Source organism: Helianthus annuus, chromosome 15, assembly GCF_002127325.2.
Source record: "Helianthus annuus cultivar XRQ/B chromosome 15, HanXRQr2.0-SUNRISE, whole genome shotgun sequence".
Lineage (NCBI taxonomy): Eukaryota > Viridiplantae > Streptophyta > Magnoliopsida > Asterales > Asteraceae > Helianthus > Helianthus annuus.
In genome coordinates this window covers 49,678,878-49,750,966 of record NC_035447.2, presented here as the reverse complement: position 1 = coordinate 49,750,966, position 72,089 = coordinate 49,678,878, and the positions used below count along the sequence as shown (strand labels likewise).

At 39.2% G+C, this 72,089-nt stretch overlaps 2 long non-coding RNA genes and 1 other non-coding gene across 4 annotated transcripts; 1 reads left to right on the top strand and 2 right to left on the bottom strand.

Moving 5' to 3' along the window:
* Nucleotides 1–39,205: 39,205 nt before the first annotated feature.
* On the bottom strand, nt 39,206–44,657 carry LOC110909655. Its single transcript, XR_004881984.1, has 3 exons — nt 44,346–44,657; nt 40,053–40,118; nt 39,206–39,423 (listed from the first exon to the last, which is right to left on the bottom strand). It is a non-coding gene; the product is annotated as an uncharacterized LOC110909655 (long non-coding RNA).
* A 728-nt stretch (nt 44,658–45,385) lies between these two features.
* On the bottom strand, nt 45,386–47,312 carry LOC118479373. 2 transcript variants are annotated; one of them, XR_004881985.1, is made up of 3 exons: nt 47,185–47,312; nt 46,637–46,702; nt 45,386–45,475 (listed from the first exon to the last, which is right to left on the bottom strand). It is a non-coding gene; the product is annotated as an uncharacterized LOC118479373 (long non-coding RNA). The 2 variants fall into 2 exon arrangements; XR_004881986.1 differs by lacking the exon at nt 45,386–45,475 and adding an exon at nt 45,986–46,007.
* Nucleotides 47,313–55,272: 7,960 nt separating this feature from the next.
* On the top strand, nt 55,273–55,379 carry LOC118487793. The gene has a single exon (XR_004882736.1). It is a non-coding gene; the product is annotated as a small nucleolar RNA R71 (small nucleolar RNA).
* Nucleotides 55,380–72,089: the final 16,710 nt, after the last annotated feature.

Below are 72,089 nucleotides of genomic sequence, written 5' to 3'. Positions count from 1 at the left end.
TGCTAACGGGTCTTTATTTAAGTCAAGGACTTAGACCGGCTAGCTAGAAAGAAACTTTACGGTTCTGAACGCTAGATTAAGCGGAGACCGGAATAGAATGTGGTTTAGACCCGACAAGTTTGGATACTTGTATAATATGGGTAAACTAAACACATTCTGGAATTTGAGGATTTAATGATAAGGTTAAACCCATTTCGGCTATTTTACGTAAACTAGTCACATAAACCGATCCGAACGCATAAATGCGTAACGGGTAACCAAATGAATTATATACAGGTCTCAATTTTTATTATGCTTAAAATATGTTAATACATCAGTAGGACGTTAACATATATGTCCGAAAAGTATTTAAAACCAATTTAAGTCCCGTAAGGGCATTTTGGTCATTTTAATGGTTATAAAAGAGATTCTATAATAAACTGAAGTTCTGGTCTTTGGTAATCAGTAAAAATATTTATTTTATCACAGTACATCCGTAGGATATTATACATATGTGAGGTTTACCATTTATGGCCAAACTATGCCCCGAAAGGGCATTTTGGTCATTTCACATATGCTTTTAAGGACATTTTTGGAAGTCTGAGTTCATGACTTATACTTACTGTGATTATATTAAAATTTACTTGAAAGTTCAGTAGGTAACTACTCTTAGGTGTTAAATATGGTTTAAAATCATACTATGCACCTAATTAGCGTAAAATCGCTAATTGACGATATTTAAGGTGTTTTATAGAAATATGAGATTTTGATCAATTTTGAATGCTCAAAATAATTTATTTAATGTATGAAATCAGTAGGAAAAGGTTTGGCATTCAAATCATTTGTTAATCTTATTTTATGCATGAAAAGGATATTATCGTCATTTACCGAATTACATAAGAACTCCATGATATGATCAGATTATAATCTAACCAAAAATCCTAAAAATCCTTAAAAATAATATCTTAACAATAGGTAATGAGTTTTCGGTCAAAATCCAAGTTTAAACATGTCTTATGCATGATATCGCAATTTAATTAATAAAAAGCTTCTAATTACGATATCGAGCATAACTTCTGTTTGAGGCCAAGAACTGATGTCAAATTTTTGGGACAAGTTTATATATCAGTAGCAAAGGTTTTTGTCCTCTCACATTTCTAAAAATCTCAATTATATGTCAAAAGGGCATTTACGGCATTTATAAGCATATTAACAAACAAGAGCATATAATTCAAACTACAAAGGACCAAGAAATATAACACCAGAGGGTTATACTACTGTATAATATGGTACTAATGGAAGCTTAAAACATGGAAGAATTAAGCTTAAGCGGGTCAGAACTGAAAGTCAAAGCAAAAGTCAAGCTTTTGCGACTTTCGGTTATAAACTTACCTTAAACAGATAATTGTTGGGTTAGACCTGATTAAACATGTTCTAATACTAATTACTAAGTCATTAGAATGTTAAAATATAATTTATAACTTCTGTTTTATTAGTTTAAATCATTTTTAAAGTTTCTGTCCAGTTTGACTTTTTGACTAACTAGTTTGACCCGACAATTAACTAGTCAAACGAAATAATTAGGAGGTGCCCTTTTAAGGGTTAATCACCTACATTAACATGGTCCTATGACCACTTTTATTTCGGTCAGTGGCTGGACCATTTATGATTAACCGAAAGTCAAAGTCTAATTACGATATATTTGACTTTTTGGTTTTTAAGCTAATAAAATGGACTAAGAAGGGACTAAGATACTTACATAAGGTCCTTGCTATCTTTTCTACACTTCTAGATCCTCTCCTAACGCTGGCTATCTCCAGAAATGTCCAGAACCCAAGCTTGGAGTGTTGAGAGTGAAACATGAGTGAATGAGCACTTGAAAGAATGGACAAAAGGCTCATTATATAGGGAAGTTCAATTGATTCAGATGATCCCAGGTGTTTAGAAATGTTATCAGGGCTGTACAAGTGTCTTGGTGGTTTCTAAAAACCATCTACAAGTCCATAGAATCGATTGTAACTTGTTTGGCAACCAAGGAAGAGAACAAACCTGCACCTGGCAACAACATTCTGTCGAAACACTGCCGTCGCGCTGCGCGACGGCTGAGGAGTTCCATGGTCGAGCCACGCGACCACCCAGGTTACCAGCCAAACAAGTTTTAAAGTTTACATGTTCAGCCCCTGCACCTTTTCAAGCCTTATATCTTTCCTTTTAAACACCTTTGGCCCTTGTAGTTAGTTTGTAGAGGTTCATGGGAGTATAACCAAACTCCGCTAGGCCCGGTTCCGTTAAAAGATCTCTATAAACACAAGTTTCTTACTATTGACGCTTTTAACCCAAAGTCTTCAAAACTTGCTTAACGATCTCGAAACTACATAAAATTTATATCACTTATTCTTGAGAGTATATTTGAATATTTCGAAGCCTCGGGTTCATTAAAAGGTCACTCAGAGGTAAGAATTAACATGTTGACACGTTTAACCCCTGTAGTTTATAATCTTCCGATTATTTTCATAAATGACTTCTTATACCCAATTAATCACTCGTTTAAGAATATATTCTCCATGTATGGTCATTCAGAGGCACAAGTTTGGCATGTTGACACTTTTAGTCCCTTCGCATACATCTTTTCACCGTTTGTCAACTTTAGTCCTTCAAACTCAATCTTTCACATCTTTAGAGTTTAGGACATGTGTCTTTACATAATTGGACACGTTTTTTTACGTGGTGTTACATCCTCACCCCCTTAAAAGAAATCTCAACCCCGAGATTTACTGGAATAAGTGAGGGTACTTCTGTCGCATAGAGTACTCAACTTCCCACGTATATTCAGGGCCTCGGCGGGCATCCCATTTAACCTTCACTATAGGCACGTGATTTCTTAGGAGCTTTTTAACCTGATGATCCTCGGTCGATATAGGTCTTTCAACAAACCTCAGGCTTTCATCAATCTGTACATCTTTATGAGACATATCTAGTGATTCATCAGCTAGACATTTCTTGAGATTATAGATGTGGAACAGATTATGAATTCCACTCAGCTCTTCAGGCAAGTTTAGCTTATAAGCTACACTGCCGACACATTCGATAATCTCGAATGGTCCGATATATCTAGGACTTAACTTGCCCTTCTTACCAAAACGCATCACACCTTTCCAGGGTGATACTTTCAGTAAGAATTTGTTGCCAACCTTAAACTTTAGAGGTTTTCGCCTCTTATCAGCATAGCTTTTCTGCCGATCCCTGACAGCTTTCAGGCGATCACGAATTTGGACAATCTTGTCCGTCGTTTCAAGGACTATATCAGGTCCTGACAACTGAGCTTCTCCTACTTTCGCCCAGCAAATAGGCGTTCTGCATTTCCTTCCATATAATGCCTCAAAAGGCGCAGCCTGAATGCTAGTATGGTAGCTATTGTTATAGGAGAACTCAATCAAAGGTAGGTGGGCATCCCAGCTACCTCCCAAATCAACAACACGTGCTCAAAGCATGTCTTCCAAAGTTTGAATTGTACGCTCACTTTGTCCATCTGTTTGCGGATGGTAAGTCGTACTAAAATTCAAACGAGTGCCTAATGATTGTTGGAAACTTTTCCAAAAATGAGAGGTGTATCTAGTATATCTATCAGAAATAATAGACACCGGCACTCCGTGGAGGGATACAATATTATCCACGTACAACTGGGCTAACTTGTCGGAGCTATGAGTCTCCTCGATGGGTACGAAATGTGTTGACTTAGTCAGTCTATCAACTATAACCCATATGGTATCATTTCCATGCCTTGTTTTAGGTAAATTGGTTATAAAGTCCATAGTTACCATCTCCCACTTCCACGTGGGAAATTCTGGCTGTTGAAGCAGACCCGGCGACTTTTTATGTCCAGCTTTAATCTGAGCACAAGTCAGGCACTTAGCTACATGTGTGGCAATAGATTTCTTCAAACCTATCCACCAATAATTAGCTTTCAAATCTTGATACATTTTGTCACCTCTTGGGTGAACTGAGTATTTGGAATTGTGAGCTTCCTGGAGGATTATATCTCGAAGCCCTCCATGAATAGGAACCCATATCCTCCCATTCAGTCTGAGGATTCCATCCTTGCCAGGTGCCAACTGTTCAGCAGTTACACCTAACTTTTCATTTGGAAGGTTAGCTTCCAAAACAGCTTCTTTCTGAGCAACTAATAGTCTTTCATTTAAGCTGTTCTTGAGTTCAATGCTCTTGGCATTAATCCTTATAGGTTTGACTCTTTCCTTTCAGCTTAGAGCGTCAGCGACTACATTCGCTTTGCCAGGATGGTAGCGAATTTCACAATCATAGTCATTTAATGTTTCCATCCAACGGCGCTGTCTCATATTAAGATCCTTTTGATTGAATAAGTGTTGGAGACTTTTGTGATTCGAATAGATCACCATTTAGTTCCATACAGATAATGTCTCCACAGCTTTAGTGCGAATACCACAGCACCAAACTCCAAATCGTGGGTGTTGTAATTCTTTTCATGCACCTTTAGTTGTCGTGATGCATAGGTAATCACCTTGCCTTTTTGCATAAGCACACAACCCATACCGGTGTGTGACGCATCACAGTATACGACAAACTCTTCAATTCCTTCGGGCAATGTCAACACCGGAGCATTGCTCAATTTCTACTTAAGAATCTCAAAGGATTCTTGTTGCTTTGGACCCCAATCAAACTTTACATTCTTGCGGGTTAGAGAAGTCAATGGTGCAGCTATCCTCGAGAAGTTCTCAATGAATCTTCTATAATAACCAACTAATCCCAGAAAGCTGCGAATTTCTGTTGGTGTTTTTGGTGCTTCCCAGTTCATGATGGCTTCTATTTTAGCGGGATCTACTTGGATGCACACTTACTAACAACACGTCCAAGGAATTGGACTTCGTGAAGCCATAACTCGCACTTGGAGAATTTAGCATACACTTTCTCTTGTCGAAGCAATCCCAAAATACATCGTAGGTGTTTCTCATGGTCGACTTTATTACGAGAGTAAATAAGTATGTCATCTGTGAAGACAATGACAAACTTATCTAAGTATGGCTTGAAGACTCTATTCATGAGGTCCATGAATGTTGCTGGTGCATTAGTGAGCCCGAAAGGCATCACTAAGAATTCAAAATGTCCATACCTTGTTCTGAACACTGTCTTAGGCACATCTTCAGTTCGGACCTTGAGTTGATGATATCCGGATCTCAAATCAATCTTCGAGAAGAAGCTCGCCCCTTGGAGTTGGCCGAATAAGTCGTCAATCCTGGGTATGGGATAACGATTCTTGATCGTTACCTTGTTTTACTCACGGTAATCAATGCATAAGTGCATTGATCCATCCTTTTTCTTCACAAACAATATAGGAGCTCCCCAAGGCGAAGAGCTAGGTTGTATGAAACCCTTTTCCAGTAAGTCATCCAATTAAGTCCTGAGCTCTTTCATTTCAGTAGGCGCTAGACGATAAGGAGCTCATGCAATTGGTGCAGACCCTGGTAAAATATCTATCCTGAACTCAACTTGCCTCTCAGGAGGTAGTCCAGGTAATTCATCAGGAAAGACATCAGGATATTCAGAAATAATTGGGATATCTTCAATCTTAGGCTTTGGTTCATCAACAGTTACTTGTGCCATGTATATGACACATCCGCTCTTCAGACACTTTGATACCTTGAGAATAGACATATTGTCGGGCAAACCATATTGCGTATCACCCTGAATAGTGACAGATTCACCAGTAGGGGTTTTGATGTTAACAAGCTTTTTATCGCAGGCAATATGGGCTTGGTTATGTGACAACCAATCCATGCCTAGAACTACATCAAACCCGGCCAATTTCATTGGCAAGGGGGATAGCGGGATAGAAAGATTCTTAATGGATATAGAGCATCCATCAAGAAGAGTTGAAGCTGTTTCTATGGTACCATCGGCAAGCTCTACCTCATATTTTATGTCTAAAGTCTTAATAGGCAAATTCAGTGACTTACTAAACTTATGGTCTACAAATGACTTATCAGCACCTGAATCAAATAAAACTCTAGCATAAATATCATTAATGAGGAAGGTGCCTGTTATAACGTTCACGTCGTTCACCGCTTCCCTTGCATTCATCTGAAAAACTCTAGCATTGTTTTTCTTTCCCTCTTCGGGTTTCTTAGCATTCTTAGGGCAATTAGTCTTGATGTGTCCCTTTTCATTGCAACCATAGCAGGTCGCATCCTTGATGTTTCGGCACTCCACAGACTTGTGCCATTTCCTCTTACAGATCCCACATGGTTTATCTTGTGGGTCCTGGTTGCACTTCCCAAAGTGCCTCTTGTTGCAAGTCTTGCATCTGGGCTTGTCACCTGACTACCCCTTCTTGAAACCAGAGTTCCCTTTGTTCTTCTTGTTCGACTGATGGGAATGGTCTTCTTCCCGCTTTCTTTTCCCATCATCAGTGGTTTTCTTTGCCCTACTCCTCACAACATCAAGAGTAAGGGACAAAGATAGATCTACAGCAGATCTATAAGTAGCAGGCTTAGAAGCCTAGACATTTCCTTTCACTTCAGGTGCTAAACCACCGATGAAATGCGCAATGCGTTTGGGTTCTGGGGTGACCAAATATGGTACACCTCGACATCGAGTTGAAACTGGTCACATAGGACCTGTAATCCAAATCCTTCATCACCAAGGTGAGGAAGTCAGTCTCTATTCTCTCGACTTCATGTTGAGGACAGTAAGTATCCTTCACAAGATCAACAAACTTGTTCCACGAAAGGTTATACAGAGGAACCTTTCCAGTGGATTGCACCAATGCTTTCCACCAAGTGAGGGTGTCACCCTTGAAAGATTGAGACACAAACTTAACTATGTCTTCCTTAGCACATCCACTGATGTCAATCACAGTCTCCATTTCATCTAACCACTTCATACAGTCGATTGCTCCTTTTTCTCCCGTGAAATCTCTTGGTTTACACGAGACGAAATATTTATAAGTACAACTCTTGTTGTACGTAGGAGCCTGATTATTAACAACTTGTCTTTGTGGTTCACTTTTCTGATTAGATGAGTGTTGAGACTCATCCCTCTTCTGTGTATGCGAATGAGATAGGGACTTTGTATGAGTTTTGGACCGAACATTACTCGGCTCCTTAAACTTATTATCCACAGCTTGTGCAACTGCTGTGTTTATCATCGCTTGTAGATCAGCAGCAGTAACATTTATCCTGGTATCGTTGTTTCCTTCCACAGGATGACTGTTTGCTTCGTCAGATCCAGCCATGTTTGATTACTAAGATCAAACAATAATGATTTATTTAGATTAGAAAATAAATTGACAATGGTTTTTAAAGGACCATGTAAACCATAAGTCAAATAATTTTCCTAGCCTACAAATGAACCATTATAAGCAATCAATAGGATATAATCCTCTATATTTACTAGACAGGGGATATAAATCACAACTGTCAATGTCATAAAAGACACTTTCTTTTAGCACAAGGCTCGTCTCGAAGGACATTTAGAAGGCACAAAAGCCTTGTCACAAGGACGATTAAAATATAACCAGTGATCTCTTGGATCAGTGATCTTTTAAGAGTCGAACAAAGTTCATCGCCTTTTTGACAAGAAGTTTATAAAATAAAACTATCATTGTCATTATTACACCTTCGCTTATAAGCATACATCTCAAATGGATGTTATGGTGTATACATCATATTGATGTTTATTAGCCATAATTCACATTGATCATATAGGCTATGAAAGTGACTTGGAAGGATCCAAGTACATTTGGAAGCTTGTGTGGTCTCTCGAGCCACACAGCCAGGAATGTTAACGTGTTTTCAGATGTTAACAGGGAATTATTGTCTTAAAAAGGTTGTACCATCATAGCCATTATTATTTTGGCTAGGTTATACCTTTAAGAATTTCTTTGGCAGATCAATTTAAAATTGAAATGATATAGCATGATGATGTAATAAAATACATATTTAAAATCCAAAAAGAAATTCTATTAAACTACTAAACTATTACAAGAATGCCCTAAACGGGACTTGAAATAAACACATTGCACACGCAGGGGCTACAGAAATAGAAATAAGTCCTCGCAGGGACTAGGTACAGAAAATAAAATGTCCTCATAGGGACTTGATTGAAAAATACAATACAAAATAAAATAAACAACTTTCTATTTCTTTTTGCCTTTGATGAGACTCGCAAGGCCCTTGAGAAAGCTGTTATGCTTCTTATTGGTTTCATCCGCTTTTCGCTCAACCCTGTCCAACCTCTGTATAATTTCTTCAGTTTGCACCTGTTGGGGAGGAGGAGGTTGCTGATAAGGTGGGTATTGATACCCTTGCACTGGATATCCAGTTGGATAAACTGGAGGATAAGAAGAAAGATAAAGTGCATTGTACTGTGCTGCAGTAAGATATGGACCTTGGGTTCCATAACCCGCAGAAGTTAGGTATTCAAAGGGATTATACCCAGACGAACCTGGGTAAGTCGGTATCGGGTTTTCAAAACCACTGGCGGTGGCGGTGGTGCATAAGAAACTGGCAGAGGATCGTTTTTTGGCACCGCATGCGAGGGTCCACCCATATGCGGGTCCTCTGGAATAGGAGGGTATGAGCTTGAACCTTGAGGGGAACTGAACCGTGGTCCCCCTCGCACGGATATCCGTGCATTCCTCCTTCGCCTCGGCGGCTCTGGAGGTGGTTGAGGTGGTTGTTGAGGTGCTTCCTCAACGGGTAGAGGTGGTGGAGAAACTGCTTGAAGATGCGGCTCATCCAAAGGAGGTTGAGTAGGAGAGTTGTGATATGAAGGGGTAAATGCCCATTCATGTTGGTTCTACCTTTCGGCAAACGACTCGGGTCCACGATATGGCGATCCTTTTTATGGAGAACCGCTAGAGATGCTGATAGGGTGACCCGGTGTTCCGTTTTGCAGATCTGGATCAGGGTCGTCATCCATTTCCATCTCCTGGGAGAAGTAATCCTTGGGTCCTAATGGATTGAAACCCAGAAAATCATTGACATAGTCGTTAGGGTTGAACTGGGCTGGAGAATAGGTGGAATCGGAGTGATGGAAAGAATGGGAGAGCAAAGAATGGTGAGATTGGTGCGAATGGTGAGAATGGTGTGAATCTTGTGTGTGATGGGAATGCTGGGGCTCGTCTGGAATAAGTGGCCCAAATGATGGATGAAACGAGGGTGATGAACTCAATGAGACCGAGTGTCTCGCGGGTTCAAACGAATGACCCCAATGGTCACGCGAATCCGAGCTAGAAAATGTCGCAGACGGAGTGCGTCTGTGAGAGGGTCCTGCATGTCCTGATGGTCCTCCTCTCATTGGACCCTTTCCCTTGCCTCGTACACGTGGCGGCATTATCGATAAAACTGTCAAAACAAGTAAATAAAACATAAACAACAAAAGGAAAGTTAAGAATAAATCCTAGGTCATTAGCCTAGACTCAGAAGTCTAAGGAATGTGCTTATTGTGTCTTTGAGATTAAACACAAAAGGTTAGTGTTTAATTCACTCAATGTTGGCTCTGATACCAACCTGTCACATCCCAATATTTCCACATATTACCGGTGGGCCCGGCGGGGAGTATCGTGACGTAGTTGATACCATCGTTGTCAACACACACAATATAATAGCACAGCGGTAGGCTTGGTGAATAAACTATTACAAACCACAATGTCTGAGTGTTCAAATGAAAGAATATACAGACTGGGTTGTAATAAGATCCACCGGCGGATCATAAATAAAATACAAGAAATGGAAATAACAGACTCCAGTTATCTAGGGATTTTGTAAGATCCTCTTATATGACACCTAGTAGCTCCAGCCTATTTACGAGCAGTACCTATCAATCAGTCTTTAGAAAATACGTCAGTTTACACTGGTAAATACAATTAACTGACTCATTTGAAAACATTTATGAAAATTGATTTAAGTGCATAAGGCACAAATCATTTATAACTTGGGACAATTATTTAAGATCATCTTGTATACAGATTTATATGTTTGTCATACAATTGGGGCCAGTTGGAAGCCGGTCTTGATTAACTGACACACCACTTATAGAACCCACAAAGGAGTTATCCCCAACATGTGGGTTTATAATTTTCGCATTTGCATCTGTCAGGTGTATGCCTACACCCCGTGCATAGGTCGTGGCCATTTTCAAATAAAATGAGCCGAGGATATCCAGGACACGGTCGTATTAACCCCCAATGCTTATATTATCAAACACGACAGATTAAAACGGGTTATGCAATTTATTAATCACAATCCGATTAAATGATTTCATACCCGACCAAGTGGTATTATTATAATACTATATCCCAAGCACGTATAAGGAAAATAAGTGAAAAGTATTTACCTGAGCTAAATGTGAGAAGTAACTCAGCCGTATATTCCTAAAGCTTTATGATAATACCTTCTACTGAACCTACTCAATCTGTATGGAAGGTTTAGTAACCTATTAGGTTGCTAACGGGTCTTTATTTAAGTCAAGGACTTAGACCGGCTAGTTAGAAAGAAACTTTACGGTTCTAAACGCTAGATTAAGCGTAGACTGGAATAGAATGTGGTTTAGAGCCGACAAGTTTGGATACTTGTATAATATGGGTAAACTAAACACATTCTGGAATTTGAGGATTTAATGATAAGGTTAAACCCATTTCGGCTATTTTACGTAAACTAGTCACATAAACTGATCCGAACGCATAAATGCGTAACGGGTAACCAAATGAATTATATACAGGTCTCAATTGTTATTATGCTTAAAATATGTTAATACATCAGTAGGATGTTAACATATATGCCCGAAAAATATTTAAAACCAATTTAAGTCCCGTAAGGGCATTTTGGTCATTTTAATGGTTATAAAAGAGATTCTATAATAAACTGAAGTTCTGGTCTTTGGTAATCAGTAAAAATATTTATTTTATCACATTATATCAGTAGGATATTATACATATTTGAGGTTTACCATTTATGGCCAAACTATGCCCCGAAAGGGCATTTTGGTCATTTCACATATGCTTTTAAGGACATTTTTGGAAGTCTGAGTTCATGACTTATACTTACTATGATTATATTAAAATTTACTTGAATGTTCAGTAGGTAACTAGTCTTAGGTGTTAAATATGGTTTAAAACCATACTATGCACCTAATTAGCGTAAAATAGCTAATTGACCATAATTAAGGTGTTTTATCGAAATATGAGATTTTGATCAATTTTGAATGCTCAAAATAATTTATTTAATGTATGAAATCAGTAGGAAAAGGTTTGGCATTCAAATCATTTGTTAATCTTATTTTATGCATGAAAAGGATATTATCGCCATTTACCGAATTACACAAGAACTCCATGATATGATCAGATTCCGCTTGAAATGACCACATGTCATTCAAGCAGAATTACAACATTTGATTTCGCTTGAAATGAACATATGTCATTTCAAGCGGAATTACATCTAATTCATATAAAATTACATTCTAGCCCCTGTAAACCCTATACAAACATGACCTAGACTAAGACGTAGGCTATAGACATCATGCACCGACAAACTCCCCCTTGGATACACGGAGTCTTCAGTCTTGGTCTTCAACTCTTCAATCATAGCGACTTAAAAGTTTCTTCCCTCTGCTTAGGCTTTCATGTTAACATCTTCCTAAGCTTCTCATTCGCTTCCACTGCTTGCTTTTCTTCAGCTGCCATTCTCTGGTTAAAAGAATGTCTCAACATATAATCTTTGTCTTCTTGTGCCTTCCGTTCTTTCTCTCTTTTTAACTTTTCCTTTTCTTCAAGCTTCTACCACTTAGAATTCCATTTGTTGTCAGCATTAATACCCTTTTGAAAACAAACAGACACAACTCTCAGAAACTGCATAGCTTGTTCTCTATCTTCAGCTTTAAACCATATCTTGTTCACAAACAAACATTCGATGTCTTTCGCAGAACAGTTCATCAGCCACAGCGGATCATACACAAAGATTTCTCTAATTTCATTCTCTACCCTGTACGTGATCACAGCTTCAGTCGAGATACAGCTGTATACCCAACATACAAAACCTTTATGAAAGTCTTGTTCCATTTTAGGCACAGGAATATTCTTGATCACTCTCGGATTTTTCACATGCAATATTGTCTCTTCATTACCAGTTTCAGGACTAACTCTTCTCACCTTCTTAGGGTAATGTGGCTTCCAGTTTTTTCAACGATTCATACTTGATCAATCCCCACATAGGCACATCATTCTTTCTGATTTGATATCCCAATGTTCTTACCTTAGACAACTCTTCTACATCCCACCAAGGTAGGGACATAATATCATACAGACTTTTAAAATACTGCACACTTTATTCTCTTCTGATCGCGTATGCATTAACATGAGGTAGAAAACCCCAACTAATGATATCACCCAGCGAAACATCTCTATCTCTTTTGTAGAACTTCAAAGGACGCTTAAACTTCCTTTCAGTATCTTTACGGAACCACTTCTTTCTTTCTTCTTTCTGTGGGTCTTTTGTCGTTCCGTCAAATTTTTTATCTTTCAAGATCTCAGCAACTTTCCTTCTTAGCTCATCTCTGTTCTCTTGATTAAAAAATTCTACCAGAGTTGGAAATTCTGAAGTATCTGCTTCATCAACATACTTGTATTCATACTCAGGTTGTTGATTGATATCAAAAGCATTCAGCTCATCTTCAAAATCAAACTTAAGATCTGGATCCACCATACGTGTCATTTCTTTAATATCAGCCATAGTGTAAACATGTCTGAATTCTCCATCTTCAAATTCAGGCTCTAACCTCAATATTAACTTTTCAACTTTATCAACGTTTTGATCATCTACTTGCTCCCCCTCACTTTCAGCATCATCATCTTGATCTTCATTTGCATCATCATGCATCATCAACATTTTGCTCTTTTGATGCTTCAGTAACATTAACACCTGTATCTCCCTGATCATCATCATCATCATCATTATCATCATCAGAACTATGACTGCTTGCAGAGAATACTTTTTCTTCATCATCATCCTCTTTGTCATCATCCTCTTCATTGTCATCCTCTTTATCGTCATCCTCTTCATCATCATCCTCATCGTCATCATCAGCAATATCTTCAAGTAATACATCTTCTTCAAAGATAGCTGACACAGCAGATATAGGAACAGGATTCTGAATAGGAGACTCAGGATCAGTAGATAAAACTATTGATCTTTCAGCATTCACAGAACCTTCAACACTTTTTCCTTTGTCTTTCATTTGAGCATCAATCTCTGATTGACACTTTGCTCTAACTTCTTCAACTTCTATCTCCTCAAATCTCTGTTCAATAGACTTTTCGAGCATGTTTTCAAGAACTCTGTTCATCATATACAGCTCATGTTCTTTCACCGCTTTGGCAGCTTCAAGTTCTTTGTTCTTCAACTCAAAGTACTTGTTCTGTTCGTCTCTGCGTGCCTTTTCTTCCTCTAGCTCTGCCACTTTAACCTTCAAAATATCAATTTCAGTCTGATCTGCTTCTATTTTCTTCAGCAAGGACTTGTTTTCAGACTCAACTTTCTTAACACGCATCTCAAGAATTTTCTCACGATCTGCCAATCTCTTGTTTTCAACCAACACTGCATCAACTTTCTTTTCAACATCCTTAACTTGTACATCACTTGCAAAATTGAAATCTTCAATCTCTTCAAGAGAAATACCTTCAGTTGGAATATTTGGAAAATATTTATATCCAGAAGAACCAGGTGTGGTTTGAACATGTGGTTGTGAAGGTGGTGGTGTTTGGAATATTTGTTGTGAAGTAAGTAAAGGTTGATCTTGGAATGTTGTTTGATGTGGTGGTGTAAGATGTGGTGGTGATTGAATAGGAGATGGTTGTCTTGGTGGTGTAGGTTGCTTTGGGGGTGATTGATGAAGTGGTGAATGTATTGGTGATTGATGTGGTGTAGGTTCAGGTGGTGGTGATGGTGGTTTATTGGGTTCTTGGATAGGTTTCTTGTTCAGCAAGATCTTCAATGTCTTTTTCATCTTTGGAGTAACAACTCTCTTTCTTGCACCAGCTTTCTTTCTTCCACCAGAAAGAGGCGTTTGAGATTCTATTACTTCCTCAGGTGATGGAATATACACATCATCTTCTTTCTCCTATCTTCTCCTTTTTCTCAGATGCTTTTCTTTAGCAATCTCAGCTTGAATTCTCTTTTCACGCTCTGTCTCATCAATTTCTTCATCGGATGAACTTGAAAAGCCTTTATCACCATCGTCACCTTCTTTCTCACCAGTTGTGTTTTCTTTCTGAGTATTAAAAGCATTAAGCTTTTTCAACAATCTTTCAGAATTAGGAGATAAACGAACATCAACTCCCACATTCGCTTCAGTTTCAGCTTCTGCTTTATTTTCAGCTTCAGCTTCTACTTCAGGTTCTGGTTCTGGTTCTGGTTCTGGTTCTGGTTCTGGTTCTGGTTCTGGTTCTTCTTCATCAGGTTCATCAACAAGCAAAGTTTTAGCAACTTTCTTTTGACGCTTTTTGGGTTGAGAAGACGAACCCTCTTCTATTTGTACTTTAGGAATAGCTTTCCTGTGACAACCCGAACTTTCAAGGTTAGTTACGTTTTAACTTTGTGAACTTAACTCCGTTAAATGTAAACGCTTGTTAGTTTAGTTATATAATTTAGTGGGGTTGTAGGGCCGCATATAGGTGAGTTCTATAATTATGCTTGTCTAAGTAGCAAGACATATTCCTTGCCGACTTGATTAACCGGTTCTTATTACGTGTTCTCTATAATTATGTCGACTCAATATATGTAACCACCATAACAGGACCAATCGGCCCACATATATGATTTTATCATGAAACCCAACAGTTTTGGTAATAACCCTTTTGTAACAGCCTTGTAGTCGGCCCACTTGTGTGAAAGTGTAGAATTAAATCCTGGCCCAGTTAGGATAGGGATCATGATCATCGGCCCATGTTGTGTTGATTAGCAATATAATTAGTTGTAGGTCGCATACCCGTATCACATAAAATATAACCAAGCAAACCCTACCCTTTCACCCATTGTGCGACGGCAGTAGGTGTCCCCCCTTCTTCGAGCATCATCCTTCTTGATTAAACTGTGGTTAGTGATTCTTTAATTGTGTTGTTATACATGAATTCATGCGTGTGCAATGATTATGTTATGTGACCAGTATGTGTGTATATGAAGTAAATAATAAGATCATGATTATTAGCCTAGATAGTATGTAAATTAGGGTGTTGTACAGATAGACAAACGTGGCATTAAGTCAAGTGAATTGAATGATTGTTGGTTGATTTCGAAGTTGTGCATGTGATTTTTAATTGATTTTGATACAACAGTAGACATTCAAATCACATGGGATTGCCTTTACTTTGAAAGTGTGTGTGTGACTCAATTCGGTCCAATGATATTAAGGGAAAAGACATGGTGGTCGGCCAACATAGGAGAAAATATTAATAATATTAGGGAATGAATATTGTGGGTGTGTATAATCGGTTGTAGGGTGGAATTGGTGGAAAATATTGGCTTGATCTAATTGGTGGAAATTATTGGTGGAAATTATTGGTGGAAATTATTGGCATGATCTAATTGGTGCAAGGGGGCGGCATATATTTTTTTTAATGTGTGTGTGTTGATGTATGAGGGGCCGTATACTCAAATAGATCATTTGTCTTACAAACAATTAAATGGGTCACACATGCTTACCTTACCGTTGGGCCGCATGAAGGGTGGGATTGGGCTTGAAGTCCAACCGGGTTGTTATGGAAGAACCTTTATATGAATGTTGCTGTGATGCTTTTGTATGACAACAAATGCTTTTGTAAGACTTAGATTACGTCAACTAGCTAATACAATTTGCACTATTTGTTTAATGTGTAAGCACTGTTGTGTGACATGATTAAATGAATGCGAAACTGATCGATTTTGGTAACTGCCTTAGGAGCTAATTGATTGACTGGGAACTAGTGTCTTAAATTTACCGAGCAACCTAAGGTGAGTTCACTACATTCGAGCATGCGTCCCAGTGGTTGGGGACAGTCAATGGGTATTCCACGGGGGAATGAGTCCTTGGGTAAAAACGAGTATATTGGTTAATATTCTCACCTATCATCTTTTGTAAGTCCCTCATCGGGTATTGGTTAGTAGCGCTACTTAGGTTTGGCACCCTCACCCCGTGCCTGTAGAGGACGGAGGTGAACTAATGACCCAGTCTGGCCCAGTACTAGATAGGAGTACGTGGGAAGGGCAGTCATGTATTTCAGGAGCCGTCCGTGTTTGGAAATGAGATATTAACAATATTACTTGCATTGGTTATTGAACTGTTTTACATACAACGGGTAACAAACGTTTTCTAAAAACTTTGAACTCGCCAGCTTTGTCTGATACACGTGTTACATGCTCGCAGGTCCTTAGGTACTTGGAACGCAGGAACTTGCTGGCTGGAGGGCGCGAGTGGTCATGGTTGCTTTGCTGAGTTATTTCACGAACATTTATTTACTTTGGTTGTGTGAAACATATACTTTGTGATACGTTAATGCTTCCGCTGAACTTATGGTTTTTGAACAACTTATGTTTGGGATTTCAGTATTATTAAATGATGAAACTTTATTTCAAACTTGTGATTCAATGTAATTGGTGGCTCATTGCTAGTCGTCACACGCCTAACAGGGACACTCCCTAGGTGGTAATTTGGGGGTGTGACAGTTTGGTATCAGAGCCACTGGTTATAGTGAATTGGTTTTAAAAATGTTTTATAAAACCAGACTATAACTGAACTGATACGACATACTGATACGACATGGACCATGACACTCAGCTCCAGGCAGCAAGGTTCGTCTCTTGTTTACTATTGTATAATATAGTTAGTACATACTCATGATTGATATCACACTCGAACGCACACATGCCATTACAATACGAATTACTATGCTACCTGTCCATACTACGTGTTTTTAAGAGTAGGACTCTTCTTGTGTTTACATGATCTATGTTGTGATATCGACGGTCGTACTGTATGAATTAGGGGAAACCTTCTAACATGAGTAGGGAGGAACTGAGATAAGCATGCAAATCAGGTTATTATTATGGGTGCACACATAATAACAACGTGAGGTGCATGTGAGTCCCAGTAAATCTCGACTAGTGTGAAAAAGGAATCCCGCGTTGTTAGTCAATGTTGTATTAGAACCTCGAAAACTGTGAATACTATAGCAATACTTGACATTCGCCTGAAATGGTCTGTTAATTTGTTACTTCTTCCCATACTTATAGAATCATGAACGGACGTGGTGGAGGTCGTCGTGGTGGACGCGGTGGGCGTGGTGGAGGCCGCAGTGGCGGACAAGGCGAAATCCATATGACTCAAGCTGAGCTAGAGGCATTACTCAACGCCCAGGTGGCTGCAGCCTTGGCAGCTTATCAGGCTGGTATGACATGTACCAGACATTCTTTCCTTTGAATCGTGAACTTGAGTCTTACTTGTTGGTTTATTTTCTTTCGTTAATAGGTCAGCCGGCGCCACAAAACCAGCCTCACCCACCGGTCTGCACTTTTAAAACTTTCATGGATTGCAAGCCACAGACCTTCAGTGGCACTGAAGGGGCTGTAGGACTTATACGCTGGTTCGAAAAGGCGGAGTCAGTGTTTGCGATATGTAACTGCCCAGTTGGGGATAGGGTAAAGTTTGCAGCAGGCACGCTTCAGGATGGTGCCTTGACCTGGTGGAATGCCCAGGTCCAACTGCTAGGTATTGAGGCGGCGAACGCCACTACGTGGGATGATTTCAAGGAACTGATGAGAGAGGAATATTGCCCTCGAGACGAGATACAGAAGTTAGAGAATGAGTACTACGATCTAAAAATGGTGGGGTCTGAAATTGAGGCGTATGTGAAGCGGTCGTACGAGTTAGCTGATTTGTGTCCGACTCTGTCCCGACCCATGTCCCGAAGAATCGAGTTGTTTATTAAGGGGTTACCTCCACGGGTGAAGGGTTTAGTTACAGCGGCGAACCTCAATAACCTAACTCAGATTGTTAGATTGGCGCATAAGATCGTTGACCAGGAAGTGGAGAGCGACTCATTGCCACCTCGTATTTCTAGCACTACCACAGCTGCCACTACTTCCACTGCATCTGCTGTTGATAGCAAACGTAAGTGGAACGATGCGGACAAGGGGTCCAACTCTGCACAGCCTCAGAAGAAGACGGATACTGGCAGCACCCGCAGTTTCAGTCAGACAGCATCAGTAAATCAGAACTCGAGTAACAGATCAGGGCAGGGATCATATGCGGGGAAGCTACCCTTGTGCAGCAAGTGTGATTTTCATCACAAGGGGCAGTGTACTCGAGTTTGTCATCGGTGTAATCGACCGGGGCACAAGGCCAGGGATTGTAGGACCACACTTCCAGCTCAGCAGCAGCCAGCGCAGCAGGCGGGTAGGCAACAGCCTCAGCAAACTCAGGGTAATCAGAAAGGGTGCTATCAGTGTGGGGCCGAGGGGCACTTCAAGCGAGACTGCCCTCAGCTGAGACAGAACACAGGGGGTGGTAACGGGAATAACAATGCAGGGAACAACGGGGGTAATGTTGCGCGTGGGCGCGGGTTTGTGCTGGGAGCTGGGGAAGCGCGGAACGACGGCAACGTGGTTACTGGTACGTTTTCAGTAAACGGTGTTATTGCTTCTATTTTATTTGATTCTGGTGCCGACTGGAGTTACGTGTCTTTAGAGTTTAGCTCCCAATTAGGGTTAAGTCCTACACTTCTTGTAATGAAACACATAGTAGAAATCGCAAATGGTAAAACAATCGAAGCTACACATGTTCTATTTGGGTGTAAAATCGATCTTCTGGGTCAAGTTTTCGACATTGACTTGATTCCTATTACTCTTGGAAGCTTCGACGTGATCGTTGGTATGGACTGGTTGTCCAAGTATCAAGCAGAGATTCTCTGTAAGGAGAAGATCATACGTGTTCCCCTTCCCACTGGGGAATTTCTATCAGTTCAAGGTCATCGCAGCGGGACCCCAGTTAGCATTGTTTCGGCAATGAAGGCTCAGAAGTATTTGCGTAAGGGCTATCCTGCTATATTAGCTCTTGTTACCGATTCATCGTCTGATGAAAGGAAGATCGAGGATCTTCCAGTTGTTCGGGAATATCCTGATGTATTTCCTGAGGAACTTCCTGGTTTACCTCCACATCGTCAGGTGGAATTCCAGATTGACCTCGCCCCAGTGGCAGCCCCAGTTGCTCGTGCTCCTTATCGTCTTGCGCCAGGAGAACTGCAGGAATTATCAAACCAACTCCAAGAGCTGTTGGATAGGGGTTTCATCCGACCTAGCTCTTCCCCCTGGGGAGCCCCAGTCTTATTTGTGAAGAAGAAGGACGGGTCCTTACGAATGTGTATAGATTATCGCGAGCTCAACAAGATGACGATCAAAAACCGTTATCCTTTGCCTCGTATTGACGACCTGTTTGACCAGTTACAAGGGTCGAGCTTTTACTCTAAGATCGACTTAAGGTCTGGTTATCATCAAGTGCGAGTCAGAGAGGAAGACGTTCCCAAAACCGCGTTTCGGACGCGATACGGTCACTATGAGTTCTTGGTTATGCCATTCGGGTTAACCAACGCACCAGCGGTTTTCATGGACCTCATGAACCGCGTGTGCAAGCCATACCTTGACGACTTCGTTATCGTTTTTATTGACGACATTCTAATTTACTCCAAGAACAAGGAGGATCACGAGCGGCACCTACGCCTTATCCTAGAACTCCTGAGGAGGGAGCAGTTGTACGCAAAGTTTTCTAAGTGTGATTTTTGGATACGGGAGGTACATTTTCTGGGGCATATAGTCAATGAGGTAGGCATACATGTGGATCCTGCCAAAGTTGACGCCATTAGAAATTGGGCGGCACCAAAGAACCCTTCGGAGGTGCGGCAATTTCTCGGTCTAGCAGGGTATTATCGCCGTTTCATTCAGAACTTCTCAAAGATTGCACAGCCACTCACCTCGTTAACACAGAAGAAAGTAGTTTACTCTTGGGGGACGAAACAGGAGGATGCTTTCCAGCTTTTGAAACAAAGGTTATGCAGCGCACCAATCTTATCTCTACCGGATGGCACTGAGGATTTTGTAGTTTATTGTGATGCTTCGATTCAGGGTCTCGGTTGCGTGTTGATGCAACGCAAGAAAGTGATAGCTTACGCTTCTCGACAGTTGAAGGTTCACGAGAGGAACTACACGACACATGACTTGGAGTTAGGAGCAGTAGTGTTTGCGCTAAAGATTTGGAGGCACTATTTATACGGTACGAAATGCACAATCTACACCGACCACAAGAGCCTTCAGCATATCTTCGACCAAAGAGAATTGAATATGCGACAGCGTCGTTGGGTGGAATTGTTCAATGATTACGAGTGTGCCATCAAATATCACCCAGGTAAAGCTAACGTTGTGGCGGATGCACTTAGCCGCAAAGAAACGAAACCTAAACGCGTTCGCGCATTACAGCTCACTATCCATTCCAGCCTTCCTGATAGGATTCGTACGGCCCAGACTGAGGCATTGAAGGAAGAGAACATTAAAACTGAGGGTTTGCGCGGTATGGAAAAACAGTTTGAACAGAGATCTGACGGCATCTACTACATCATGGGAAGAGTATGGGTTCCTCTGTTTGGTGATCTTAGAGAACTTGTAATGGATGAAGCACACAAGTCACGATATTCTATTCACCCGGGATCGGACAAGATGTATCACGATCTTAAGGTTATGTATTGGTGGCCGAATATGAAAGCCCTCATCGCCACGTACGTGAGTAAATGCTTAACTTGTGCTAGAGTTAAAGCGGAACACCAGAAGCCTTCGGGTCTACTACAGCAGCCAGAAATACCTAAGTGGAAGTGGGAACAGATCGCTATGGATTTCGTTACTGGATTACCAAGAACTCAGGCTGGAAACGACACTATATGGGTGATTGTTGATCGACTCACGAAATCGGCACATTTTCTAGCAATCAAGGAAACAGATAAGTTTTCGCAGCTTGCAGCAGTATATCTTAAGGAGGTAGTTGCTCGGCACGGAGTGCCAACTTCTATCATCTCAGATCGAGATCCGCGCTTTACTTCTGAATTATGGCAGTCTATGCACAAATTGTTCGGTTCGAAACTTGATATGAGCACCGCTTACCACCCACAGACGGATGGTCAGAGTGAGCGCACTATTCAGACACTTGAAGACATGCTGCGGGCATGTGTGATCGATTTTGGGAAGGGATGGGAAAGACACTTGCCGTTAATAGAGTTCTCCTACAACAACAGCTACCACACAAGTATTCAGGCAGCTCCGTTCGAAGCATTGTATGGGCGGAAATGTCGTTCTCCTCTCTGTTGGGCGGAAGTAGGTGACAGTCAACTCACAGGTCCTGAACTCATTCTGGAAACTTCGCAAAATATAGCTCGGATAAGGGATCGTATGGCAGCAGCGCGTGATCGTCAGAAAAGTTATGCTAACAAGTGTAGAAAGCCTTTAGAGTTCGAAGTTAATGATCGGGTTATGTTGAAAGTTTCACCGTGGAAGGGCGTTGTACGCTTTGGGAAGCGTGGCAAGCTTAATCCACATTACATTGGGCCATTCAAAATTCTTGAGCGGATCGGTAAAGTCGCTTACAGACTCGAGTTACCTGCGGAATTAGGTAATGTTCACAATGTCTTTCACGTTTCGCAACTAAAGAAGTGTCTGGTTGATGAGACACTGGTTGTGCCATTTCAAGAGCTCAAGTTGGATGACAAGCTGCAGTTTGTTGAAGAGCCTATTGAAATCATGGATCGGGAGGTCAAGGTGCGTAAACACAGTCGAATTCCGATTGTTAGGGTTCGTTGGAATTCAAGGCGTGGACCGGAGTTCACGTGGGAACGCGAGGATCAGATGAAACTAAAGTACCCTCACCTCTTTCCCAAAGACAAGGCAGAGTCAAGCAAAACTAGTGAATCTCGGGACGAGATTCCCCTTCAAGTTGGGGATGATGTAACACTTGAGCAAAATCCGCAACAATCTTGAATTCTCACTCCATCCCTTCGTGTTTACTTGTCAAATTTCGGGACGAAATTTCCTTCAAGTTGGGGATGATGTGACAACCCGAACTTTCAAGGTTAGTTACGTTTTAACTTTGTGAACTTAACTCCGTTAAATGTAAACGCTTGTTAGTTTAGTTATATAATTTAGTGGGGTTGTAGGGCCGCATATAGGTGAGTTCTATAATTATGCTTGTCTAAGTAGCAAGACATATTCCTTGCCGACTTGATTAACCGGTTCTTATTACGTGTTCTCTATAATTATGTCGACTCAATATATGTAACCACCATAACAGGACCAATCGGCCCACATATATGATTTTATCATGAAACCCAACAGTTTTGGTAATAACCCTTTTGTAACAGCCTTGTAGTCGGCCCACTTGTGTGAAAGTGTAGAATTAAATCCTGGCCCAGTTAGGATAGGGATCATGATCATCGGCCCATGTTGTGTTGATTAGCAATATAATTAGTTGTAGGTCGCATACCCGTATCACATAAAATATAACCAAGCAAACCCTACCCTTTCACCCATTGTGCGACGGCAGTAGGTGTCCCCCCTTCTTCGAGCATCATCCTTCTTGATTAAACTGTGGTTAGTGATTCTTTAATTGTGTTGTTATACATGAATTCATGCGTGTGCAATGATTATGTTATGTGACCAGTATGTGTGTATATGAAGTAAATAATAAGATCATGATTATTAGCCTAGATAGTATGTAAATTAGGGTGTTGTACAGATAGACAAACGTGGCATTAAGTCAAGTGAATTGAATGATTGTTGGTTGATTTCGAAGTTGTGCATGTGATTTTTAATTGATTTTGATACAACAGTAGACATTCAAATCACATGGGATTGCCTTTACTTTGAAAGTGTGTGTGTGACTCAATTCGGTCCAATGATATTAAGGGAAAAGACATGGTGGTCGGCCAACATAGGAGAAAATATTAATAATATTAGGGAATGAATATTGTGGTTGTGTATAATCGGTTGTAGGGTGGAATTGGTGGAAAATATTGGCTTGATCTAATTGGTGGAAATTATTGGTGGAAATTATTGGTGGAAATTATTGGCATGATCTAATTGGTGCAAGGGGGCGGCATATATTTTTTTTAATGTGTGTGTGTTGATGTATGAGGGGCCGTATACTCAAATAGATCATTTGTCTTACAAACAATTAAATGGGTCACACATGCTTACCTTACCGTTGGGCCGCATGAAGGGTGGGATTGGGCTTGAAGTCCAACCGGGTTGTTATGGAAGAACCTTTATATGAATGTTGCTGTGATGCTTTTGTATGACAACAAATGCTTTTGTAAGACTTAGATTACGTCAACTAGCTAATACAATTTGCACTATTTGTTTAATGTGTAAGCACTGTTGTGTGACATGATTAAATGAATGCGAAACTGATCGATTTTGGTAACTGCCTTAGGAGCTAATTGATTGACTGGGAACTAGTGTCTTAAATTTACCGAGCAACCTAAGGTGAGTTCACTACATTCGAGCATGCGTCCCAGTGGTTGGGGACAGTCAATGGGTATTCCACGGGGGAATGAGTCCTTGGGTAAAAACGAGTATATTGGTTAATATTCTCACCTATCATCTTTTGTAAGTCCCTCATCGGGTATTGGTTAGTAGCGCTACTTAGGTTTGGCACCCTCACCCCGTGCCTGTAGAGGACGGAGGTGAACTAATGACCCAGTCTGGCCCAGTACTAGATAGGAGTACGTGGGAAGGGCAGTCATGTATTTCAGGAGCCGTCCGTGTTTGGAAATGAGATATTAACAATATTACTTGCATTGGTTATTGAAAACTGTTTTACATACAATGGGTAACAAACGTTTTCTAAAAACTGTGAACTCGCCAGCTTTGTCTGATACACGTGTTACATGCTCGCAGGTCCTTAGGTACTTGGAACGCAGGAACTTGCTGGCTGGAGGGCGCGAGTGGTCATGGTTGCTTTGCTGAGTTATTTCACGAACATTTATTTACTTTGGTTGTGTGAAACATATACTTTGTGATACGTTAATGCTTCCGCTGAACTTATGGTTTTTGAACAACTTATGTTTGGGATTTCAGTATTATTAAATGATGAAACTTTATTTCAAACTTGTGATTCAATGTAATTGGTGGCTCATTGCTAGTCGTCACACACCTAACAGGGACACTCCCTAGGTGGTAATTTGGGGGTGTGACATTTCCTGCCCCTCTTTTTTTTTCTCTTTTAAAAACCAATCATTTTCGAGTTCCTTTGAATTCTTCAAGTATTTTTAATTCATCAGCATAACCAGCTTCTTTCATCTCTTCCTCATTCATCCAGTTCTGATGATTGACTGGATCTGGATCTTGATAGTTCTGATCTTTGATGAAACCAAAAAATTCAACTTTAGTCTTTGGCTCTGGATGATTCAGATGATATCTGGCCAATTGTTTCAAAGAATCATTGCTCATGTGAGATAGAACCAACATATCATTGTTTTCATCTCTTCAAGATCTGGATAAGCATGATCTATCGTCATTTGAACAAATCTTGGATACACCCAAGTCTTACTCTTTGATGTAATGTTGAAAAGTTGTACTTCTTGTTCAATACAAGAGCTGTCACCATGTTCATCTGATAGTCTCTCATAGCATCATATCCTCCCTTGCAATGACTCAGAGATTGCAATACTGAATGAATTAGAAACTTGTATGGCTTTGTAAACTTTGACTTCAAATAGTTAGCATTGTTTAGAGCACCAGTATAACCCATCCGCAACATACAGCCTTTGACCATTCTTTCAGGGAATTTTGTTGGAGAGTTTTCAACATCAGGAAAATTCAAAACTTCACGTACATATGCCTCCGAGATAATAATTGGTTTCTTTTCACCATTTAGCTTAACAACCAAATTAATCACTTTGCTTTGTTCATTATATCTTGCATTTTTTCCAAAAAAAAACGTTTGATATGAGATCTAAACACCAGATGTTGATACGACAACGCTTTTTGAATTGGCAATCTCCTCATAAACTCCAGAATACTCCTGAAATCAGACAACTTTGGAATCTTTTTCTCATCAAAATCACAACAACTATTGTGTAATGGATCAAATAATACATTCGAAGCCTGAAAATCAACACATTACAAACAAATCAAACACTTTGAAAATTTTTCTTCTCAAGCATCATTCAAGCGAAATCACATATTATATGAAATAACATTTTGAAGCGAAATCACTTAAGTCAGTTTGAAGCGAAAACACTTGTTTTACAAGAAAAATCCATTTCAAACGGAATATTACTTTGAAGCGGAATACCCTATTTGAACTGAAATCCCATTTGAAGCGGAATCAACTGTTTCCAAAGAAAAACAGTTTCAAGAGGAATCAAACATAATCATGAACAAATTTTCAAAACTTTTCTGATGATGAAATCATTTAACTGGGTTTGTTCATCAGTGAATTCCGACCAAAAGGGTATGATTTTTATCCATTATAACCATCAAAATCAATCTAGATCTAAGTTCAAAATATAGATTCATTGTCAAACATGTACAAACCATAGATCTGGTTCAATCATAACCCTAAAAATGATCTACAACACATTCCGACTACACTAATATGATTTACGTTCATTTTAGTTAACAAACACACCCTAGATCTACAATAACAATAACAAGATCTGGGTTAAATCGACCAGATTTCTCACCTTTCCCATGTTTATAGTTGAGCAAACCAACTAAAAACACAAAATCTAACAACAATCGGACAGAGTAACGGCTGTAAATCGGGGGTTTTGAGATTTCGCTCAAAATCGCCTTTGTCAGAACTTTGGAACGGAATAAGAACAATGAGTTGTTCAAGCGGAATCAGCTGGCTATTTATAGACCACCTGATTTCGCTTGAAATGGACATTGATGCAGTTCAAGCGGAATCACCAATTTAGGTGAAATCATGTTTTTCAAGCGGAATCAGATTTAAAGTTTCAAATTTTTAACTTTTTTAGATTTTACCGACACACCCAGTTAACCAAGTCCAAGTTAATGACCTTGGTCAACTTTTCAGCCTACCAAGTCCAAGTCAATGACCTTGGTTGACCAGTTTATGAAGTTTGCTGACTTTCTGAAACTGAATTTAGTTCAAATTAATGAACTTTTGAACTTTTCAAACTTTGAAACACATACCAGTCATTTTTCAAGCTTCTGCTTACCCAACCCTTCATGATTCAGACATGTTCTGCACATAAGACTTTAATCATCTGATCCCCAACGTCCGTTGTCGAAAATAAGATGAAAATAAAAATCTTTTTGGATATTAGAATATGATAAGCAGAAATCTGTATACACAATATTTTTGTGAGCGTGTTAGGGGATCATATCAGCTTCCGACAAGACACAAGTACCGTTAAGCTTAGATTTCATACTCAAGATTAAACAGTTCGCTTAGATTGTCGATATACTGATCCTCTTAAATCTTTACACAATTTTCAATCTATTTGGGATACGAATTAAATGTTTTAAGATCTTGACTTTTACGCGTGTACCACCTCAGTATATACTCCCATATCCAAATCCCAATATTCAGTCTTACAGGTGAGTATACCTAGATGATATCTGTAATGGGGTGAATGCGAAGCCGTGAGAGCTCAGGTCAGAACTTCCGTTCAGCAGAGAGATGACGGCTCGACTTTTGGTGGGTTCCCTTTAGGAAATCTTTTTTGCAACGACACATGATTAGCATTTTGCAATGTGTTATCATTTTTTATGATGAGGGGAGGCTTTACGAGTAAAGCTTGTGCAGAGTATTATACGAGGACTAGGCTATTGCTTCCGCAAAATCAGAAGTCCTGGTATAATATCCCAGATATCACTAAGTATAAAGACCTAGTATCTCGGAAAGAGGGACCTTTCAAACAAGATTTCGGGGTTACCCATATATCCTGGAGATGTTCCCCACGTAAAAGCAAGTTATTATTTATGTTTATATCCCAAACAAATCTACTAATTTTGTAAAAACCTATCGGCACATCATCAGCGAGACTGCTTAACACATATTAAACATTACATTTCTTTAGCGTACAGTATCTGTCTAGCTGATGTACTATCATTTCCCCTTTTTACACAAGCTCTTTTTCAGTTTTTCAATGTTTTTGGATTTTTCAAATTTTCTATTGTTTTTGGCTTTTTGAAATTTTATCATGTTTTTGTATTTTTCTGCAAACTTTCTCCCCCTAAAAAACATATTTTTGAGTTTTTTGTTTTTATCAAAAGCAGAAAATAAACTATACAGAAAAATTTGCCAACAAGACATCAGATCACATCAGATCGCCGCCCTCCTCGGCTTAACATTCCTCAACCCTCCCAGAAAGCAAATTTTTCATCCCATTTAATTTTAAAAGATAGTTAAATCTCTTTTTGTAAAATGGTTTAGTGTAAAAATCAGCCCTCTGATCATCAGTGTGTATATGTTCTATCCGAATCAATTTCTTCTCATGACAATCACGGATGAAATGATGATGGATTTCAATATGCTTGGTTTTAGAATGGTGAACCGGGTTTTTCATTATATTGATTGCTGCTTCATTGTCCACGAAAATTGGCGTGTCCAAGAACTGCAAACCAAAGTCTCGCATCTGCTGTTGGATCCAAAGGATCTGAGAGCAACAGCTTGAGGCCGAAACGTATTCAACCTCGCAAGTAGAGAGCGGTACTGAGGTTTGTTTCTTGCACTGCCAAGTGACTAGTCGAGTTCCAAAGAACTGACAGCCTGCAGTTGTGGATTTAGCATTCTGCTTGCAGCTTCCAAAATCAGAATCAGCAAAACCAGTAAGAGAGAAGTCGCCCGTCTTAGGATACCACAAGCCGATGCTTGGGCAGCCTTTCAAATACCATAAAATTCGTTTGACGATTGTCAGGTGTGACGGCTTTGGGCTTGACTGATATCTGGCGCACAAACACATTGGATACATGATGTCCGGGCGAGAAGCAGTAAGATACATCAAGGATCCGATGATCGATCGATACAACGTCTCTTCCACCTTTACTCCACTCTCATCTGGACAGATTCCATGATTTTGTGCTAGGGGGGTTGATGCTGGACTGGATTAAGCCATGTCGAACTTTTCCAGCACATCATTCACGTACTTTGTTTGATGAATGAAGATTCCTTCGGGCATCTGCTCCACCTGCAGCCCTAGGAAGAACTTCATCTCCCCCATCGAACTCATCTCGAACTTCTTCTTCATAACTCTCTCAAACTCTTTACACAAGTCGTCGTTCGTTGAACCAAAAATGATATCATCGACATGGATCTGCACGATTAAGAGATGGCCTGCAACTTCCTTTGTGAACGATGTACTATTGACTGTCCCTCTGGTGAACCCGTTGGCCAGCAGATGTTGGGAAAGCGTCTCATACCAGGCTCTCGGGGCCTGGTGGAGTCCGTAAAGCGCCTTATCCAGAAGATAAACTTTGTTCCTATGTAGTGGATCAGTGAAACCCGGTGGTTGTCCCACATACACTTCTTCTTTGATCTTTCCGTACAGGAATGCAAATTTAACATCAAGCTGGTAGACTTTGAATCCTTTCTAGGACGCGAACGCCAGGAAGATCCTAATAGCCTCAAGTCTAGCAACAGGTGCATAAAACTCATCATAGTCGATGCCTTCTTGCTGACTGAATCCCTGTACTACCAATCGTGCTTTGTTCCGAACCACGACTCCTCTATCGTCTCTTTTATACTTGAACACCCACTTTGTCTTTATCAATTTCTGATTCTCAGGAAGATCTACTAATCTCCAAACACCCAGTTTCTCGAACTGTTGCAGCTCTTCCTGCATAGCATTCACCCAGTTGTCTTCAGTCAAAGCTTCTTTATACGTTCTAGGTTCAATCTGCGAGATAAAACATTTAAGTGAGAATTCTTCCTGTAAAGGAGCAACAGATGAATAAAAACAGGTAAGTGCTCGGTTGATCTGATCTCTCGTCTTCACACCACTCTGTAGGTCACCGATAATCTGCTCTGAAGGATGATAAGACAATGTTCGTGGCATAGCCGTCTCAGGCACATTAACTTCCGATTGCAAGTTCGTAATGTCTTGATCACCGGTGTGATCCTCAGCTTCTGTCGTTTCAACATTTGGTTCCTCGTCAAAAATCGGACCGGATTCCGATTCTGAGTCGTCAAAATTGTCAAATGTTGGAGCTGGTTCCTCTGGTGGTTCGTGAGCAGTTCCACTTGGACCAGCCTCGTGATTATGCGTACCCTCGGTGGGTGGAGAAACTACTAGCGGTCTAGGCACTTGTTCTTGCGTCATTGACTGGTGATATTGGTACAAAAGTGCTAGTTCCTCATCACTTGGCTGAATCGGTAGTTGGAAAGACTCCCAGAGTTTGTCGTAATCGAACAAGACTCTTTGTCCGGGAAGTTGTGGTGGAGTTGTGTGCTTCTGACAGTCTACATGCTGAACTTGAATTACTTTTCCCAGGCATGGCACAAACACCCTCTTCAACGGGCTCACATAACCTACAAAGAAACCATCATTAGTTTTAGCACCAAATTTGCCATCTGGATCTATGAAGGTACATGGAGATCTAAACAGTTCTAAAAACTTTAGACTGGGCTTGTAACGGTGTAAAAGTTCAAAACACATTTTCTTGTATTTCTTGACGGTGAGCACTCGGTTCAAAGTATAGCACGCTGCTGCGACTGCTTCACTCCAGAAGAAAATTGGTAACTTGGAATCGACAAGCATTGTTCGAGCAGTTTCAATCAGAGTACGATTCTTTCTTTCAGCTACGACGTTCTGCTGTGGAGTGTATGGCGCGCTGAATTCCTGAAGAATCCCTTTCTCGTTACAGAACTCGAGCATTCTATTATTCTTGAACTCCGTTCCATTATCACTTCTTATTCTCCTGGTCGGCAGTTTATACAGCGTCTCCATCTTTTTGAAAAGAACCATCAGTGACTCAAACGTCTGATCTTTCCTCTCCATACACACTACCCATGAAAACCTTGTGAAGTCATCGATAACCACAAGACAGTATAAGTCACCACTGATACTCTTCACATTAACCGGCCCAAAGAGATCCATGTGGAGTCTCTCGAGCGGTACTCTGATCGAATTCAGCAACTTCTGCGGGTGTGTTTTCCTTGTCTGCCTTCCTTTCTTGCAAGCTACACAGTCATCAGACAAATGAAAACTTTTCAAATTCACACCTTCAACCAAATCATTATGTAAAAGAAAATTCATTTTCCTAACATGAATGTGGCCCATCTTTCGATGCCACATAATCGACTCTTTTTCTATACTTTAGTTTTTGACACAAAACACTGTTTTTGATGATCTGTTGGTGTTGCGACACTCATATCAAGAATATACAAGTCATTTTCTCGTGGAGCGCGCAACAGCACCATATCCTCAGGGATTTTAAACCCAGGTTTTAAGACAAGGCATTCATTTTTAGTGAAGTGAACTGTAAATGATTTGTCACAAATTTGTGAAATACTGAGCAAGTTGTTTTCCAGTTCAATTATGTAGTTCACTTTTTCAAATGATATTACTCCATTTGTTAAGGTTCCTTGACCAACAATCCTTCCACCCCGATTTCCAGCGAATCAGACGTATCCACCATTGATAGATTTCACGTCATAGAGCAATGCCAGCATTCCAGTCATGTGTCTTGAGGCTCCACTGTCCATTATCCATTTAGAGATTATCGACCTCGGTAGCCCCTGCAATCATTATATCAATTCACTCAAACAATGACACCCATGACTTCTTAGCATCTGAAACACTACCAAATACTATGTCACACGTCACATCAACCTTTGGAAAGTTAAAAAAGACATTTGGAACATCAATTTTAGCTTTTGGTTTTACTTCTTTCCTTTTAATCGGTGGAAAATTTTCAAGAAATTTATCAAGTTCAAACCCAAACTTTTCAACATCATCTTTAAACCCTTTTGTTTCATTTTTCAAAACACTTTCCATCTTTTTCTCGTCAACTGGTGTTTTTGATTTCACCACCCAAGATTGATTCTCAAAAACTTTCATTTTTCGATAAATTTTTGAAGTCTTGTGAGTCTTCGAAGATTCGCCAATCTCAAAAGTTGATTTCAGCTTATCTTCTGACTTCAGAGATTCACCCCTTTTCAAAATGTGAACCGGTGAAATCATTGGTTTTTTACCCTTGTTATCAGTTGGAGTTTTAGGTCGGGGTTTTTGCAAAACAGGTTTTTTAAACACAGGTTTTTCAAAGACTTTATTGCATTGTTTGGCCATGTCACCAATCTCATTGCAGCGATAGCAAACTCTTTTGTCATATTCGACAAAATTTGATTTGAACGACTCTTCTTTCAGTTTCTTCGCTGTATTGAAATCATCAATGGCTTTTTGACTGAAAATGTACTCTTTTTCAGTATCAACACTGGGACCAACAACGAAAACATCATTCATTATTTCCTTTGGCTTAACATTCTTCTTGGCCATTTTCTTTTCAAACCCAATCCCTTTGTTTTTAAAATTGTCTCCATTTTTCTTGTTGTTACCACCATTTCCCTCCCACTCTTTCTTACCTGAGTTGTTAGGTTGTGATTTAACAAACGACCTTTTGGGTTTTGAAAAGAACTCTTTGTTATTCACCTCAGAAATGTCAATTTCGACCAATTTAAACAATTTTTCAACATTTTCATTTTTTGCATTCTGCAGCGGATACTCAAAATCAGAATAAAGCTTGTCAGTTCCAATCATAGTGTAAACCACAATAATCGGATCACCATTCACGACTTTGTCTGATTTTGGTATGAATCTGTCTAAGAAGTTACCGTCTTCTTCAGAATCAGACACAGAGTTCTCAGAATGAGTGTTCACAATCTCAGACTCCGAGTTATCACTCTCTTCATCTAACACTTGGTCAACAACGGTCTTTATAACCTGTGACTCATTGTCAGTGTCGGACGGAGAGAATGTAACATCAATAATTTCCGGTAACTCATTCTCAATGGTGCTCAGTTTGAGATTCAATGCAGCTTCCACCCCATCTGGATATTTCTGGGTATAATGATTCCACATTGGGGGTGGAACACTGTTAAAGACAGGTGTTGCATTTGGTTGTTGTGGGACAATCTGCTCAATCACATAAGAAGATGCAACATAGCTCATTAACTTCTAATCAATTCTTTCATTCTCAATTTTGGTTAATTCTAACTCTTTCTTCAATGAAGCAATCGTGTCTAAATAAAAATTGATTTCCACTTGTTTATCAAAAATTGTTGATTTTAATAATTTTGTGGCTTTATCATTTTCAACACTCTCATTTTGAATCATTTTTATGGATCTAGACAATGTGTCATATGCTTCTTTTACATGACTTAGATCAAATTTAATCATATCAGTGTATTGTCTCAATTCCTGAAACTTTGTGTCCTTTTCAAGACACTCCATGCAAGGTTTTGAACAGTTTTGGCATGGGGTTTCAGAAATTGACTCAATCTTCTCGACAATCTTTTCTTCCTGAACAGTTTTAACACCCGATTTACCAACACCATCTGACTCTGACTCAGACACTCCTTCGGTGTTGACCTCCACACTTTCTGACTCCTCATCAGACTCCTTTTGTACTGACTCGGTACTGACAGACTCTGGTTCTACAGGTTCTGTGTCTACCTCTTTCAGTTTTTCCATCAAGGCTCTGTCAGCGATCTCCTTCAGTGTCTCTTCAGTCATTTCCTTGGTTACATCAATCATCTCTTCAACAAAATCTTTCTTCACCTCATACTATGGGCACAATCCTGTTGTTGGCTCTTCGAAGAAACCTGCAAAAGAATCAAACACTTTAGGAGGCATGATTGATTTTAAAGAACTAGTTAATACCTCCTGTTCGGATTGATAATAATAGACTTCAGCAACAATTTATTCAAGATCTCCCACATTTTCCACAGACACATCTTCATTAACCACCTCTGGTTCAACAACACTCTCTAACTCCTCTACAATCTCAGCCATCATAGCTCTTCCTTCACTGCCCGAGATGTATTAATCCCAACTGAATCCTTCGGCTACCTTCTCGTCATCTGGGTTGACTATGAGAGCTTTCTCCGGCTTATTCTCAATCTGAGGTCTTTGAACGACTGGTTGTTGATTTGGCTTATGATAGATCGCATGTCGGTAGTAGTCGTTGGTAAATGGATTCTGGTGATTGTTGACCTCTCTATTCGGACACTCTCTCTTAAAATGCCCTCTCTCTTTGCATTAAAAACAAGTCACTTTGGACTTATCAAATCTGAGCTTTTGATCTGGTCCAGACAAACTGTTTCGACCCGTGATTTCCATAAATCTTTGGGCTCTTCTAACCAAACTAGCCATTCCCCACTTGATGTCTATCAGTTCTAGCTCTTCCGGACCTATTTGATCGTAATCCTCCTTGGTCATATCAGGATTACCGATCTTTCCCGCCACCAAACTCTCATACGACTCCAGAACGGAAGCTAACAGTGAAATATGTTGTTTTGCAGCAGCTTCAGTAAACTCGTTTCCATTCTTGATGTTGACTGCAATATTACACTGAATCCCAGAAACATATCCCAGATTGTTTGAGCTAGATGAGCTTTGAGGTGACATCTGTTCAGAAGCTTTGAAATTTGGCTCAAAACTAGCAAACGGTGAAGGCTTTTTGTTACTTGGAGTACTAGACGAAGCACCCGATGTTGAATCTGCGTTGAACGCAGTTTGAATCTTCGAGCTTTGATTAGTTGTTGCTGGAGTGTTGCCTTTGTAATAAAGAGACACATCCTGTTGAACATTCGCAGAATTCATCTTTTTGATCTTTATTAACTCTAACTCATGGGCTTCGATTTTCTCTATGAACGAACTAAGATTCAAATTACCAAAATCTGAATTGTTCTTCAACATCATCAAATAAGTACCCCATTCGTCATAAGGCAATGCATCTGCCAATTTATCGATCCACTCCTTATTTGTCTTGGTTATTTCCAATCTCTTCATCTCCACAACTAGATGCCAGTATCTTTCAATCAATTGTTTTGTAGTTTCGCCTTTTATACCAGTGAAAATGTCAAATTCTTTCTTTATCAAAGCCTTTTTGCTTTTGATCATGGACACACTCCCTTGAAACTTTATTTTCAATTGTTGCCAAACTGATTGTGAATTGTCTTCATGCTGCAACAACACCAAGATATCCTCTTTAATTGCCTGTTGAAGAATGCTCATCATCTTTTTCTCAGCTTTGAAGTCATCCTGTTCAGTTTGTGTTAAACTGCCAATCCCCTTTTCAAGACCGAAACCATCTCTTGGTGGAACATACCTCGATTCAATCTTCATCCAACACTCAAAGTGGTTGGCTTGTACCCAGTTTTTGAATCTCTTAGACCATCCTGAATACTCATCGATGTTCATCAGTTTAGGTGGTTTCTGCATCGTTCCCGACTCATTCTCCATATTCACGTTTTGAACTATACTGGCAGGGTTTTATGCTGCTGTCATCCCACCGCCGGCAAAGAAGTTATAAAAATCTTGATTTTCCATTTTTAAGAAATCAGTTTACCAAAAATAATTTTTCAAGTTTTAAAAACTGGTCTCTTTAAGTGAAAACACTTTCTACACGAAATGAACTTCAAACAAAATGTCACGAACGAAATGGACTTTCACAACAAACCATAATTTCAAGCTGAATTAGGTTTTCAAGCGAAATAGGTATTTTCAAGCTGAGTTAAGTTTCAAGCGAAATCAGTACTTTCAAGCGGAATCAAGTGATCATTCAAGCGGAATCACCAACTCAAGCGGAACCAGGTGACTTTCAAGCGGAATCACTTATTTCGCTTGAAATAACTTCAATTGTTCAAGCGGAATTAGATCTTTTCAAGCGGAATACCTTAATTCGCTTGAAATTACCACAAATTTTCAAGCGGAATCAAACTATCTCGTTCAAGCGGAATAAGGTTTTCAGTCCATTTTTATCAGTTTTAGTTCGAATTTTGATCTGATTCTCTCAAGGGTTTGTTAAAACACAGTTTTACACGCAAAACTAGAAACTCAGTCCATTTTGTCCGTTAAAAAGTCCAAAGTCCAATAAAGTGTTTAAAATCCACTGAGTCAAGTGTATTGGCTCATAACTGGCTCTGATACCAATTGTAGGATCGATTTGACGATCAAGTGAGTCAATTAAAGTCAATACACCACTGTTTGAGTGGCGGAAACAAACAAACAGTGTTGAATCAGAGAGGATTGAGTAGAAAACAGAGATATCACTTTAACACTTGCTTCTCATTAAAATCAAACGTGATTACATGGCAGGAATTTGGCAGCACTTCGTGGCTATGATCGTAATTCCGTGCCAAATGAGAAACACACATCACCTATATATAAGCATCAGATTCCGCTTGAAATGACCACATGTCATTCAAGCGGAATTAACACATTTGATTTCGCTTGAAATGAACATATGTCATTTCAAGCGGAATTACATCTAATTCATATAAAATTACATTCTAGCCCCTGTAAACCCTATACAAACATGACCTAGACTAAGACGTAGGCTATAGACATCATGCACCAACAGGTTATAATCTAACCAAAAATCCTTAAAAATAATATCTTAACAGTACGTAATGAGTTTTCGGTCAAAATCCAAGTTTAAACATGTCTTATGCAAGATATCGCAATTTAATTAATAAAAAGCTTCTAATTACGATATCGAGCATAACTTCTGTTTGAGACCAAGAACTGGTGTCAAATTTTTGGGACAAGTTTATATATTAGTAGCAAAGGGTTTTGTCCTCTCACATTTCTAAAAATCTCAATTATATGTCAAAAGGGCATTTACGACATATATAAGCATATTAACAAACAAGAGCATATAATTCAAACTACTAAGGACCAAGCAATATAACTCCAGAGGGTTATACTACTGTATAATATGGTCCTAATGGAAGCTTAAAACATGGAAGAATTAAGCTTAAACGGGTCAGAACTGAAAGTCAAAGCAAAAGTCAAGCTTTTGCGACTTTCGGTTATAAACTGACCTTAGACTGATAATTGTCGGGTTAGACCTTATTAAACATTCTGGCAACCAAGGAAGAGAACAAACCTGCACCTGGCAACAACATTATGTCGAAACACTACCATCGCGCTGCGCGACGGCTGAGGAGTTCCATGGTCGCGCCACGCGACCACCCAGGTTACCAGCCAAACAAGCTTTAAAGTTTACATGTTCAGCCCATGCACCTCTTCAAGCCTTATATCTTTCATTTTAAACACCTTTGGCCCTTGTAGTTAGTTTGTAGAGGTTCATGGGAGTATAACCAAACTCCGTTAGGCCAAGTTCCGTTAAAAGATCTCTATAAACACAACTTTCTTACTATTAACGCTTTTAACCCAAAGTCTTGAAAACTTGCTTAACGATCTCGAAACTACATGAAATTTATATCACTTATTCTTGAGAGTATATTTGAATATTTCGAAGCCTCGGGTTCGTTAAAAGGTCACTCAGAGGTAAGAATTAACATGTTGACACGTTTAATCCCTATAGTTTATAATCTTCCGATTATTTTCATAGACGGCTTCTTATACCCAATTAATCACTCGTTTAAGAATATATTCTCCATGTATGGTCATTCAGAGGCACAAGTTTGGCATGTTGACACTTTTAGTCCCTTCGCATACATCTTTTTACCGTTTGTCAACTTTAGTCCTTCAAACTCAATCTTTCACATCTTTAGAGTTTAGGACACGTGTCTTTACATAATTGGACACGTTTTATTTACGTGGTGTTACAGCAGGCTCCCTAATCGAGTAAAGATTTTCTTTGACAACCTAAAGATATGGAGGATCTCCTTTTGGTGTTCTCGTAGCTCGAATGTCGAGCTCGGTAGAATCAAAAGACTTCAACCTCAAAGCTTCCTTCGTACCCATAACTGCACAAAGCAAGCAATTCGTAATATACATATACTCGCACGAAGAAAACATACATATAAAAATCTAACAATATACGAAAAACGATGTTCGAGCTAAAAACGTAACTAACCCTCTCTGTTCCATTTAAGGGTGGGGTAATACTCCGGTTCGGGCTATATCGTGCTTATCCTCCACATAACAAGAATGTGTTCCGGAAATCTTTGGACGCGGCCGACCTCCTTAATCAAAGCAGCGTACAAACCTTTAATAAAATCAAAATCTTCAGGGAGAGGACCAGGAAGACTGGATCTCTTTAGCCTCCAATTCATTTCAGCCGGAACGCACCGATTATCCACCAAAAAGAAATGGTCTTTCCAATCCTTTAAGCTCGTGGTAATCCTTGAGTAGCAGCAGGCATTCTTCTTCCGAACCTCAAAAGTGTACCAATCACCGGACCGGTTCAACTTATAAAGGGCCCGGAACACATCCAAATCTGGATCGAACTCTAAGCTACGATAGGCGAGTTCAAATTGACACACCTTGGCAAGGCCAAAAGGGTTCATTTGAGAAAGATTAACCTCATGGAACATCAAATCCCTAATCAAAAATTTCGTCAAGGGAAGATGATAGTTACAGTAATCGAACATCCGAGTATAAATGCATATCTTCCCAGGAACGAAAGGGTAGATGGCCGTATCTTTTTCGGGAAGAATAGGGTTTAGAGAAGCATGAATCGCATATTGTTCCACAAACCACGCCAGACCGTTTCGGTTTAAAATATTGAAACAGCCGGACAAATTACTTTTGTTAGCCATGATTACAGAGAAAGATACTAACCTGACTGTAAAAGCGGTGATCCGAAAAGAATAAGGAAGAATCTTGGGAAGAAGAAACAGATAAAAAGTAAAAAGTGAAACCTTTTTCGCCCAATTTATAAGAGAACCACACCGCCTTAGCCCATCCAATAAGAGTATGACACGTCATGACAAGTGATGCATGTCAAGCGTCACATCAGTAAAAAGGAAAGTTAAAGTAACTGTCAGTCACCTAGCAAAGTTACCGCCAGACAAAAGAAATTCAAAAATAAAAAATAAATAGCCAAGGTGAAAAAGCGCCGGACAAAAACCTCTCCAATTAAGTTCGAAGCTTTTGCTAAACAAACACTACGAACTAGGGGGACTTGATGAGGATACGTCCTGGACCGGACCGAATACCTAATAAGCTAGGGGTTGGACGGACCTAGTGACCCCATTCGGAACGATCAACTAATATGTATTAAAATTGTTACGCATGTGAAGTATGCAATATATATTTGAAGGCTTTGTAATCAACCCTCTTGCAACTTGTAGTTACTAGGTGAACCAGGTACCACCTGAGGATCATCTACTCCATTTAGGTTGGTGCTGTCAAAAGTTGGTAGAATCTGACTCCCAAATGTCACTGGATACATGAAAACGATTATCAACGGCAAATACATCTCTTATATTAAAGGTGTCATTGAGAAATATATAAAGGTATCATTTACAGCTGCAGCGTGTAGTCCTGGCTAAACGGGTAGGTTGGGTCACGGGTCAGAACGGTTTGGTACAAAACAAGTCAAATTTGGTTCAGGTCAAACTGGGTTAAGACCAAAAAATAGGTACTGGTCAAGTCAAAACGAAGGTTTTAGAAAAATCAAATGACCAAAATCATCTTTATTGTTGATTTTAAACGCGTTACTGTTTTTCGAACATATTCTTATTTATTTGTAACTGGAAATAGGAATTTGATGCTTTTAATTACGTGTCCTTTAGATTCAGACGCCATCGAGCTTGAGTAACTAGCCTCTTTTATTGAGTCTGCTCTTCAAGTTGATTTATGATGTCTTTGCGATTTCACTTTGTATTATGATTTATGTTGGATATACAAAGGTAACCATATATTTTTATTGTGAATCATATAAAATACAAGTATACAACCAGTCACCTTTGTCTAAAAAGATCAAATACCGGTGGGAAGTGTTGATGCATGGAATGTCTGTTGACTGCGTCTACATGAAGCCTTAGGTCAAGTTAGGTCAACATAGGGTCTAGAAAGTCAAAAACATGTTTTATATATAAGTTTCGCTTGAATGTCATAGGATGTAAAAGGTTCCGCTTCATTGTCAAATAGGTTTCGCTTATAATGTATTGCAAAGGTTTCGCTTGAAAGGCATGTCTTTCAAGCGGAACTACATTGTAACACTCTACTTAAAATACGTCATACTTTAAACCGACTAAATAAGAAAGTTCATAATTATTTAAAACATTTAGTCCATAAGTGTTTGAGAACAACCACTAAACTTAAAGGACAATTGTGTAATTCATTCATTACAAAGTTTTCAAAAAGAACTTCTAAAACAAAAGTGAAAATCATCTTCTTGAGAGTGTTCGGTTCATAAGTCTTGTATTGATCACCATCCGCTCGATTGACTTACTTGAAATCTGAAATTTTAACAAAACAATAATGTTAGGATCCTTAAATTTTCATATAAATAAGTGTGGCGTAAAACGAATTCGATATACACCGTTTTTGCAAAACAAAACAATTTTGGCAGGGCTCCACCGTAAATTACGGTGCTCACCGTAATTTACGGTGGGCTGTGGGAGTTTATGGTTTCACCGTAAACCAGGAGAAAACCACCGTAAGAGTTTGCCCTCCACCGTAAATTACGGTAATACCGTAATTTACGGTAGACTCTGCAATCCCTTTCTTTTTGCTGTTTTGACCCGTTTAAAACATTTCCTGCACTTCTCAGCCATCAAAGTGCAGCACGGGGTATTTCCTCGCAACAAGTACGACCCATTTTGGATCCCTTGCTTCAACACACACGCTCCCATTACCGGTTTGCGTGATTCTAATATTTTTCCCATTTCCCACACCCGGGCTTATGGTCTACGGATGGGGTACTTCCGTTACCCGGTTTGTACCCATCTTTTATCTACTCATCTGGGTTTTCATCATGAAGTCCATCATTTTAGACAACCAACCAACACGATTCTAAATTGTTCAATCTATCACCCATAAGTAAGAAACCCAAATCATCATCATTAAAGTAGCGTCAACTACATACCTTAGAGCTTTCCCTTTTGGCGAGCGTCCGCACCGGCTTGACTTCCCGACGCCTCACTCGTGTTGCCTAAAACATACAAGCCAATTTATCATTAGAACCATTCGGCTCATGATTAAGCTTGTCACTTTACCAACACCACATTTGTGTCGATCAATGTCTTTTAGGCATTTTATCAAGCATCTTGTGTGCATAATTTCTTACAATTTGTAACTAAGTTTAACATTCATGATTTAGCCATGGCAAACATCAAATTAAGCGATTTTGCTAAATTTTACATCAATAATTTCTGAATTCTTGTTCATAAAACTTGAATTACTCTAGGAAACATCAAAATCCTAATGTTTCATACCTTTCTACAAAACCCACATATCACCTCTAATGGTGATCATGAATTTTACAAGAATTAAACCAAATTTCAACAAGAAATCTACTAGGGTTCATCCTTATACACTATTTCAGGTAAAACAAACATCATGCATGACCAGCTTTCAATCTTATGATTTTATCCAAAATCTAAGGTAGAGCCAAATCATGAAATTTTTGCATACCTTACAATCTCTTAGTCAAGATGATCACAACCCTATATTCAGATTTCAATTCAGACTTGATTTGCACCTTCAATTGATGGATTTTTGTGAATTTTAGGGTTTGAGGGAAATCCCCTCTTGTTGCCTGGCTTTGATCGATCAAACACACACTTAGGTGTGTGTTTGGTGTGTTATTTTACTATTAGTAAATTAAGTTTCAGAATTGACACATTTGGTCCCTCAATTATACATGGGCTATAAATCAAGGGTTTTCAATTATACTTTGTCATATTTTGTTAAGATTTCTACTAACTAGGTTATTTTTCATAGCCTTTTATCTTAACTTACTACTAGTATTTTATTTAAATTATAACATTAATATTTTCGGGGTGTTACAAGTCCACCCCCCTTAAAGAGGGTTTCGTCCCCGAAACCTGTTTATGCATATGACAAAAGTTCTTATACGTACCGAAAAGTGTAGGGTGTAGTCGTTTCATTTCCTCTTCAGACTCCCAAGTGGTGTCCGACCCTTTTCGGTGTTCCCATTTGACCTTTACTTGATAGACCATCTTGTTCCTTAAGCTTTTCACCTTACGGTCTAGAATTGCAATTGGTCTCACCGCGTAGCTGAGACTATTATCTATCTCGATGTCGTCATAACGAATATACGCGGTTTCGTCGGCTAGACATTTCCGGAGATGTGATACATGGAACGTACTATGTATCCCACTCAATTCAGGGGGCAACTCGAGACGGTAAGCCACCCTACCGACTCGCTCGATGATTCTGAAGGGCCCTATAAATCTTGGGCTTAATTTCCCCCTTTTTCTAAACCGGATTATTCCTTTCCATGGTGATACCTTCAACATAACCTTATCACCAACTTGGAACTCAATCGGTCTTTTTCGTTTGTCCGCATACGCCTTTTGTCGACTTTGGGCCGCCCTTAGGTGAGCTCGGACTATATCGATCTTTTGATTGGTGAGTCCGATTACATCTTTATGTTCAAGTTCACGCGGACCAACCTCACCCCAACATACCGGAGTTCGACACTTCCTTCCGTATAGCAATTCATACGGAGCCATGCCGATGCTTGCGTGGTAACTGTTATTATATGAGAATTCAACCAACGGTAGGTGAATATCCCAACTACCCCCGAAGTCAATTATGCACGCTCGTAACATATCTCCCAACGTTTGTATTGTTCTTTCACTTTGACCATCCGTTTGAGGATGGTACGCGGTGCTAAGAAACAATTTGGTTCCCATTTGTTTTTGGAAATCGCGCCAAAAATTTGAAGTGAACCGGGTATCCCTATCGGACACGATGGATATCGGCACTCCGTGGCGTGCTATTATCTCATTAGTGTACACTTCTGACATCTTCTCTGACGTATAAGTTTCTCGGATAGGGATGAAATGGGCACTTTTGGTTAGTCTATCCACAACTACCCAAATGGCATCGAAACCACGGCTAGTTCTGGGCAGCTTGGTTAGCAGGTCCATTGTAATTTGTTCCCACTTCCAAACCGGAATATCTAATGGTTGCAACTTGCCGTAGGGTTTTTGATGCTCCGCTTTGACTTGTAAGCAAGTCAAACATTTCTCCACGTATTTAGCCACATCCCTTTTCATCCCCGGCCACCAATAGTTTTGCTTCAAGTCCCTATACACCTTAGTTGCCCCGGGATGAATCGAATAGCGAGACTTATGTGCCTCGTCAAGCAAAAGACTCTTAACACCACATGTGTTTGGGACCCAAATCCGATCATTTCGGCATTTCATCCCATTACTTCCTTCCGTAAGGTCTTTTACCATCCCTTTTATGCGTTCTTTCTTCCAATTTTCTTCCCTTAACGCTTCGGTTTGGGATTCTCGGATTCGGTCGAGCAGACCTGAAGTTACTACTAACTGCATAGATCGTACTCGTATTGGAACGCATTCGTCCTTTCGGCTAAGGGCATCCGCCACCACATTAGCCTTTCCGGGGTGGTAGTGGATCTCGCAGTCGTAGTCCTTCACCACTTCTAACCAGCGTCTCTGCCTCATATTTAACTCTTTTTGATCGAAAAAGTACTTCAAACTTTTATGGTCAGTGAAAATAGTACTTTTCACACCATACAAGTAATGCCTCCAGATTTTCAAGGCAAAGACCACGGCTGCCAACTCGAGATCATGAGTTGGGTACTTTGTTTCATGCGGCTTAAGTTGCCTAGAGGCGTAGGCGATCACCCTTCCCCTTTGCATTAGTACGCACCCAAGGCCTAGGTGCGATGCATCCGAGTAAACTACCATATCCTCCGTACCATCCGGTAAAGTCAACACCGGTGCACAGGTTAATTTTTCCTTTAACGTCTGAAATGCCTTTTCTTGGTCGCTTCCCCAGACGAACTTCTCATTCTTGTGGGTCAATTTGGTCAACGGCGTTGCGATCTTGGAGAAATCCTGAATGAATCTCCGATAGTAACCTGCCAACCCCAAGAAACTCCTAATTTCGGATGGATTCTTTGGAGGGTTCCATTTTGACACCGCTTCCACCTTCGACGGATCCACCAATATTCCTTTGGCACTTATGACGTGCCCTAGGAATTGCACCTCTCGTAACCAGAAGGCGCATTTTGAGAATTTAGCATACAATCTTTCCCGCCTTAATACTTCCAATACTTCCCGTAAATGGTCAGCGTGCTCCGCCTCGTTTCTTGAATAAACGAGGATGTCGTCTATGAAAACAATCACCGATCTATCGAGCATCGGCTTGCATACCCGGTTCATGAGATCCATGAAGGCCGCGGGCGCATTCGTTAATCCGAACGACATTACGAGAAACTCGAAATGTCCGTATCGTGTCCGGAATGCCGTTTTTGGTACATCACTTTCCTTCACCCTCAATTGGTGGTAACCCGATCTCAAATCGATTTTTGAAAACCAGCTAGCGCCTTGTAATTGATCGAATAAATCATCAATTCTCGGGAGTGGGTATCGATTCTTTACCGTGAGTTTGTTTAACTCCCGGTAATCAATACACATCCGCATGCTCCCGTCTTTCTTCTTTACAAATAGCACGGGAGCCCCCCAAGGAGACACGCTAGGCCGGATGAATCCCTTCTCTAGTAAATCTTGCAACTGAGACATTAACTCTTGCAGTTCTGAAGGTGCCAACCTATACGGTGCCTTAGCAACCGGTTTAGCACCCGGGGTTAGTTCAATCCCGAACTCTATTTCTCGCTCTGGTGGTATTCCCGGGAGATCCTCCGGAAAGACATCTTTAAATTCACGCACCACAGGTACGTCTTCAATTTTGGGCATTTCTTTTTCGACGTCACGCACATAAATTAGATATGCCTTACACACGTGTAGTATACACTTGCGGGCTTCTATTATTGAGCATATCACGGGATTACAAGCCTTCTCCCCATAAATGATGACACGCCTTCCGCTCGGAGACGTTAGGTGTATCTCCTTACGTAAGCATATCACCTTAGCATGGTAGCGGGATAGCCAATCCATTCCGACGACCACTTGAAATTCACCCATGGACATGGGTATTAAATCAATGGAGTATTCCTCACCATCGATATTCAATTTGCATTCCCGACATACATCACAAACAAGAAAACATTTGTTATTACCTACTTCTACTTCCATTGGCATAGGTAATTTTGTTAATGTAAACATGGGGTTTTGAATAAATCTATGTGAAACAAAAGACTTATTCGCACCTGTATCAAATAAAACACGTGCGGGGATCGAATTTATAGTAAATATACCTGTAACCACGTCGGGTTCCATTTTTGCTTCCGCAGCAGTGATTTGGAACGACCTTGCCTTAGCCTTTGGGGTCTCATCCCTAGAACCGGCACTCTCTTTGTTTCCCACCAATTCCGGACATTCTGACTTTTTATGACCCGGTTGGTAACATTTATAGCACACCGTTACTTTGTCGGGGCAATTTGCAACCCCATGCCCTATCTTGCCACATGCCACGCAAGGTTTATTCTTGAAATAGCATTCACCTTTATGAGTGCGTCCACATGTTTTGCAACTCGGAGATCCTCCTTTTGCACTTCCTTTCTTCGAAGATTCAGCTACCTTCGGCTTCTTTGTGGGACTCGGATTTTCATCCAAGGCCCTCCTTTCACCTCTTTCAACTTGCCTTTTCAGTTCAATCTCGCGTTCCCGCGCCGCATTGATTATATCAGTAAGGCTTTCATAATGTGAGGGAGTCATGAACTCCCTATATTCAGCCCTAAGCATGGTGTGGTAATAATAAATTTTCTGTTCTTCAGTTTTGACCAAGTCATCACAAAACTTGAGCTTATCCATGAACATTCCCGTAATCTTATCAACGGTTTCACCCTTTTGCCTTAATTGCATGAATTCTTCCTTTATCTTATTTATCACCGCCTTGGGGCTGTGATGTTTGAGGAATGGTACTTTGAAAGCTTCCCAAGTCATCGCCCTTATTGTTTCAACACCCCTTTCGTTTCTGAGGTTGTCCCACCAATCCTTGGCTTGGCCTCTAAGTTGGCCAGTTCCATACGCCACGAAGTCACTTTCATCACAATGCGTACGTTCGAAAACACCTTCAATATCGCTTATCCACCTTTGACAAGCAATTGGATCTACCTCTCCATTGAAAACCGGGGGCTTGCACGCCATAAACTTGTTGTAAGAACAACCTTTCTTTTCCTTAGCCTTGCCCCTATCACTAGTAAGGTCTTCTCTTAGTTCACCAATTCTTTCTTCCATAGTCGAAAGTAAGGTGTTTTGCATTCTTTCCACAAATCTTGGTAGACTAACTTCGATGGCCCTACCAACTTCCTCGGCAATCTTCTCTTTCAACTCGTCGGTAGTGAGGGATAGAACATTGTCACTAGCACCTCCCGACATCTTCTTACTGAAATGTTAAAATGATTCAATAAATAATCTTGTTCAATCGCTCTCATGCCTTTACATGAGACTTCGTACTCATTATTCGGCCAAGTATATAACTTTGCCTTATCATTTATACTAAGTGTACTTCCCGGGTTCGAGTATATCACTATACTCCTCCCATACACAACAAATCGTTACCCTTTTTAATCTTTGTAAATTTAATTTGCTTTAAATGAATTCTTACCGGATGTTGATCAAGCTTTGAACCGAACACAATCCTCTTTAACCTTAGCTCTGAATACCAACTTGTAACACTCTACTTAAAATACGTCATATTTTAAACCGACTAAATAAGAAAGTTCATAATTATTTAAAACATTTAGTCCATAAGTGTTTGAGAACAACCACTAAACTTAAAGGACAATTGTGTAATTCATTCATTACAAAGTTTTCAAAAAGAACTTCTAAAACAAAAGTGAAAATCATCTTCTTGAGAGTGTTCGGTTCATAAGTCTTGTATTGATCACCATCTGCTCGATTGACTTACTTGAAATCTGAAATTTTAACAAAACAATAACGTTAGGATCCTTAAATTTTCATATAAATAAGTGTGGCGTAAAACGAATTCGATATACACCGTTTTTGCAAAACAAAACAATTTTGGCAGGGCTCCACCGTAAATTACGGTGGTCACCGTAATTTACGGTGGGCGCTGGGAGTTTATGGTTTCACCGTAAACCAAGAGAAAACCACCGTAAGAGTTTGCCCTCCACCGTAAATTACGGTAATACCATAATTTATGGTAGACTCTGCAATTCCTTTCTTTTTGCTGTTTTGACCCGTTTAAAACATTTCCTGCACTTCTCAGCCATCAAAGTGCAGCACGGGGTATTTCCTCGCAACAAGTACGACCCATTTTGGATCCCTTGCTTCAACACACACGCTCCCATTACCGGTTTGCGTGATTCTAATATTTTTCCCATTTCCCACACCCGGGCTTATGGTCTACGGATGGGGTACTTCCGTTACCCGGTTTGTACCCATCTTTTATCTACTCATCTGGGTTGTCATCATGAAGTCCATCATTTTAGACAACCAACCAACACGATTCTAAATTGTTCAATCTATCACCCATAAGTAAGAAACCCAAATCATCATCATTAAAGTAGCGTCAACTACATACCTTAGAGCTTTCCCTTTTGGCGAGCGTCCGCACCGGCTTGACTTCCCGACGCCTCACTCGTGTTGCCTAAAACATACAAGCCAATTTATCATTAGAACCATTCGGCTCATGATTAATCTTGTCACTTTACCAACACCACATTTGTGTCGATCAATGTCTTTTAGGCATTTTATCAAGCATCTTGTGTGCATAATTTCTTACAATTTGTAACTAAGTTTAACATTCATGATTTAGCCATGGCAAACATCAAATTAAGCGATTTTGCTAAATTTTACATCAATAATTTCTGAATTCTTGTTCATAAAACTTGAATTACTCTAGGAAACATCAAAATCCTAATGTTTCATACCTTTCTACAAAACCCACATATCACCTCTAATGGTGATCATGAATTTTACAAGAATTAAACCAAATTTCAACAAGAAATCTACTAGGGTTCATCCTTATACACTATTTCAGGTAAAACAAACATCATGCATGACCAGATTTCAATCTTATGATTTTATCCAAAATCTAAGGTAGAGCCAAATCATGAAATTTTTGCATACCTTACAATCTCTTAGTCAAGATGATCACAACCCTATATTCAGATTTCAATTCGGACTTGATTTGCACCTTCAATTGATGGATTTTTGTGAATTTTAGGGTTTGAGGGAAATCCCCTCTTGTTGCCTGGCTTTGATCGATCAAACACACACTTAGGTGTGTGTTTGGTGTGTTATTTTACTATTAGTAAATTAAGTTTCAGAATTGACACATTTGGTCCCTCAATTATACATGGGCTATAAATCAAGGGTTTTCAATTATACTTTGTAGCAATGGCAATATTTTGGAGGTTATGGATGGCGCGTAATGTCGCAACCCCCGCCCCCTATCTGTCCTGGGAACGGGCGGCCGCGAACAACAGTGTTGGTGGTATCGGTGTTTATTAATTTGGCAACGAAAATTACATCAGGACCGTAGTTAGAAAATATTTTATCAGAGTAAAACACCACATTTTATATAAATAAATACATTGGGAAAAAACCCAAGTTTTCATTACAAACGAATTTATAGGGATAAATCCCATTTTATTGAAATAAACGCTTTCTTTTATTTAGGTAACTTTTATAGCCACTTTTCCAAGCCTTCAGAGTTGTCCAGCTGGCTTCTAATTGGTTTTCACATTGTGTTACCTGAAATGCGTTTAAAAACATTTTATCAGTGGGAAATACTGGTGAGTGAATCCCAGTTCAATCAAGAAAAGTTTTATTAATTTAAACAGTATTGAGAGTGATTACAATGTTTACATCTACCCAATTACTCATTCAGTACTGTCAATCCTGACTGGTGGGTCATATTACACATTGGCTAACTCTTTGTCCAATGGTAACGTGTTCCACATTTTGTATACAAAACCCCAACATACCGGCAGTAATTGTAGAATTACAAAGACTCAATCACTGCTAAATTGCATTGTAAAATATTTAAGGTTTTGTAAAAACTGTTTACAAAAAGAAGATTACTCACATTGCTGTCTTAGATTTTCTGTAAGGGTTTCCTGGGAATTATCTATAAATTACACAAATGCACACGTGTTAGTATAATAACCCATTTTAACATTAGTAATACCCTCCCCGAGACAGCATTCCAACGACTACGTCAGGCAGAACCACGATAGCCGTTACGGAACCCTAGATCAATCGAGCAGAGTATCTAATACGTATCCAGTGGTTATGATATTTACAACGGAGTAGAACTTCATTATTTAGGGGGGTATTATACCCGGAAATAGCTTATTCTACTCAGAAATTCGAGAGAAAGAAGTGTGTGTGAGCGTCGGAAACTGAAAGCCAACAACCCCTATTTATAGTTCTGGTAAACAGGTCTGTCGCGCCCCGCGACGAAGGAGGGCAGGGGCCGTCGCGGCCCACGACATAGGGGTCTACGGCTCTAGCTTTGTCCGGTCATTGGGTAGCTTCCACAAGTGTTAGGCCACGTGGCGGGCTAGGGTTGCACAAGCCGTCACTCGGTCACGGCCCGCGTAGACTCAGGCGGAGTCTGTCGCGGCCCGCCAGGGACCATTTAATTTCGTTTTTAATTTATTTTAATGAAAATTAAGGTATTCGGGGTCTGTTTTCACGTATGGTGGGTATTTTAGGACATATTGGGATATTTTAAATATTTGTAGGGTGTCGAAAATATTTCGAGGGTGTCGGTTTATTTTAGGTTTGTTATATCCTCCCCACCTTGTTTTAGAGATCGTCCTCGAGATCTATTGGAATAGGTGTGGATATTTTCTTTGCATTTCTGATTCAAGCTCCCATGTGTATTCTGGTCCTCTTTTGGAGTCCCACTTCACTTTGACCAGAACTAATCTCTTATGCTTGAGATTCTTAACTTTCCAGTCTTCAATTTGTAGAGGTCTTTCTATAAATTTAAGTTGTTCATTTACCTCTATATCCTTAAGAGGTACCATCAGTGATTCATCAGCTATGCATTTCTTGAGATTAGATACATGAAATACATCATGTATTCCTGCCATTTCCTCTGGCAGTTGTAGCTGATAGGCTACAGGTCCTATTCTTCTAATAATCTCAAAAGGTCCAACATACCTGGGACTTAGCTTCCCTCTTTTGATGAATCTTAACACTCCTTTCTAAGGAGAGACTTTCAATAATACCTTGTCACCTACATGAAATTCTAACGGCTTGCTTCTGTTATCAACGTAGCTCTTTTGTCGATCACGTGCTGCTTTCAGTCGTTTCTTGACTTGAATAATCTTGTATGTTGTCTCCTGCACTATCTCAGGTCCGGATAGTTGCTTTTCTCCAATCTCTGCCCAACAGACTGGTGTTCGGCACTTTCATCCATAAAGTGCTTCGAATGGTGCAGCATTTATACTTGTGTGATAACTGTTATTATAAGAAAATTCTATTAAAGGTAAGTGCTCATCCCAATTACCTCATAAATCAATTATACAAGCTCTAAGCATATCTTCCATTGTTTGAATCGTCCTTTCACTTTGTCCGTCCGTTTGAGGATGAGAAGCTGTGCTTAGATTTAACTTGGTTCCCATTGCTTTTTGGAAACTTGCCCAAAAATGAGAGGTAAAACGACTGTCCCTATCAGAAACAATTGATAAAGGAATTCCATGTAATGAAATATTTCATTTACATATAGCTTGGCTAATTGTTCCATACTGAAAGTTTCCTTCATTGGTAGGAAATGAGCTGACTTAGTTAGCCTATCTACAATCACCCAGATTTTATCATTACCTTTTCTTGTTTTGGGTAATTTGGTAACAAAATCCATTGTTATCAATTCCCATTTCCATACGGGCATTTCTAACTGTTGTAATAAACCTGAGGGTTTCTGGTGTTCAGCTTTGACTTGTGAACAAGTTAAACACTTAGAAACATAAGCTGATATATCCTTTTTCATTCTTATCCACCAAAAATTCTTTCTTAAATCCTGATACATCTTATCACTTCCAGGATGCATCGTATACTTAGACTTATGGGCTTCTTCTAATATACGATGACGTAAGTTTCCTAATTTAGGTATCCACATTCTTTTCTTATGGAATCTCCAAATTCCATCTGTTCCTTGTTCTAATTCTTTAATCATTCCGTTTAACTTTTCAGTAGTATAGTGTTGGTAAGATACCGAGGTCGTCCAAGGACACAAGAGCTTTTAGTACCGGTTTATCCTCAACGTCTAATCAAATCAAAATGTTAGAAAAAGATTTTTAAACTAAGAAAATAATAGTAACTAAAATGCTGAAAATAAAAATAAAAATAAAAACAGATAGACAAGATGAATCACTTGGATCCGACTCGTGTGTTAGTGTAACCTTTGATTATTTTCGCACTTTTGCACTTGTTTAAGAGATTATCTTAGTATTGTAGTAGGCCCCTCTTTTGAAGGCGACGTTACCCTCAACCCAGTAGTTTGAGTCAACAAGGATACAATCCTAAAGGGTCGGATTATTGAAAGATAATTAATTAAGTTATTAATGCAAAATGTGGTAGGCCCCTCTTTTGAAGGCGACGTTACCCTCAGCTAAGTAGTCTGAGTCAGCAGGGATACGGTCCTAAATAGCGGGGTTAAAGTTTTAATAGTAGTTTAACTTATGAGGGGATCAAAGAGTTTGGACCCCCGCCATCCAATACCTTTGGGCATTGAAGGAGGTCCTACTAAATTTGACCCAGGTCCCTTGCAGGATCTCTAAATGCTGAACAACGGCAAGACTCTTACCAAATCGTTCCCTTAACCCCCGACCAGGTAGCCAACATACCTCCATATAGACCGTGGAGATATGAATGGTGAAAATCTTGTATTTTATATAGACAGTAAAATAATTCCAAGACACCACGGACAAACGATAAGGAAGAATCACCTTCAACATAAGAAACTAGTAATTAAACTCATTAATACAAAACCAATTAAAAAGTGCAAAAGATTAAAAATAAAAAGTATTACACTAAACACTTGTCTTCACCAAGTGATGTAAGAGACTTAGGCAAAACATGGCCTTTGATTGTCAAGAACTCTTACGATCAATCTTGGATCCCGAGACGACTCACACACTCTATGATGGACAATGGATGATGGTGGTGGATGATGGTGTTATGGTGGTGGTGGGTGGTGGGTGAAGTGTGAGAGAGGTGGTGTGCCAAGGGATGAGTTGAAATGTCTCCAAGCACTCCTATTTATAGGCTGAACAGAAGCTCGGGCACGACCCCATGTCCATCCTTGTCTCTCTCCTCATTAATTGTAATTCGCAATTACAATAAATGCGCCTGCAGGAGTCTGACGACGCCCCCGTGTCCACTGGGCACGGCCCCGTGGTGGGCAATAGAAGCTTTTAAAGGTTTGTCTTTTCTGCTTCTTCTTGGGCACGGCCCCGTGCTCGCTGAGCACGGGGCGTATTCAGTCTTCTGTGTCCTTGGTTTTGCTTGGGAAGATGCTGTTGAGGGGTCGGGCATTCCACTTTTGTTCCTTTTCTTGTATTTATGTTAGATTTTGCTGTCTTTTTGCTTCTTTTGTTAATTTGAGCTCATTTAATCCTGAAAATACAAAAGGAAGACAAAAACACACTTTTTCCAACATTAGTACTAAAAAAGGGTTAGTTTTATGCCACATTTGATATAATTTATATGTTGCATTTTGCGCATATCAAATACCCCCACACTTGAAACTTTGTTTGTCCTCAAGCAAAACTCTTTATAATGTGGCTTTATTCACTCCCAAATGGAATGGGTAGAAGAGAAGGTTTTTGGGCTTGTCATAGAGTGTCGGGATTTCCAAGATTCTTTATTGGGGTTTTATTTTTATTTATTTACAATCCTATTCGGCATGATTTATTAAGAACATTTTTTAAGATAAATTACTTATTTGGGCATAACATACCTTTTTTAAAATCTTATATATATACAAGTTCACATACCTCACGGGAGATCACTCAACACTCGGCCGAAGGTGTATATTTTTTTTAGTGAATCACTCGAGAGCGGCATGGAACTTACTTCTACCATAAGCTTGCCAAGCAATCAATCCTCCTCCTTTTTAACTATATACCTTTGTAAATATCAAGAGGACTTTATTGGTTTTTTGGCTTGGGCTAAAGGTGGGTGGTTGGGTTAGTGGTTAGTAAAAAGGGCGAAAGGCGTAACAAACGTTGGTTTTGAGAGACTTTTTATTTTTCCTATTTTTATTTTATTTCGATGGGTTGTTCAAACAAAGATATTTGATAAACTTTGTTTTTTAGCTTCATCGAAATATATATATATATATATATATATATATATATATATATATATATATATATATTAAGGAAGTCATAAGAGAACCGAACGTTGTTACTAAAAAAAATAAAATAAAAAGGTTTAGGTGGGTAAAAAGGGTTGTTTTGGGTTAAGAAATGAAAAGGTTTAGGCTCAAAGGGGTTAACTAAGGGGATTTTGGGTAGGTGGTAAAAAAAAAAGACAAATAATGGTGTAGAATGAAAAAGGGTTAGTCCTAATGCCTCCATCATTTACTTACTCGGGTTTAAGTTGGTAAGGACCGGGAATGTATTGTTGTGGCAAGTTCTAGAGTCGTATGAACCAAGCGGCTATTCACACAAGAAACGAAAAATGAGCATTTAGTGTAAAGATATATATATTTGTATGCTCGTTAAAGGCTCAAAACTCACTTTTGTGGGAAAAGGGTTTTTTATGTGATCAAGTATATATAATCGTATTTTAACTAGGTTTGTCATGTCTTTTCATAATTTTCTTATGTTGGTTCTTTTTATCACGACGCCATCGGTTGTAAATTTGTAAAAATATAACCTTACTAAGACTTGAATTCCCAACTTAAACTTAGACAAGTAAAAAAAAATAAAAAAAATGAAAATTTTTTTTTTGGAAAAAATTTTGGGTGATTAGCGGTTCCAATAGAGTTTTGTGTAAGGCTTGTTATTAGGACTTGCAAAATTCAAAGTTTTAGCATCCCCCCACACTTAAATTACACATTGTCCTCAATGTGTCCCAAAAATAAGTTTTTAGGTTGATTGAATGTGTAAAATGGTGTTAAAATCAAAATTTTATGTTACTGGCAGTCTGGACACGGCCCCGTGGGGACCGGGCACGGCCCCGTGTTCAGGTGCTAGTGACAAAAATTTTAAGAAAAGAAACAGAAGCCTGGGCACGGGGGCGTGTCCAGTGAACACGGCCCCGTGTCCAGTTACCTGAACTGGGCGATTTGCTACAGATTGTGCAGCACGGGGCCGTGTTGGGTGGACACGGCCCGTGCTGAGCCCACTGTAATGGGAGATTTTTGTCGGGTTGCTCTGTTTTAGTGCATGGGGCTATGTTTCTCGTTTCCCTTGTTATCCTTTACCATCCAGAGTGTGTTTTATTCCTGCAAATTAAAATTAAACTAAAAGATTAAACTAAACTAAGGATAGTTCCGCGGAATGCCTCTGTGGTGCGCCACCTTTATAAGGGTCCTTGGCTAGACCCAAGGTGAGGTTATATGTTTTCCGAGCGGGATGTTTTGCATCCCATGTTGCACCGTCGGAGAGTATTATCGAAACTCGAATCAATAACCTTCATGTAATTGACTGGATCATCGTCCTCTATTCTCTTCCCAACCCCGAACTTCACTTCCTTATCACCATATTTTAAAGTGAGTGTTCCGTCATTCATGTCTACCACTGCTTGTGCGGTGGCTAGAAATGGTCTCCCTAGTATGAGGGAGACTTCGATGTCTTCTTCCATATCAAGTATGACAAAGTCGGCCGGGTAGACGAAATTATCAACTTTGACTAGCAGATTTTCAGCGACACCTTGCGGGAATTCGACGGATCGATCAGCAAGCTGTATACTCATCTTTGCAGGACTCGTTTTGCCTAAGCCGAGTCTTTTGAACATTGATGCTGGCATGAGGTTGATGCTAGCACCAAGGTCGGCTAGCGCATTTCAAATGGGGGAGTCCCCAATTGAGCAAGGAATTGTGAAGCTTCCGGGATCAATCTTCTTTTGGGGAAGTCTATTGAGCACGAGGGCGGAGCATTCTTTGCCTAAGTTAACTAATTGCAATGATTCAATTTTCCTTTTATGAGTGAGAAAGTCCCTCATGAATTTTGAATATTTAGGCATTTGGGTTAGGACGTCAATGAAAGGAATGTTGACATGCAATTGTTTTAGTAGACTTTCAAATTTTGCGAATTGCTCATTGGTCTTCTGACGGATTAACCTACCGGGGTACGGAACCCGAGGAGCCTTGGTAGGCTATGGTGAGGGAGGAGAACCCTTCTCTTGTTGGGGCGGTGTTGCGATCTCCTCAGCGAGCGGCGGGCCTTCCGCAGGACCCACGGTACGGTTCCGTAGTGTTATGAGATGAACTTGTGCCTTTGGGTTTGTTTCGGTATTACTTGGTAACGCGCCTTGTGGTCTATCGGAGAAATTTTGGGCTAGTTGATTTATTTGTTTTCGATGTTTTGTATACTAGCTTGTTGATTTCTAAAATTTGATTCTAATTGTAGAAACCTATCCGAGTTATTCTTTTCAGTGTCGGAGATGAGGCGAGATACAGTATCTTCAAGCCTTTCTCGTCCACCTTGTTGTCGAGAAAAATTTTGTGACTCATTCCTTGGTTGTTGAAAGTGTGTTCGTTGATTTAGGTTTTGTTGGTTACTACTATTGCTGGGTTCTCTCCAACCAAGGTTAGGGTGGTTACGCCATCCTTGGTTGTAGGTGCTCGTTGGGGGACCCGACGGCCTAGGTCTATTATGAATGTAGTTTACCGACTCTGTTTGATCATCTGTTTCTTTCATACAACTCCAATTTTCATGTGGCCCACCACACCCTTCACAAGCCATAACCGAGACTGTTTTTGTCATTTCTAGTTTTTTAATTTTTGAAGAAAGGGCCTCGATTTGGGCTTGTAAAGAAGTGTTTTCATCAACCTTATGGGCGCCCGGGGCAATAGATTTATTGCCTCGGGGAGTGTGCCATTGAAAATTGGTTTGAGCAATTTCCTCAATTTGATTATATATTTCTTGCGGGCGGCGATTACCTAAAAGTCCCCCGGAGCTAAAGTCAAGTGTTTATCTAGTATGTGGCAACAATCCATTATAGAAAGTGGATACTTGTTGCCACACCGCAAGACCATGATGAGGACACTTTCGTAATAGCTCCTTGAATCTTTCCCAAGTTTCATATAAGGATTCCCCCTCGTCTTGCGAGTATGTATTAATTTCAGTCATTAATTTAGCCGTTTTAGCGGGAGGGAAATACTTATATAGAAATTTTTGGGCTAGTTCATCCCAGGTGTTTACCGAACCAACTGGGAGGGTGTTAAGCCAAGCTTTTGCTCGGTCTTTTAGTGAAAATGGAAACATTCGAAGGTGAATGGCGTCATTTGATGCTCTATTGATCCGAAAGGTATCACATATTTCTACGAAATTAGTAATATGTAGATGGGGATCCTCGTCCGCAAGCCCATGAAAGGTTGCAGAGTTTGGAAGCATCAGTATCAAATGTGGCCGAAGTTCGAAGTTGTTGGCTTCGACATTCGGTGCATTGATAGCGGCGCCAAGGTTACCTACGGTGGGTCGTAGGTAATCCATGAGGGTACGCTGGTCCGCCATTGGAAGTGGGTCTCCCGAAACCTTCTCTTGGTTTTTAGCTTTTAGTCTTTTTCTGAGAAAGCGTTCGGGTTCCTCTAGAGGTTCTTTTATGTCTTTATTAAAACTGGAGCTCATACACTACGTAGAGGTGGCGTCTATTTCCAAGTCCTGTCACAAAAACAAAAAGGAATGCTAGTCAGAAAGTTCACCACGGCCCCGTGCTCAGTGAACACGGCCCGTGGTCGGAGTTACAGTGATTGTTTTCCGGATCCTTGTTACTGGAAAGTTGGACACAGCCCTGTGTTGCACCGACACGGCCCCGTGCTCAGCCTTCTGTAACTCGGAAAATAAAAACTGCTAGTACCAATGCTAGGCACGGCCCGTGTCCGACCAGGCACGGCCCATGCTGAGCTCTGCAGAAGCTGAGAATTAAGAAAATCCTAAAAAATAAAAAAAAAATAAAAAAATAAAAAAAATGATTAGGCCGTTAGTTCCTAACTTTCTTAAAATCCTTGTGTCCCGGAAACGGCGCCAAAAACTTGATGTGTGCAAGGTGTTATATATTTTAGATGTATATTTTAAGCCCTTTTTACACTTTTAGCCAAGTTTTAAATTTATAAAACACGATATTTACTAACACTAAACACACATATGGGCAAGTGCACCCATCGTGGACGTAGTATAGTGTTGGTAAGATACCGAGGTCGTCCAAGGACACAAAAGCTTTTAGTACCGGTTTATCCTCAACGTCTAATCAAATCAAAATGTTAGAAAAGATTTTTAAACTAAGAAAATAATAGTAACTAAAATGCTGAAAATAAAAATAAAAATAAAAACAGATAGACAAGATGAATCACTTGGATCCGACTCGTGTGTTAGTGTAACCTTTGATTATTTTCGCACTTTTGCACTTGTTTAAGATATTATCTTAGTTATTGTAGTAGGCCCCTCTTTTGAAGGCGACGTTACCCTCAACCCATTAGTTTGAGTCAGCAAGGATACAATCCTAAAGGGTCGGATTATTGAAAGATAATTAATTAAGTTATTAATGCAAAATGTGGTAGGCCCCTCTTTTGAAGGCGACGTTACCCTCAGCTAAGTAGTCTGAGTCAGCAGGGATACAGTCCTAAATAGCTGGGTTAAAGTTTTAATAGTAGTCTAACTTATGAGGGGATCAAAGAGTTTGGACCCCCGCCATCCAATACCTTTGGGCATTGAAGGAGGTCCTACTAAATTTGACCCAGGTCCCTTGCAGGATCTCTAAACGTTGAACAACGGCAAGATTCTTACCAAATCGTTCCCTTAACCCCCGACCAGGTAGCCAAAATACCTCCATATAGACCGTGGAGATATGAATGGTGAAAATCTTTTATTTTATATAGACAGTAAAATAATGGTAAGACACCACGGACAAACGATAAGGAAGAATCACCTTCAACATAAGAAACTAGTAATTAAAGTCATTAATACAAAACCAATTAAAAAGTGCAAAAGATTAAAAATAAAAAGTATTACACCAAACACTTGTCTTCACCAAGTGATGTAAGAGACTTAGGCAAACATGGCCTTTGATTGTCAAGAACTCTTACGATCAATCTTGGATCCCGAGACGACTCACACACTCTATGATGGACAATGGATGATGGTGGTGGATGATGGTGTTATGGTGGTGGTGGGTGGTGGGTGAAGTGTGAGAGAGGTGGTGTGCCAAGGGATGAGTTGAAATGTCTCCAAGCACTCCTATTTATAGGCTGAACAGTAGGTCGGGCACGGCCCCGTGTCCATCCTTGTCTCTCTCCTCATTAATTGTAATTCGCAATTACAATAAATGCGACTGCAGGAGTCTGACCACGCCCCCGTGTCCACTGGGCACGGCCCCGTGGTGGGCAATAGAAGCTTCTAAAGGTTTGTCTTTTCTTCAGCTTCTTGGGCACGGCCCCGTGCTCGCTGAGCACGGGGCGTGTTCAGTCTTCTGTGTCCTTGGTTTTGCTTGGGAAGATGCTGTTGAGGGGTCGGGCATTCCACTTTTGTTCCTTTTCTTGTATTTATGTTAGATTTTGCTGTCTTTTTGCTTCTTTTGTTAATTTGAGCTCATTTAATCCTGAAAATACAAAAGTAAGACGAAAACACACTTTTTCCAACATTAGTACTAAAAAGGGTTAGTTTTATGCCACATTTGATATAATTTATATGTTGCATTTTGCGCATATCAATTTAATTTAAGAGAACGTACCCTTTTTCGCTTTTCATTATACTTGCGGCATAAAGCATCAGCCACTACATTTTCCTTTCCTGCATGATACTGGATATTGCAATCATAATCACTAATAATTTCCATCCAGCGTCTTTGTCTCATATTCAACTTCTTTTGCCCGAACACATACCTTAAACTCTTATGATCTGTGAAAATGGTAAACTTACTACCGCAAAGGTAATGTCTCCAAATTTTAAGGGCAAAAATTATTGCTCCTATTTGTAGATCATGGGTTGAATAATTCTCTTCATGATTCTTAAGTTGTCTAGATGCATAAGCTATAACCTTTTGACGTTGCATCAATACACATCCATAACCTAATTTAGAAGCATCACAATAGATTACAAAGTCCTCAGTTCTTTCTGGTAATGCTAGTATGGGTGCATGGGTTAATCTTTGCTTAAGAATTTTAAAAGCTTCTTCTTGTTTTGGTCCCCATTCAAACTTAACAGATTTATAGGTTAGCTTAGTTAAGGGAATGGCTATTCTAGAAAAATCTCGAATAAATATTCTATAGTAACCGGCCAATCCAAGAAACTTCTAACCTCGGTTGGTGAATCAGGGGTTTTCCATTTGGTAATTGCCTCGATTTTTGTGGGATCCACACGAATTCCTTCATGATCGAATAAGTGTCCAAGAAATTGTACATGTTCTAACCAGAATTCGCACTTTGAAAATTTAGCATAAAGCTTTTCCTTTCTTAATAAACTTAAAAGTGCGTGCAAATGCTTTGCATGATCCTCTTTACTTTTACAACAGATAAGAATATTATCTATAAAGAATTATGAAATTATCCAAATATGGCTTACATATTCGGTTCATCATGTCCATAAATGCAGATGGGGCATTGGTTAAACCAAATGGCATGACAGTAAATTCATAATGGCTGTACCTTGTTCTGAACGCGGTCTTAGGAATATCCTCTTCCTGTACCTTCAATTGATGATATCCTGATCTTAAATCGATTTTCGAAAAAAAATCGAGCTCCTTGCAATTGATCGAATAGATTATCGATTCTTGGTAATGGGTACCGGCTCTTAATCGTGACCTTGTTCAATTCACGGTAGTCAATGCACATACGCATCGATCCGTCTTTCTTTTTAATGAATAAAATCGGTGCTCCCTATGGCGTTGAACTCGGCTTCATCTGCAGTCAGAAAACATGCTCTAGCATTTTGAGTGTTCTTGTTGTTTGTAGCTGGAGCTAATTTCGGACAGTTTGGCTTGATGTGGCCTTGTTCTCCGCAGTTGTAGCATATTCTGTTGTTGGCTTTCTTCCTGCAGTCTTCTTCCTTGTGTCCCGATATTTTGCAGAAATTGCAATATATGGAGCATCTTCCAGATGGCTTCCTTTTGCAATACTTGCAATAAGGTGCAGATGTGGAACCTACATTTTTCCCACGGTTGGAATTTCCAGAACGGAATTCCTGGGTAAGCCTTTGAGCTAGGTTACTCCTTTGATCCTCTTCCCGTGTACGTACTAACTCATCTGTCAAGGTACTTGCTAGTTCTACGGCTTCTTCTATGGTTTGGGTCTAGCTGCCTTGACTACATGTCTAATCTCCCCGATTAATCCCCAGATGTAACGGGAGATTAATACTGGTTCAGGTGATGCAAGGGTTGGTACTATTCTAGCATATTCAAAGAATAATGTAGTGTATCCCTTACTATCCCCTCCAGTCATCCTAAGGTTCAGAAACTTATTTGCTATTTATTCCTTTTCATTGGGAGGGCAGAATTTCCTTTCTACCATATTATTAAATTCTTCCCATTCCATGTTGTATACCCTATCACTTCCCCTTGACTGGAGGATAGTGTTCCACCATTCTAAGGCTGAGTTCTTAAATAGATTGGAAGCAAACATTATCTTATCCTCTTCCGCATATTTGCTTATTTTTAAAACAGCCTCAGTCTTTTCTATCCAGCGTAAAGTTGCAATGGGTCCTTCATTGCCCGAGAATTCTATTGGTTTGCAGGATCATAATTCTTTGTAACAACAACCATAAGGCATGGTTCTTCTTTTGGGAATGAGCGCTTGAAGCACAGGTCCATTGTTCACGCTGTGTTCAGGTTCAGTTGGTCGCTTACTGCTATGCTTACTTTTATTATCCGCTTCCTTAACAGTCTGAATAATAAATGGCATTGCATCTATAATTCCTTGTGCCACTATGTGTTGGATGGCACTATTATCCACTTGATTTCCATTGTTATTATTGTTTGGATTCTCATTAATCGGGTTATTGTCGTTCTGGATATTATCATTCTGGTTTTCCTGGTTCACTTCGTTGTCCATCTGAATTTTAAACATTTACCACATATTAATATCACAAAATTATATTTAATACAACCACTCACACAACATGAAGATTGATCAAAAATGTCGATCATTGCGACTTACTCTATATATATATATATATATATATATATATATATATATATATATATATATATATATATGCATCTACTACAAACCAACACTGGAAATAAAAATTACAATACCAACTGAAATAAAAATTACACTAATAGTAGTAAGCATCCGTAGGGTTTTTTTCATACACACATATTATATATTATTATATTATATTTATTATTATTATCACTTTCACCATCACATTCTTGGATATGGATTCATCCAGAAATCCATATTGCGCTCGTCGTACTTCAAGACGAGTCGCTCTCCCACCTGTCTCATCCTTTCACTATTCTCTAAAATTTCCTCACCAAATGTCCTGAGTTCTTGAACATTTTCTGCACTCATTGGGGGTGCAGGTTCTAGGACTGGGTTTGGAATCTGAGGCATAGGTTCCTGATACGGGTAAGGATTCTCTAAAATATCCCGAATATACTAATCACTATCGTAGAAGGGATCTAGAGGGTCCAAACCTGGGTATGCTCCTACATTCGGCATGGGCATGTCTTCTGGAATCGGGTAACGTTGCACATAGTCTCTATTGTCGTCCCACCACGGGTCATAATTTGGGTCTAAGGGATTAGGTGCTGGTACCCTAGGTATCTTCTCCGGGTTAAAATCATGCATTTCTACTTGATTTTCAGGGTTTTCTATTTCCATAGGCTGGTTGGGAATTGGTGGTAGTGGTTGGGGTGCTATCAGTTGCTCCAGGTTGGGGTCGGCTACAGTGGTTGCTAAGATATGAAAGTTGGCTAAACCCCTATTAATCATGTCCTGGGCGTGGGCATCTGTCTCTCTTTTGGCTGCTGCTAGTGCTCTCTGTTCTTATAACTTTTCCATTCGCTTTCTACGCTCATGTGCTTCCCTACTGAACCATCCTCTCTTTTTCTGAGGGAATGGCTCTTCAGACTGAGCCTTAAACACGGATATTCCTTCTTTAGTATCAGCAGAATACCCAGAGAGGGTAGGCTGTGAAGAGGGGCCTTCGCTTCTAGGAGAACCAGACAACTGACGTTACGCGTCGGATGGTCCTTGGTCGCTCATACTGTAAACTAACAAATAGTCAAATAACACATAACAATAAAATACAATTATGCACGTATTTCCATAATTTATTTCCTAACACATTAGATAAAATTTGGTGTCAGCAGAACACTTCTGTGGCTGAATTAGTGGCTTAGCTCTGATAACACCTCCTGTCGCAACCCCCGCCCCCTATCTGTCTCGGGAACGGGGGGCCGCGAACAACATTGTTGGTGGTATCGGTGTTTATTAATTTGGCAACGGAAATTACATCAGGACCGTAGTTAGAAAATATTTTATCAGAGTAAAACACCACATTTTATATAAATAAATACATTGGGATAAAACCCAAGTTTTCATTACAAACGAATTTATAGGGATAAATCCCATTTTATTGAAATAAACGCTTTCTTTTATTTAGGTAACTTTTATAGCCACTTTTCCAAGCCTTCAATGCTGTCTAGCTGGCTTCTAATTGGCTTTCACATTGTGTTACCTGAAACGCGTTTAAAAACATTTTGTCAGTGGAAAATACTGGTGAGTGAATCCCAGTTCAATCAAGAAAAGTTTTATTAATTTAAACAGTATTGAGAGCGATTACAATGTTTACATCTACCCAATTACTCATTCAGTACTGTCAATCCTGACAGGTGGGTCATATTACACATTGGCTAACTCTTTGTCCAATGGTAACGTGTTCCACATTACTATATAATACAAAAACCAACTTAGGGTGCATTGAAAGGACACAACCTTTTAGATAAAGAGGTCATACTATTTCATTTAAAACTTAGGGCACATTCAAAGGACACAACCTTTTAGATAAAGAGGTTATACTATTTTGTTTAAAACTCATGTCAATTAATACCCTTTCGCATAGAAATGACGTCTCTAAATAAGGCAGCACCTTTTGTTCATAAATTGCGTCGGTTAGAAAAACTTTTTAGGCAACCAAATGAATTGCAACCATTTAGCCACCTTTGTCAAAGAATAGCAATAACTGCCACCGCTTCCTCGATACGGAATCCCAAACGCCACCATCTTTATTATCTTTAAATCCCCTAAGGAATCCCAAATCGCCAGCATGTTCATTATATTCAAATCCCCTTCTAAATAATCTCAAAACCTTCCCCCAGTTTCGCTCGACATCAAAGGTCCGTTTATTAAATTTTTGTTTCAAACATATGTTTTTTTCCATAATTTTCGTCTGTTCCTTGAATTTTCTTCCAGAAGGGTCGATTTCAAAGAACACTACATTGGAATCGTTGTGGTATCGTGATCTGACAAGGTTTCTGGTAACACATGGGTGCGAAAGTAATCGCCAATGCTGGCGCCGGTGACCGGATTTAATTTTAAACTTTTTGAATCCAGGCATCAACCTGTTTATCATAACGTGGGCCTAGCGATTGACTCATCACTCATGAATACAATTCGCATGTGTATGCATCAACGAAAACAATGAATTTCAATTGACGTTTATGATGTGTGCGTATAGATACAAACATGTATGTCTTTGATTGCCCCTTTGCAGAGGAAACTACTGTGTGTTTTCTGTGTGTGCGGTTTTAAGAGAGAATAAGGAATAAGGGATTTCTTGGGTTGGTGCGAGTTACTTTGATTTCTTAGGTCATGTGTTTTTACGATCATAGGAATTTTTGAAAAAAGGTCGGTTGAAAAAGTTTGTTGTGTTGAAATTTTCAAACAGAAGTATAGAATTATATTCTCATTAACTTTTTTTAACGGCAAGGAACGACGTGTCAACCATCGTGAGACCGGACACTGTGACCAAGGTCGACTACTCGACCGCCGCCAACCTCTTGGCTCTCCCAGATGCGCGGAAATCCGACCTCCACCCGCCCGAAGGCACGGCAGTGGAATAATCGGTAAAACCTCGCCTTCCATTCAAGACGAACCGGCGTCATTCGTATTCGCAGTGGACCACGCGTCAGAACGTGGCATGGTGCTAAAACAGACGGTGTGGGAGTGGTGTGGTTAGTGGCGTTTATATATATATATATATATATATAGGGGATGGTTCAAATGAAAACCACTTTTATTGTGAAAACTAACTAAAAAAAGCCTAAAAAACACACAAAATTTTTTTTTCAATTTTTTTAACAAAAATCGCTGGTTTTTATATATAAAAAAACTTTTTTCAAAAAAAAAAAAGTTGTATAGTGCACATGTGTAATAATACACATGTGTAGTATTACACATGTGCACTACACAAAATTTTTTTTTTTTTTTTGAAAATTTTTTTTATATAAAAAAACCTGCGAAATTTGGTTTGCAAAAAAAAAAAAGAAAAAAAAAATTTGTATGTTTTTTTGGCTTTTTTTAATTAGTTTTCGAGTTTTCACAATAACTAGTGGTTTTCATTTGAACCTTCCCCTATATATATATATATATATATATATATATATAGATATAGGACAAAGATCCGTTAGGAACCACCCTTTATTGCGAGATCCGCGAGAACCAATGTGAACACAACCAAAAATGCCTAAAAATAGCTAAAAACACTCAATAAAATTTTTTTAATATTTTTTATAAAAAATCGCTACTTTTAGTAGCAAAAAAAACATTTTTTTTAAAAAAAATAAAAAATTTTTGGCTACTAAGAGTAGCGATTTTAACATAAAAAATATTAAAAACAATTTTTTTTTGGGGGGGGGGGGGGGGGGAGGGGTGGGGGTGTTTAGGTTTTTTTGGAGGGGGGGGAGGGGGGTTAGGTTTTTTTAGGGTTTTTTAGGTTTGTTTTAGCTATTTTAGGTTTTGTTGACATTTGTTCTCCCGGTTCTCGCAATAAAGGTGGTTCTCGCATGAACCTTACCCTATATATATATATATATATATATATATATAAAAACCTAGTTTAAATGAGAAAACTAGTTTAAATGAGAAAACCAAAAAACTAACTAAAAAAACCTAAAAAATACCTAAAAAAATACCAATTTTTTTTTTTACATTTTTTAAAAGAAAAGTCGCTACTTTTTATGTATGGAAAAAAATAAAAAAATTTTGTTGTACTGCACATGTGCACTAATACGCAAAGCCTAAACCACTTAACCCACCCCCCCACCGACACCCCCCCCCCAAAAAAAAACCTAAACCCCCCCCCACCCCTCAAAAACCTAAAACTAAACCCTAAACATAAACCCGAAAAAAACCTAAGCCCCCCACCCCACCCCCCCCCCCAAAAAAAAAAAAACCTAAACCCCCCCTCCCCCCACACCCAAAAACCTAATCCTAATCCTAAACCTCCAAAAAAAACTAACCCTAAAAGCTAAACTAGTCTCAAAAAGCTAATTTTAAGCATGTAATGCAATTGTAATACATGTTATATTGCACATGTGCACTACTGTAATAATAGTGTTGAAAACAAGACGACAGCATAAATCTTTTTTTATGTCATAAAAAATATGCTCGAATATACTTGAATGAAAGATAAGAAAATTTGTGATCTTATGGTGCCATTTTTGTTTTAAAATGATAACGTATGGAGAAATGGGAAATGTTTGAAAAGTTATATATTTTTTTTCCAATTTTACCCCTCTTCATTAAAAGTCCCCTCTCCTTCATTAAAAGTCTCCCTCCCCCTCCTTTTTAGTGGATTTTAGTTAGTTTTCTAGTTTTCTCATTTATATCTAGTTTTCTCATGATCCTCTCCCTATATATAATTTACACCTCGAGTTGTAAGAACCGCGAGAACTACACCCCACAGCCGGGGGGGTAGTTTTTTACACCCCCGACCGCGGCGTTTAAAATTTTTTCTTTTACGGCTGTGTTTATAATTTACACATCTAGTTGTAAAAAAATTGTGGTGAACGCCACCCGTGGGGTGTAGTTCTCGCGGTTCTTACAACTCGAGGTGGTTTTCATTCTAGCAGCCCCCTATATATATATATATATATAGGGGAAGTTTCAAATGAAAACCACTAGTTATTGTGAAAACTAGAAAACTAACTAAAACCCACTAAAAAGGAGGGGGGGAGACTTTTAATGAAGGAGGGGTAAAATTGGAACAAAAAATATATAACTTTTCAAACATTTCCCATTTCTCCATACGTTATCATTTTCAAACAAAAATGGCACCATAAGATCACAAATTTTCTTATCTTTCATTCAAGTATATTCGAGCATATTTTTTATGACATAAAAAAAGATTTATGGTGTCGTCTTGTTTTCAATACTATTATTATAGTAGTGCACATGTGCAATATAACATGTACTACAATGTACATTACATGCTTAAAATTAGCTTTTTGATTCTAGTTTAGCTTTTAAGGTTAGTTTTTTTTGGAGGTTTAGGATTAGGATTAGGTTTTTGGGTGTGGGGGGGAGGGGGTTTAGGTTTTTGGGGGGTGGGGGGTTAGGTTTTTTTCGGGTTTATGTTTAGGGTTTAGTTTTAGGTTTTTGGGAGGGTGGGGGGTTTAGGTTTTTTTTTGGGGGGGGGGGGTTAGGTTTTTGGGGGGTGACGGTGGGGGGAGGTTTAGGCTTTCCGTATTAATGCACATGTGCAGTACAACCAAAAAAAAAAAATTTTTTTTTGAAATTTTTTTTTCCATATATAAAAAGTAGCGATTTTTCTAAAAATAATTGTAAAAAAAAAATTGTATGTTTTTTAGGTTTTTTTTAGGCTTTTTTAGTTAGTTTTCGAGTTTTCACAATAAAAGTGGTTTTCATTTGAGCCATCCCCTAAATATATATATATATATAGGGAGAAGATCATGCGAGAACTACCTCTTATTGCGAGAAACGCGGGAACCAATGTGAACACAACCAAAAATGCCTAAAAATAGCTAAAAATCACACAAAAAAACTTTTTTTTAAATATTTTTTATATAAAAATCGCTACTTTTCGAAGCCAAAAAAATTTTTTTTTTTGGCCACTAAAAGTAGCGATTTGAACAAAAAAAATATTAAAAAAAGAATTTTGATTTTTTTTTTATTTTTTTAGAATTTTTTTAGGTTTTTTGGGGGTTTAGTTTTTAGCATTTTAGCTTGGGGGTGGGGGGTTTAGGTTTTTGAGGGGTGGGGGAGGGGGTTTAGGTTCTTTTTTTGTGGGGGGGGGGGGGAGGGGTAGGTTTTTTTTAGGCTTTTTGGGGGGTTTTAGTTTTTAGCATTTAGCTTGGGTGGGGGGTTAGCTTGGGGGGGGGGGGGTTTAGGTTTTTTTGGGGGGGGGGGGGGGTAGGTTTTTTTTTGGTTTTTTTTAGCTATTTTAGGTTGTGTTCACATTGGTTCTCGCGGTTCTCGCAATAAATGGAGTTCTCGCATGAGCCCCTCCCTATATATATATATATATATATATATATATATATATAGACATCAACCGTTTTTATTAAAAAAATAGATATAGACATTAACCAATTAAAACACACTCAAATTTCACCCAACAATCACGAGCCTCCATTGACAACCCAAATGCCCCCACGCCGGTGGAAAACCCCAAGCTCAAACATAAACGCCATGCACAACGTCGTTCCAGGGGTGGTGTGTGTGGCGTGATATGGCATAAACGCCACAAAACCACGCCCACACTGTGTGGTCAAAGGGTGAGATTTACTGAGTATGATGATGATGATGATGATGGTTTATAAAAAAAGCTTATGTTATAAAGAAAAAAAACCAATAAAGCCTAATTCCATCATGTATCATTATATACGTTTAAGGTTATTTGATAATTTTATAACTCAAGTATTCTTTCAATCTTTCATCAGCAAAATGATTTAACCCAAAAGATTCAATCAAATACCATTTGCAAGATTGGTAATTTGTGTTTTGTTTGTGTGGTACTTTTATATATAATTTGGTTTTGACCAATTTTTTTTAAGGGTTATCTTATAAAATAATATAGTGCCATGATTTAGGGTAGGCATAAAACAATATTAAAAAGAATGGTTTGCAAAAAGTATATCTACATCTCATATGGTGAATGTAAAGAATTTCATATATAATAACCCGCTGCAACGCGAGGAATAGCTTTAACTCGTTTTGTATACAAACCCCCAAAATACCGGCAGTAATTGTAGAATTACAAAGACTCAATCACTGCTAAATTGCATTGTAAATATTTAAGGTTTTGTAAAAACTGTTTACAAAAAGGAGATTACTCACATTGCTGTCTTAGATTTTCTGTAAGGGTTTCCTGGGAATTATCTATAAATTACACAAATGCACACGTGTTAGTATAATAACCCATTTTAACATTAGTAATACCCTCCCCGAGACGACATTCTAACGACTACATCGGGCAGAACCACAACAGCCGTTACGGAACCCTAGATCAATCGGGCAGAGTATCTAATATGTATCCAGGGGTTATGATACTTACAACGGAGCAGAACTTCGTTATTTAGGGGATATTATACCCCGAAATAGCTTATACTACTCAGAAATTCGAGAGAAAGAAGTGTGTGTGAGCGTCGGAAACTGAAAGCCAACAGCCCCTATTTATAGTTCTGGTCGACAGGTATGTCGCCCCCCGCGATGAAGGAGGGGCAGGGGCCGTCGCGGCCCGCGACATAGGGGTCTACGGTTCTAGCTTCGTTCGGTCATTGAGTAGCTTCGACAAGTGTTAGGCCACGTGGCGGGCTGGGGTTGCGCCAGCCGTTACTCGGTCGCGGCCCGCGTAGACTCAGGCGGAGTCTGTCGCGGCCCGCCAGGGATCATTTAGTTTCGTTTTTAATTTATTGTAATAAAAAATAAGGTATTCGGGTCCGTTTTCACGTATGGGGGGTATTTTAGGACATATTGGGATATTTTAGATATTTTTAAGGTGTCGAAAATATTTCGAGGGTGTCGGTTTATTTTAGGGTTGTTATACGTAATGATCGGGTTTTTAACAGCAAACCTGCCCAGATTGTGGCGGTGGTGGATGACGTTAAAGAAATTGCGTTCTTATGGCTTAATTCAAGGTAAAAAATAGACTGCATGGAGTTGGGGGTTATGGGGAAGTTTTGAGTTGAATAAGTTATGTTATGTGGGTGATGTTTTTGTTATGTTTTGTATGCTTGTAATATGCCCAACATCTTGTTGGGTTGTTTGTAGTTGGTATATTGGCTAGCTTTGTTGTTAAAAAAATTAGGTTAGATGATTTTTTTTGTTAAATTAATTTAAAATACAATATCATCATTGTCGTTATCTCTAGATCGTACATTTGATTTTATAAAGCATTTATCTCATTCTCTACCATGTGGATATTTCTATTATATTCCCCCTTTATGTAAAAATATTTATGAGATTCTTGATAATATCTTAATTCCCCATTTATATTATATGTTGGGGCTGCTGCTATGTATATTGTGTCTAGGAAACTAAAGAAAAAAAATACAACATTATTTGTAAAAAAGGCAGCTTTGTAGGATGATGCAGAAGCATGGGTTGATGCACTTGATAACAGAGACTTTTAGGTCAGTTTTATTGATGGTCATTTTGATTTTAACAAATATATTGGTTCACTTATGCATTTGAATGCTGGAAGTGAAATTTGAAACAAGTAGTGAGTTAAAACGGCTTTATGCGTAATTTTTGGTGATATAATTCAGGTTCATGATATTTTCTGAACAGGTGCTCAATTTTGGATCAAACATGTCAAAGAAAGTGGATATATGAGGAACCAAGAGCATGCAAAATTGAAACACAATAAAGTTGCAGAGTGCATTAGAGTTGTAATCTATTCCCTCAATTAAGGATATGAGCATTTGGTACCAGGTATCGGTACCGTATCGTACGAGTTATATTCGGTAACGGTAACCATTTTTTTCATTTTTCGGTACCGGTATTTTGGTCTATTTACAGGTAAATACCGGTACCATACAGGTTTTCTCGCAAACTTTATGGAGCATTTGGAATGCGAGAAACGAGAAGGTATTCAGAGGAAAGGAGGTGAACAAGTGTAAGATAGTAGAAGAGCTAAAAGATATCACATTCGATACTATGGCAAATAGATCAAACGTGACGGGCATGGCCGGCCCTGAGAATTCGTGTACCCTGTTCGAGCTCCAAAAAACGTGCCTTTAGGCTTTAACGAAATTTTGTATTGGGTTCAATAAAGGTCTAAACCTAATGTGAATTGGCTAATAACTAATCCAAAGCATAAGAATAGTTTTGTAAGTGCGCGTATGTTGGTGTTTGTATAGGTATACCCTATTAAAAAAGAAATTTTTACGTATACATATCGGGTTTTTTTCTAAAAATAGCATGCCCTCCGAAATATCAGGCCCTGGCCGGTGGTCCTCCCCACCCACCCCAGGGCCGGCCCTGGTAACAGGTATAACTTGGAAAGACCGGAGAAGGTTTAGTTTGAACATTAAATGTAATTTGTTTGTTTTAAATGTGTCCAATATAGCAATTTGCTATGTTTGACTTTGTTTTGTTTGGTCAGTAATAAAAAAATGTTCCCCGTGCCTATAAAAAAAACCTATGAATTTTCTATTGTTGTGGTCTAGATTACGAATATGAAACTATTATTCATTATTTGTCTTCTCATTTATTGATCAAAGATAACTGAAAACATGGATTAAAACTTGATAATATGATGATACGGATTATCTTTGTTTGTTATGCTGTTAGCATAACCCGTCCATCAAACGGATATTAAACTAGTTAAAGGGGTATAACCCCACATCTACATAACCTCCCACTACACACTCAAGTTATATAACCCACATTTTCTACACATTTTACCACTTCTCAGATAACCTCTATGAGGTTTGACCATTACATATGGTCTAATACATTACACGTGTATACATTTACATGTCACCAACCTTATAAGGGGGTTCGGGGTGTTCGCGGTAACCCCATGCGGGGAGTAGATCCACCGAGAGTGGTGGTACCGCCATCATTGCGGTGAGGTAGAGAGAGGGAGTGAAACCGGTGTGGCTTCACCGAAGAGAGGGGGAGGAGAGAGGGAGGAGAGAGGATGAGTGGACCAATCAAAACCTTTCTTTTTTTTTTTTTTAATAAAAACCAAGTCACCTAAGAGGGGAGTGCCGCCATCAATTTAGGGTGTTAGGGGAGTTTAAGAGGGGAGTTGACGTGGCACACGAGGATTGGTTGGACGTAAGAGAGGGGACTCACCTCTTAGGTGAGCACCCCTTACACCCTAATTACTACTCTAATTTTCTTTAAAAACGTGGAATTTCTTTAATTATGCCACATGTAGCATTTAAATCCCTGACCTTCAAACCTTAATACCTTAGATGTTTTTAGAAACTTTGCCTCTACTATTGGGCCACAAACACCCATCATTACTACTCTAATTAATTTAAAATTTTGCCTGTCAAAAAAAATTTGAAAATTAAATAATACTATTTAAGTAAAATATATTATTATTTTTAAAATTCAAGTAACTAGGTTATTTCCATTGTAACACATGGGTGTAATAAATAAAAATTATATAAACTTTAAAGCTATAAATAACTGAGATTACACATAAATTTAAATAGCCGAGAATACATAAAATTTATTAGAATTACGACACAAAGGTTATAGCGAGACCGTGAAGACAATGTGCAGAAGAAGATGTATGGTGTCATGGGGGATTTTAAGGCAGTCAAGTGCTGGCAAATTCAAAAAAGAAATTGCAGCGGTCGAAACACAGCGTTCGTACATGATGCTTTTACTAGCTACCCAACGTCACTACTTCAGGAAGCCGTTAAGTCACTATTTGTTGCCTTCATTCTTTAATCTTTAATTAATTAATTTAATATAACTAGAATTAAGCATCCCCGTGTTACGGCAGGGACGTAAAAGCATGTCAAATAACACCAACGTCACACAACCGTCAGCATCACCAACACTGAAGTTGTCGTGTGTTAAAACGAAAAAATAGACTGAAATGCAGAACATTTAAAAAAATAACTAAGTCGATCTAGGACTCATGTGTTGCGATTAACCTGTCAAATGAAAAAATATAGACGTAAAACATTGAAAACACATGGACGTTGTACCGTGTTAACTCACAAAATTATGAACGAAACGTAAAAATGTTGAATCACACACGCACTTTGTGTTGTGTTAACTCGCAAAATTTAGTATGAAATGTAAAAAGAAAAATTTGGGAAGGATGAAAAGTAGAGGAGTGCAAAGTTGAAAGTAAAAAAGTTGTGAGGTTAAATTGCAAAAGATAAAAAGTTTTTGGATAAAAGTAAAAAAAAAAATCATTTTTCTGAGTTTAAAATTGCAAGAAACCGAAAGATAGAACATATAAAAAAACAAAGTCGATCGATGACTCACGCGTTGCGACGAACCTATGAAATGAAAAACAATAGACGTAAAAATCTTGAACTATAAACGGACGTTGCGTCGTGTTACCTCGCAAAATTACGAAAGAAACGTAAAAACATTGAATCACACACACGTTGTTACGTTGTAACTCACCAAATTTAGTACGAAACGTAAAACGAAAATTTGCAAAAGATGAAAAGTATAGGTGATAAAAGTTAAATGTAAAAAAGTTGTGAGGTTAAATGGTAAAAGAAGAAAAGTTTTGGATTTAAAGTAAAAATAGTTTAATTTTGTGAAGTTAAATCGCAAAAATTTAAAGATTTTGGTTAAAAGAAAATTTTCATTTTTTAGAGTAAAATTTCGTTTTGCTCCCTGTGGTTTGGTCACTTTAATGATTTTGCCCCAAACCTTTCAAAATAGCCATTTTACTCCC